At 46.5% G+C, this 72089-nt stretch overlaps 3 protein-coding genes and 1 non-coding gene across 4 annotated transcripts in view; 2 read left to right on the forward strand and 2 right to left on the reverse strand.

The window, feature by feature from the left end:
- Nucleotides 1–3115: 3115 nt before the first annotated feature.
- TRNAY-GUA (transfer RNA tyrosine (anticodon GUA)) lies at nucleotides 3116–3190 on the forward strand. Its single transcript has one exon. It is a non-coding gene; the product is annotated as a tRNA-Tyr (tRNA).
- Nucleotides 3191–6240: 3050 nt separating this feature from the next.
- LOC129380276 (uncharacterized) lies at nucleotides 6241–13694 on the forward strand. Its single transcript, XM_055061077.1, has 3 exons — nucleotides 6241–6927; nucleotides 7485–7521; nucleotides 13255–13694. Exons 1-3 carry the CDS (start codon nucleotides 6700–6702, stop codon nucleotides 13569–13571), a joined length of 582 nt encoding a protein of 193 aa, XP_054917052.1. The 5' UTR covers nucleotides 6241–6699; the 3' UTR covers nucleotides 13572–13694.
- A 6103-nt stretch (nucleotides 13695–19797) lies between these two features.
- Nucleotides 19798–32222, reverse strand: LOC126543559 (endothelin-converting enzyme homolog). The gene is made up of 3 exons (XM_050190670.2): nucleotides 31746–32222; nucleotides 25043–25735; nucleotides 19798–21613 (listed from the first exon to the last, which is right to left on the reverse strand). Exons 1-3 carry the CDS (start codon nucleotides 32142–32144, stop codon nucleotides 20648–20650), a joined length of 2058 nt encoding a protein of 685 aa, XP_050046627.1. The 5' UTR covers nucleotides 32145–32222; the 3' UTR covers nucleotides 19798–20647.
- A 32273-nt stretch (nucleotides 32223–64495) lies between these two features.
- Nucleotides 64496–72089, reverse strand: part of LOC126546021 (neprilysin-1-like) — a 10669-nt gene continuing 3075 nt past the window's right edge. Inside the window, exons 3-5 of the mRNA XM_050194079.3 lie at nucleotides 71835–72089; nucleotides 68061–68753; nucleotides 64496–65586 (exon numbers count right to left, since the gene is read on the reverse strand). The exon at nucleotides 71835–72089 is cut by the window's right edge and continues 89 nt beyond it. Of these exons, the coding sequence (XP_050050036.2) occupies nucleotides 64618–65586; nucleotides 68061–68753; nucleotides 71835–72089 (1917 nt within the window). The 3' untranslated portion in view covers nucleotides 64496–64617. The remainder of the gene's footprint in view (nucleotides 65587–68060; nucleotides 68754–71834) is intronic.

Below are 72089 nucleotides of genomic sequence, written 5' to 3' on the forward strand. Positions count from 1 at the left end.
CGAGACAGTTTAATTGGAAAATATTTGTTCGCATAGCTCTTGCAGAAGCGTGTTTAATCAATATGTCTTCGCTCGGCTAGATAATCATGAGGACGCGCTACAAACTACTCATTTTCTTTAGCCAGTTAGGGTCAATACTTTGAAATGTAATTAACGTACCTTCGTTAATTACGCACACAACGTCATTAATTATCCGTATCTAGAGGTTAGTAATATGAACACTCGAATGATAAAATGATCTCACGAATACATATATTGGTTAATATACTTATTTGGTGCAGTTAAAAACGGCCGGCATACTGATAGTGCAGTAGGCTTCCTATGAAGCAAGTGCGAAAGGATTGACAGGTTTCTTTGGCTCAAAGTTCATGAGCTTAAACGCACGTGCCCGGCCGTGCAATTCTACCTTTAAAATGGATTCTTCTGCATTATACAAGAAGCACCTCAGCGCTACCGTACATCACAGAGTGTGCACTGTGTGCGCTCCCGTTTACATTCCTGAGCGTTGATGGCATCAGGCTCGATTTCCTGTTTTCATTAGGAATAAAAAGTCGGAGGATACTAAGCTTTACCTTTATGAATGGAACGCGATCGCATTCAAAGATCACCGACTGCTCATCACGCTTCCCGGCAACTGCAGCTTATGTAACGGTAATTTCTACCGGGAAACATGCAAAAGCAAGTGTTTGACCTGTTTGACGTATGGGTTTCCTTTGTAGTAATTGCTACGAACGGGTAGGTGTACGATATTCCCTTTATTCATTACTTCTCTCCACCTTACGGCTTTCCGCAGAACTACTACGTCAAGCACTTGCCTTTGCTTCATGTTGTCGACAAATTCGACTTCGCCCTGCCATCTGCTAGCCGCCTGGTTAGCTCAGATGGTAGAGCGGCTGCCCCGGAAAGGCGGTGGTCCCGGGTTCGAGTCCCGGACCAGGACGAATTTTTCTTTAACTTTGAGGCTTTTCTTTCGAGGAACCCGTATGGGTTTCTTTTGTAGCAATTCCTAAGAACAAGTGGATGTCTGATTTTCTCTTTATTCATTACTTCTCTCCACCTTGCGAGTTTCCGCAGAACTACTACGTCAAACACTTGCCTTTGCTTTGTGTTGTCGACAAATTCGACTTCGCCCTGCCATCTGCTAGCCGCCTGGTTAGCTCAGATGGTAGAGCGGCTGCCCCGGAAAGGCGGCATTCCCGGGTTCAAGTCCCGGACCAGGACGAATTCTTCAACTATGAGGCTTTTCCTTCGAGGAACCCGCATGGGTTTCCTTTGTAGCAATTCCTACGAACAAGTGGATGTCTGATTTTCTCTTTATTCATTACTTCTCTCCACCTTGCGAGTTTCCGCAGAACTACTACGTCAAACACTTGCCTTTGCTTCGTGTTGTCGACAAATTCGACTTCGCCCAGCCATCTGCTCTAGCCGCCTGGTTAGCTCAGATGGTAGAGCGGCTGTCCCAGAAAGGCGGTGTTCCCGGGTTCGAGTCCTGGACCAGGACGAATTTTTCTTCAACTATGAGGCTTTTCTTTCGAGGAATCCGTATGGGTTTCCTTTGTAGCAATTCCTACGAACAAGTGGATGTCTGATTTTCTCTTTATTCATTGCTTCTCTCCACCTTGCGAGTTTCCGCAGAACTACTACGTCAAACACTTGCCTTTGCTTCGTGTTGTCGACAAATTCGACTTCGCCCTGCCATCTGCTAGCCGCCTGGTTATCTCAGATGGTAGAGCGGCTGCCCCGGAAAGGCGGTGGTCCCGGGATCGAGTCCCGGACCAGGACGAATTTTTCTTCAACTATGAGGCTTTTCTTTCGAGGAACCCGTATGGGTTTCCTTTGTAGCAATTCCTACGAACAAGTGGATGTCTGATTTTCTCTTTATTCATTACTTGTCTCCACCTTGCGGGTTTCCGCAGAACTACTACGTCAAACACTTGCCTTTGCTTCGTGTTGTCGACAAATTCGACTTCGCCCTGCCATCTGCTAGCCGCCTGGTTATCTCAGATGGTAGAGCGGCTGCCCCGGAAAGGCGGTGGTCCCGGGATCGAGTCCCGGACCAGGACGAATTTTTCTTCAACTATGAGGCTTTTCTTTCGAGGAACCCGTATGGGTTTCCTTTGTAGCAATTCCTACGAACAAGTGGATGTCTGATTTTCTATTTATTCATTACTTCACTCCACCTTGCGGGTTTCCGCAGAACTACTACGTCAAACACTTGCCTTTGCTTCGTGTTGTCGACAAATTCGACTTCGCCCTGCCATCTCCTAGCCGCCTGGTTAGCTCAGATGGTAGAGCGGCTGCCCCGGAAAGGCGGTGTTCCCGGGTTCGACTCCCGGACCAGGGCGAATTTTTCTTCGACTATGAGGCTTTTATTTCGAGGAACCCGTATGGGTTTCCTATGTAGCAATTCCTACGAACAAGTGGATGTCTGATTTTCTCTTTATTCATTACTTCTCTCCACCTTGCGAGTTTCCGCAGAACTACTACGTCAAACACTTGCCTTTGCTTCGTGTTGTCGACAAATTCGACTTCGCCCAGCCATCTGCTCTAGCCGCCTGGTTAGCTCAGATGGTAGAGCGGCTGTCCCAGAAAGGCGGTGTTCCCGGGTTCGAGTCCTGGACCAGGACGAATTTTTCTTCAACTATGAGGCTTTTCTTTCGAGGAATCCGTATGGGTTTCCTTTGTAGCAATTCCTACGAACAAGTGGATGTCTGATTTTCTCTTTATTCATTGCTTCTCTCCACCTTGCGAGTTTCCGCAGAACTACTACGTCAAACACTTGCCTTTGCTTCGTGTTGTCGACAAATTCGACTTCGCCCTGCCATCTGCTAGCCGCCTGGTTATCTCAGATGGTAGAGCGGCTGCCCCGGAAAGGCGGTGTTCCCGGGATCGAGTCCCGGACCAGGACGAATTTTTCTTCAACTATGAGGCTTTTCTTTCGAGGAACCCGTATGGGTTTCCTTTGTAGCAATTCCTACGAACAAGTGGATGTCTGATTTTCTCTTTATTCATTACTTGTCTCCACCTTGCGGGTTTCCGCAGAACTACTACGTCAAACACTTGCCTTTGCTTCGTGTTGTCGACAAATTCTACTTCGCCCTGCCATCTGCTAACCGCCTGGTTAGCTCAGATGGTAGAGCGGCTGCCCCGTAAAGGCGGTGGTCCCGGGTTCGAGTCCCGGACCAGGACAAATTTTTCTTCAACTATGAGGCTTTTCTTTCGAGGAGCCCGTATGGGTTTCCTTTGTAGCAATTGCTACGAACGGGTGGATGTCTGATTTTCTCTTTATTCATTACTTCTCTCCACCTTGCGGGTTTCCGCAGAGCTACTACGTCAAACACTAGTTTCAGATATCTTCTGAAAGTGAATGCGAACCCAGAACATCACTCTTATCTAACCGTAAACGATCTAAGACGTGCAATGCTGTTCCGTAATCAACCTTCCACTAGAGAACCATTTTCTCTGCGTGTAAGGAAATTTTCAGAAGAAATTGGAGCTCCGAATCCTAAGCGAAGCCAGTGCCGCAGTGGCAGCAGCAGCTCATTTTATGGGGCACGTTGGTCATAGACGTTACAAAACACGCACCAGAGTGACGTATTGTAATGCACTCCCTAGAACTCCAGTCCAAGCACTGGTGCGCAGAATTGTACATTGATGCTTCAAAGTTGCATGCCTGCGTTTGTTATGCTGAAGTCGGCCCATCCTTCTCAGAAACCGCCAGCTGTTTGAACCCGGAAACAAGCATTTGTACGGCGGATGCCTACGCACTCTTTTCGCCTGCACGGCACATCAAGGAAACAAAACTAGATAACGATTAATATCTACAAGATTCATTGGGCTTTGTGAAAGCCTTTATCTCCCTACAAAATAAAAATCCTGTCTTTACAGAACTTTATGCAATCTTGTGCGCGTTGTACAAATCATTTTATAGTGGTTACCTGGTCACATAGGCATCGATGGTAAATTTAGTTATAATAACGTTACCAGAAAGTGGGCTAGCATTCTCTGCAACTATGAGTCAGGCAATGTTTTAATCGAAAAGGTAGATCAGGCAAGATATCTTGGTGTTTTCTTCAGATGTTTCGTGGTATAGACATGTGAACTACATCATCTTAAAAGCCGGACGTGTTCTGAATTTCATAAAAAGGAATTTTAAAAAAGCCGCTCAGGATGTCAAACAGCTTCTCTACTTCTCTAATCTTCGGTCAATTCTAGAGTACCCTGCAGTGGTTTGGGACCCGAACACCGAAACACTGTTGAACAAGTTGGAGGCAATACAGAATCTTGCTGTGCGGCTTGTTACTAACAAGTATAGTCATGATGTCAGCATTACAGATCTAAAGCACACTGTCTCGTGGGATACTCTAAAACAACGGCGCACATTTTGTAGGTGTTTATTTTTTAAACAGAATGTGTTTGAATAGGTGGCAATAAATCGACATGTGTACCTTCAGCCCCCCAAGTACATATGCAGACAAAAGGACACCAGCAAAAAAAAAAAAAAAGATTGGCGAACATTCATGCCGTACATCTGCATTCCAACCATCATCCCTCCCCCCCCCCCCCCCCCCCCACAAGCTATTAAAGAGTGGAATGCCCTTCCTGACACTGTTGTCACTGCCTTTACTGATATGTCTTCTGCTGCGGTCGGGCAGCATTTGCGCATGAGTGCAACACGACCAATTGTTTTCAGTTAGTGTGCCGCTGTCACCTGCTGGTTGCACTGTAATCTGCGTTTGTAACTTTTTTTATTTACTCATGTATAACAACCCCCTACAACAATCCCTCAGGGTGAATGTGGGTATGTTATTAAATAAATAAATACGCAAATAAATGCTTCCCGAGTGTATATTCACATCGGTAACTACAAAACCAAGTAATTCTTCCATAGCTGTCTTTGTCATAGACTTAAAGCACTTCCTACACGAGAAACTGAGGGACCATTCGCAACGTACGTGGTACACTAAAACACTCAATAAACTTCCCGACATCAAGCTAAACGTAGTAAACTGGCCACCAATACCAAAAATACGACACACCGAAGTTATTTTTTGCTGTCTTAGGATAAGCCATACGCATGTCACTCAGTCGTGCTTATAACGGCTGGTGATCCTTCTGTAGGCGATAAATCTGTCAAGACGTTAACAGTCTGTCGTGTCTTCATAGAGAGTCGGGAAGTGGAAATTCAAAGAAAACGTTACTTTGCTACTGCAAACCATCAACATATTTCCTTCCATCCGGCAATGTTTTTAGATATTGAAACCCTATTTGACGATAAGTGAGTTTTAGCGTTATTACGCGACGTTGCAACATGGGATACCCCAAGGTATACGTAGCAGGTAAGACCATATGGATGCTGCTGCGATAATGTTTTTCAAAACACGCACCTCCCGGCCCTTCTATTCAAGGGCTCACTGGAGATGTACGAGTGCCACTGCTACCCACATGCTTAGTACATCATTGTTTAGTAACATAGCTTTTATGAGCATAACATACATCTTTACTGATTTTCACAATTTTATTACTTTTACTTTTTACGTACATTACAGCGACTGAGCTTCAGGCCCTTTTACAGCCAAGTAACATCTACCTATCGCAATTCACCTATCCATTTTCACGAACCAATGGCACGAAATCAGCCCTTGCAATGTGCTCTTTGGCGATATCTGACCCTTGCGCCACTGAACTCTACACATCATCATCACCGTCATCATCTTCACACATCGGATTCTAGCTTTGCTCGTGCGTTCAGTAAATACATTGCAAACTACCACCGCCAATAGTCTAACATGAAGGACAGTTACGTAATAAAGCAAATATATCTTCATATACGGCATAAATTCATTCTGCATGCAAGTCATTTATCAATATAGCTTAGACGAACTTGCCATCCAAGGGCAGTGCGCGCATTAACAGTGATGTAAAAGCCCTTGAAAATCGATGACAGGCTCCATTGCAAAGGCAGCCGGCAGATTTGATCAAAATTTCAAAATTGTGGCACCTTAGGCGAAGCGGAAACATTGACCAACGTAATGCAGGTGCAAGGCATTGGCGGCTTGCAAACTAGTGAGCCCAGACGCTGAAAAACATTGCTTCCGTGGGCGTTACAGCGTTGAATTTAATGCATCCTGTTTTCAGTTCCCCGACAATAGGCGTGATCAAGAGTCGCCACCGCTGTGCGACAGCGGCGCCAGTGTGTCTGCGCCGCTTCCGCGACTGGTGTAACTGGCGATCGCTTTTCCTTCCGCCAAGGACTTCTGTAACTTGTACAAACGATACCGCACTCGCTGGCATCCCTTCGTTGTTATCAAATAGGTCAGAGGGAGCCAGTGTTTCAATGTTATTCTGTGAGGAAGCGTTGACGTGCCTTCGATAAAACGGGCTACTACTTCTTCATGAGCAGGTCAATTTGACGCGCCACTCGCGGAAATCACTTGTGTTCTTGTTGCAACGCTAATCGCTTTACCAGTGCTGAGGTGACCACCCAGACGCTGAAGTTCAGTTTTACAGCTTTTCTGTGTTGCCCGTAAACTCACTTTTGCCTCCGACAATAGGCTTCAACCATCGTCTGTGAAGAGATGCGTTCAGTCGCTAGAAAAACAGCTGTTCCCAAGAAGTGCTCATCTGAAGTAACACAACTCATTGATCTTCAGACTAATCTTAGAAACCAATAATACTGATCCGGCGAAAGACGAGTTGATGTGGGAAGACGAGCAGCTCTTCGGTGTTCGCTGCGAACGCCCACACAATTTCGTGAGCTTCATGGAGAGAAGCAGGATTGCACAGGATGTCTCACGACAACTGCGCGAGCGGAAGAAGCAGAATCTCGCATGCGGATTGTCGTTGCGTTGGAAAATTGTGTTATTGGCCTTTTTGATCGCTGCCGGTTCTGCATCAGTGGCCTTGCTTTTTCTGCCGGGAAGTAAGGTGAGCAGGGCTACTTATTTTTCTACTCCATACTCAGTTGTTGCGTCCAAACGGTAACAATTTCCTCCCGTAAGTTTCGCGGGCAATTATGCATGCAGCGCGCCTTCTTTGTTCTTTATAACAAATTGTTATTGCATATTTATTGTTTTTGACAGTTCTTTTTCTTGAACATAAGGCAGACAAATACTTACCTTTTGTGTACGTCTATTACTGTGTTCTGAAACTTGAAGCACATGACTTATTCAAACAACACATTGAAATTCCAAATTTTGTGCTTTAATTTTACACAACTTATAAGAACTGAGTTCATTTCATTCAATACAAAAGTGATTTAAAATGTCACTACCAAGAGTTTCCCCTGATATGTAGTTGAATGAGGGAATATACATTCTCCTATCAGCGTTACCGTCTGAAAGAACCGTTCGTGATGTAGGCGACTATGGTTATAGTTATTGCTTGCAATTATTAGTGGCTGTTCAACATGTGCGACCAATGTTCCCTCGGGTACCGATCCCAGTGACATATCCGAATACGAAACGTCGTTTCTTTCTTTGCAGCCCTCATCGTGTGATGAAATAGCCGCAGCATATTCGGGTAAGCTTGTTTCTGTTTTTCTCGTTTGCAAAGTGAATGCATTCGTTTGAGTGTGCTGGTGCATAATATTACCGTTACATTATATCTGAGCACAGCAACATTTCTAGACTATTCAAACTGTCAATTGAATTCAATGTCGCATGCTCACAACGAGTGCTTAGACTTTCCGTGTATGGAATATCATCTATGCAAGCATTTCGCAAGCCGGAAAACACTGTGTTAATTTCACCACACAATGAGCACGTATATGCATAGAACAGGTTGCCGAAACTACACAGAAAGCCTAAGGGTTATGATGCATTGTGTACAACCGAATTCTTTAGCCGTAAAAGAGAAGGGCTGACTGCCATTACAATTGCTGAATGCATTTTACCGCTTACTATGAAAACTATTAATACATTAGATTATATTAACTAAGAAACGTGGTACTTATGAAAAATTCTGCTTTGATCTGGTTAAATTGTAGTTATTGTCAACTGAGGCTCAATCCGTCACCATTAATGGCGAGAGACCGAATTGCAGCTTCGAGATTTGCCGGATCGATGTGAGATGTGACTGCGATGATACTAACGATAGCGTTCTGAGCCACATTCTCGGCCTTTGCGTAAGCGGCACGATAATTCAACCAAGCTAAACGCGAGCCACATGTGGTCTCTTCGAAGCTTGCGCCAACATGAGCTGCACAAGCACAGCACCCGAGCTTTCATCGTTAGGGACGACACTTGATGCTTTCATCCATTGCCGACGTCATGTGGCTTTTAAGATTACTTGGTTTAATGTTAGCCTTGTATGTGCTGGAAGGCGAGTAACCAAGAACTATCGGTTTAGCTTGTTTCGAGGTTTCCAATTTAGTTCTTTTTTTTTTCTTCAAGGAGAGCGTTTGCAATACTTTCATGCATAAGTATACCGGCCGGCCATAGTGATGCAAAATCTAAACTTATGTGCGCATTTTCTATAATATACTCGCTATAAATCTCTATGACTATGATATTTGAAATGACATGCATTACTCCCACAGCACGTCTCAATTACATGTACCAAATGTGGTTTTGACGTTTGCCTCTTTGTAAATATTAGTGCTGCACGACATTATGAGTGGTTACCTATAATACGACAACAAGGATAAGGATGTCCAAAATATCAACATAATGCAGCCGTCTATCGGAGCATTAAGGGGAGATCCATAAAAATGAAATTATCCGCATAGAGAGCCACAAAAAAAATGTGAACATCGCTGTTTCATGCATCTGAATAAGAAATCGCGAAAGAGCACCGCCAGTCGCTGTCTCTCATAGAAATTAGTTATGGTTTCTGTTCGAACGTATTGCACTAGTCCTTAAGTACCTTAATTGAAAACAACCTGCTCTCATTATTCTTTCTTCTCATTGGCCATGGTCTGCAAGCATGATACTTCTAGGCAGAATACGAAACATTACAGCTTTGATCTTCCATACAAGCTTGAAAAGGGACTTCCTTGAAATGTGTGTTGTTGGCACCGTTATTGTACCTATGAGGAGTTTGCGCCCGCCATCACACTTACAAGGTGTTTGAGGCTGGGAAAATACTGTGCCGGCCACATTTTTTAAACACCTTAAATGGCGTGCAGTGCGGCTCTGTCTAGCTCAGTGTAATACGTTCATGCACGTGGTAAAACTTATAAATACTGGAAACACATGAAGTGCATGCCTCACTATGGTTTAGACAGTCCATATTTTAGGCATTTTATAATTTCGGTCCACACGTAATTGAAACCAAAGACTGCTTAGTTGGCGTTTTGTGCAAGACAACTTTGTAACTGTTACCCGGTGCTAATTTTCGCCAAATATGCCATTGAGCTTGGAGCGTAGCGTATTAGAAATGCTGTGCATACCCATGAAAGAAACACTGTGCTAAACTTATGCGTACCTATAATGACTCTTACAGGGAAGCGTATTGAATATAATATTCAATAAATGGAACAAACATAAACATTGTGGGCGACTGTGCACATTGGCGTTTTTCCTCCAACGCGCTCCTGTCTACAATTTGGCCCACTCACCCCACCCCTTTCAGTATTATCTTTGAGCTATATCTTTGTGTTTTTTATTGCAAAAACCTCATTTATGCTTGCTGCTTTTTGGTCTCACATGCAAAGACTAAGGCAGTCGTTTTCAAACCAAAAAATAAACTTATCCCACAGCATGAAGATATCATTTTTCATTCACGTCCTGTAGAAATAATAGAGCAGTTCAAATGCCCAGGGGTTATATTTTCCTCCCATATGTCATCGGATTTTCACGTTAATTACGTCTCAAACAAGATAGCTCAAATCACTGGTGCTATAGGTCGTTTAAAAAACATCCTTCCTACACAAACTAAAATGCTGATTTACAACTCAATCTTCAACTCGCATTTGATTTATTGCCACTCAGTTAGGGGTACCAAAACCTTCACTAACCTTGAACGTATTCACCTAATAAAAAAAAGGTATTGTCGACATGTGCATAATACGTCATACCGACATCCAAGTGCAGCTTTATTTAGTCATTCTAGAGTGATTAAAGTACATAACCTCTATAAATATCGCCTCAGTGTCATCTTTAAAATGGAAATTAGGAATAATATAGCCAATCTCAGGAAATTAGCAGAATTAAAGAAAAGAACGTTAAGCTATCCAAGAAGACATGGTGAGGAATGGATAATACCGACACCTCGACATAAACTAGGACAAGAACGCCTTCACTATATTCTTCCATCCCTTCTTAATGGTTATAGTCTCATTAACTTCGATTTGTTTTTTTTGTTCTCGCCAAGAGCTTCAGACTATGTGTTTAAATAACATGGCTTGAGTTTACTTGTGTGTACGTATTGCTGTTTCGTGTATACTTGAGCGATTACTTGATATACTTATCTGTTTGCCTGTTTTTTGAACAAGTTCCAGTACTGCCTCCCTGCTGAACATTAGGTTTGTCTGCTTGTCAAGCTACCCTGGTGTAGCTTTTTTCTGCAACCCATCCATCTGTATTGTAAGTGGGGAAAATAAAATTAAAATTGAAATTGAATTGTACACGCGGAGAACTGATCCGAATGCTTCCGCTCGTGGAATCAGTGCACAGTTGGAGCACATATATGGGACTCCTTGGTTCTGCCTATTTATATCGCATTGTGACCTGGGCATCTGTTTTATGGCAGCCTTTTCGATTCAGGTTGAGTTTTCGTGTGCTCTATGGCGCCGGCTGCTCCTAAATTTGCTTGAAGCTTCACGGGGATGGTTGAAAGCATGTCATATCCTGAATTGCGTTTAGTGGCACCAAATAGCTTTGCCCATGAGAGATCTACAACACATACACAAATAGCAAAAAGAAAAGTAGCCATGAGTTAACCAAGATAATTGCATGAGTAGTGCAGAAGAGTTGAATTCGGCTCAAACTAGTGGAAACTTGTCTTATCAGACGCTGTAATTTCCATTTTTTGTTTTATCTCTACATTTCAGCTAAAGGCACGGTTACCTGCTACCGTGTTTCCGCTTTCTACAGCGTGACTTCCATTTCGTATTCTATGGTTCTAAGTACAATGTAAAATTGAGCATCACCTATACTTAACCGTACACTGTAAACGTTTTACACCGCTAAGGATGCAGGATGATGTGACAGCTATTGCTCACTCTCAAGCCTGCAAAAATATTCTAAGAGACAGCAAGTTGAGGCAGCAACAGTGATAAGATGGCGTAACTGGAAGCTGTAGGTTAGTTCTGACGAAGTGATGGGCACCAGCATATGGGACAAGTGCTTGTCACCAATGAGTAATACAACCTAACTCATGAAGCATTCACCTTGCCTGCCGCAGCTATAGCTAGGTGGACTTGGCATACGAAGTCACCGAAAAAAACTGCATTTGTTTTCATCAGAGGCACGATCTTACTCTTGAAGGGAGAGGTTGTCAGTCATGGAACAACATACAGATCATTCATACACCCGTAAGAGTGTTAAGAAATTTAGTGTTTAATACTCGGGTTTGTTGTAATCATAACAAGAAAATTCGCTTTTCCAGTTCTCCTTCTTTTTCAGGGATACAGCGTGAAGGATGGTGGTATCGTTGCATAAATATTTTATGCTTTAATGCAACTGCAAAAATGTAGCCAATACAAATTATTTTAAAGTAATTGGAAGATTGCTCTTTTATTCATGTACACTTCAACAACTCATGTACTGTATATTCTAGTTTTAAACAATCTAATCCTCGAATCGTTAGTGTAAGCCGGCATGAAGAACACGTTGAGGCTGTTCCGTGAGTTTTAGATCAAGAAAGGAACTTGTCATACAATGGTTCATGCATTTAACATACGAATTGGTACTCCATTTTTAACGCACAATACTAAATCCACCTGCTTACTCTTCATTCGATGCAAACCGCCATACATGTCACGACTACACTGGAAAACGCCAAGGATGGCATCATAAAGCCATGATGATGGGCAGGTTCTCCGGGGCTTGTGCGATACATAGCAAATATTTATTGGTTTTGCGAGGACATTACGAAATATACATCTCCACAAATTCGAAGCGGGAAGTACACATAACACTGCATCTAAACCTCAATTATGGCACAGAAAGTGCGGCACGCAAGTAATTCTGACCAGTACAAGTATTTTTGTTTGCGCAATTAGTGAGCATTTCCATAATTCGAAGTTTCACAGCGTGAGAAATTCACGATAAGCACTGCAACTCACATTTTCATCAATAGGTAAACCTAACCGGAGTTTTACAAACTGATGAATGTGAACATGCAGTGCCCATGTTTTTTCAGAACGTGTGCCAGAAAAACAAACGCTCGGTATTTGAAATATATAAATAATAGGTATGTGCGAATATTCAAAATGCTCAAAACGAATTGAATAGCTGGTGCTCTTTGACCCCTGCTTATCATGGGGGAAGAAGCCCTATATTAGTTTTTCAAATTATATATGGCAAAAAAGTCTCCTTAGGGTCTCCAGAGAGAGAGAACTTTGGATGTCACAACAGTTCTAAATGATTCTGCTACAATAGAGCTGCGGTTGTTGAGAAAGATCCCCAGATCTTGAGCGATAGATCGGATCAGTTAATTTGTAAGAGAAGCCCACTTTTGGAATGCGTCTATGTAAGTTTATTCCTGTCTATGTCTTGACTTACTGTGGGCTTGCATTGCTTGAGAACAATGCGCGATGCTTTGTTTTATACTTCAGCTTCAGCACACACAATGTGGCAACTTGCTGCGTTTAGTTGCTACGTTTCTATCAGTGGCATTTTTCCCTTGACAATTGAAAAGAACTGTTTATCATTTACAAGGAGCTAAGATGCCCGAACGTTTTGTGAACGGCATCACATGCACGTTTCAATGTATGCAGGGTGTCTCTTTTCAGCTGCGCCAAATCTTTAAAATTCGCCTAAAGCAGTATGCACAATTCTAACCTTCATCTAACTACACGATAAAGTAGCACTGTGAGCACGCTGAGCAATAGTACTGCGTAAAACAAAGTGTTCATGCCAGGCTTCTGATTTCGGTACTCGAGGCTACAGGAAATTCTCATAGGCTCCAGCAGTGAGACTTTAGTGAACGCACTTTTCTCATTGATGTGTTCCAAGTGCTCCATTGAAGCATCCCAATGTGCCGAAAAACAAACAAATTTTCGTTGCACGCCTTGAGTTTGAGTGATCCTGCTGTATTCTATCATTATTGCAAGCAAGTGTAATTTTTGCTTCTGGCCCTCTTCTTCAGACCAAGTTCGGCCATTCGGTATGACCGTGGTATCCCTGTCCCCGTCTCAAGCGGTGCTCCGTTGGCAACCTCCACCGGAAGTGTTTGGCGTCCTCACTGGATATACCGTAGAGATATGCGACACCTTCGCGCAGTGTGACGCTGATGAGAACGTGGCCGGTTGCTTCGAACACCACACTTCTGAAGCATGGCTCAAATTTGAGACTACTGCCGACACATCATACTGCGCGTTGGTCACCACCAACATTCAGTGCGGTGTCACCACCGTCAGCAGTCGTGCAGCCGCACTGGAAATCAGGACTGCATTGTTTGGTTAGCAAAGCAGACCTTTTTATTCCTGGAATATTTCCCACCAATGCTTTGACTATGCCCGGCGCATTGTAAACTTTGTGGAATAAATAGAAACGAGCAACTGTTAGAGAAAAAAAAGGTATCGTATTCTTGCTACACATTACGTAACTTACCGGAAACTTCACCAACACGTTCCTTGAAACGTCACGAACGCCAGCATGGAATACAAACAGCTATTTGTTTGAAACACACACATACGTACGCAAGCTCTCTAACTGTGCAAATGCTAAAATCTGCTGCTGACATTCGAAGAGTGGGGTAACCCTATAATATGTAAGGAAAAGGACAGTCTGCTTTCTTGTTTGTCTTTCGAGTTTTATTCCTCCCTAGGTTTCAGAATTGTCAAGGGTTACTGCTGCCGCCAACATAATTAATGGCAGCCTGCTCGAGCATACAGATTAGAATATATTATGCTGCAGAGAGAGCAGTTATGCCGAATATATGCAGCTACATAGTACCGAAACACGCGAATATGTAGAAGTGTCGTAAAGGTTATAAAACGCATTGAAAGATGGGGTATTTTATCAGCCTTCTCAATCTACATACTAAATTCACTGTGAACGACCAATATCGCTCTGTTGCATTAGATAACCTTACACTGCCTCTGTAGTGGAGCATGTCTGTGTCAGTGTCGCATGTTCCATTGAAATCATAACTACTACGGAAGCTAGTCACTTCATCGAACGGTTGCAAGTTTGGCATATGCTATGTCTTAAACAGGCACGATGTATTCGAAAACTTGGACTCGAATATGTGCTCTGCAAATATCACGCACAATACACTTTCCGGTTCATCTTCGGAAACATGCTACATACCACAAATTGCCTCAAGTAACATACAAAATTCTCGATAGCGTATAACAACACGTACCAGCACATAAACTGCGTCGTAGCTAAAAATTTTCTTTTGCATTATTGTTTTCCGTTTTTGGTTTATTGATTATAAATTATTTTATAACAAACGCCCTGCGAGCTATGCAGACGCAGGCTTTGAAAAAAACTTGAGTCCCCTTGCGCCTTAAAAGAAGACTTTTCCTTTTTTTTTTCGTGAATATCAATTCGAAGAGTATACGTCCCCAAATACTTGACCTATAAACGTCCACTTTAAATTGAGCCGGTAAATATGTACCTATAGTTTTTTTTTCGTACACATTTATTGAACATATACTCCCGTGGGCACTGCGTTTCGAAATGACAAAAGATTATCCGTAGGAGCCATGTTTCCATATTTTTGGTAGCGTTCCAATAAATGTAACTGAGAGAATAACTATAATGCGCTCTACATGTGTATATGTGTATGTAAGTGCACAGACATGTCTGCATGCACGTAAGCAGAGCTTGGGTACTTGTGAGCACACTTGCTGACAGAGTTTAAGCTACCTCTGAGGAGAAGAAATGCGTAAAACTTATTTTTCGCAATGAACATCGCACTAACGCATTAAGCAAATGTTATCCTAGCCTAATTCTTTGTTATTTTCCATTTATCTCAACCTAATTTAGAACATATGTACTTTTGCAGTCATTTTTGACATGCGCGACCTGCAGTTCGTTTTCGTGGTACAGCATGTTTGGACTGGTAGGTAGGATTGATAGATCTTTTATTGATTTATTTCTGTACATCAACAGAAATTGAAGCAAAAGCGAGAAAGCTATACGGCCTGACGGGCAGCATCAACCGCAGGAACCATTCGATTGCTATTGATATTAGGCAAACCTGCAAGACAATGCTGAGTAGGCCCTGTGGAGGAATGTCGCCATCGTTCACTCGGATAAAACTGGAGTGACATTCGGCTTCTTGCAGGCAGGCAGCAATATCACCTTCAGCACGCACACCTATGCACGCCTAAAAACATGATTACAACGTGCACCGAGCTATACAGGGACACTTAGGAACCCAATGTCGCGACTGTGGATGTAAGCCGAATTTTTATTGGTGTGAAGTGCTAAAACACCGATCACAACTTACGCGGGAGATTCTTGAAGCTGATTTCATAGTAATGGCTTGCAGCATGTGCGTTAGTGCGCCATCTCTGTGCCTATCTCCACAGGAAGTAAGATTTCTTGATGAGTTTACCCTTGCATGACAGAATTGCGCGTCTGTGACTCATGGTGGTGTAGCCGTCTGTCGGTGTGATGCTTTGTGAAGTCTTTTGACGCATTTCCTGATGCTTTCCTGTCGCTATATATTTCGTGCAACCTGTCAATAAACCAGTTGAAGTCAGCGCTCTGTTCCTCTATCTCACCGGCTCGGCTTGTTTCTTCCTTTCTATGTTGCGCTGTACCAGTTTTAGAGTGCTATACCAACTCGCCCAATCCTCAACCCTAGTGAAGCCACTGTCCCGTCGCTTTTTTTTTTATTTCTTTCGTGTCCAAATGTGCTGTCTAATTTATGGTAATTTTATTTCTCTGTGTACTTACTTACTAGGAACCTTCACAGGCAGTCCTTAATCAAAGCATAATTTTTACCGGAACTGATGCCGTGATGGGGTTTATATAAAACGAAGCTTATACCAAAACGAGCATTCATGAGTGACGACAAAAGCAACACTAGCATTAACTTGCAAGGGTTTGTCAACCGAAGCATACAGTTCCATTCTCGCGCTTGAGCAGACTTTGTCGACATTGGAGACTTCTAACTCTCAACGGGTCGTTCTCAGTGATCGTGGATGTTACTAACCGGCAAGCGCAAAGTTTATTCTTGGTACGGGAACGCGAATATCTCCTGTATTGATTTTAAAAGTTACTGCAGCTGACATAAGAAGGTGACGTTCGAGATCGGTGGTTAGTTAGTTCTAATAACGACTTCGTGCTAACACGATCACTATTAGAGCGGTGCGAAAATGAAATACCCTGCCCTTTACTTCAAGCCGATTTGTTTGAAAGGGTTAACAGTCCACTTCATATAACAGTTATCTTCCTTTAAGCGTATCCTTTTCTTTTCAAGTGTCATGATGCGATGAGGACTCGCGCAGTACACACACGACCTAAATTTGTGCGAAACCGCGTGAAGTGCGTGCATGTTACGCAAGAACTTCCGCCGTGCTGCATGCATTTGCTTCTTGTAGTAGCGTGCGGCAACCAAGAAGCCGTACTCCAGGAACAACAGTAGCCGGTGCAGAACAAGGAGTCAGCGTTAATTCTTTTGACGGGCTTTTTATTGGCAGCAGTTGCTTTTCCGCTGCTGATATCAGTGCCCGGGACGACGAAGTGGCACGGCATGCACTTGACGTTAAGTCATGACACTTCTAAGGAGCACGGAGCCGTTATAAACCGGGAATATTGGAAGCAGATGGGCTCATCAAGCGGAGCCAATACCGAAAAGAAAAAAAAAGAGCGGGGTTAGGAATGAAGTAGCTCGGATAAGAACGGAATATATATGCGTACTTTTTGTGCAGGAGCCTAGCAAAATAAATAAACGCACACAAATAAATGCCCAAAAACCAGGGGCCGGAGGAGCAACTGTTATAAATGTCACGCGTAATGATGTAAGTAGCGAAACCAGCACCCCACCACTTTCACGTTTTGCTGCTACATGTTTATTTCGCGTTTCGCAAGGTTTGCGTAAATTTTCTTTCCACGCACGGTGACGATTGTGTGTTACGGCGTGATGAGACTCGTTGAGACCACCTAAGTGTTAGAATGCGATTCGCCATGTTTTGCACTTGGCGGGGAACACTAGACTGAAACCAAATTTTTGAGAGCGTTGTAACGTGATTTTCTAAGAGCCAAGCTTTCCCGCTCTTCCATTACCCAAACAATAATTGTTTTGTAAACGTACATGAACCGACTATAAACTCGCTGTCTTCCTAACACCATATTGCTACGGTCACAAAGAATGCAAAACAAAAAAACAAAAAAATACTAAACAGAAACTTTCATAAGCAAAGTGTACCAGTCGAACAGCTCCAAAGCATACGAAACCGGTATTGTCCATATCGCCTATGGTACAAGCACTACAATAGGCTCCAGTTGTCTGGTGTCCTTGTCATGTATGTGCTATGAAAGATGTTCAGGTTGTGCAGAAGGCAGTGTGCTTTGTACGCCGCATTAAGGCATATCCTTTTACTTACCTATGCTTTTCCATCCATTAAACGCGGCTAAGCACTACCAATAGCTGAATTTATTTTGTATTTTCAACCTTTATATTGCTTGCTGATGTAGGTTTTTATCGCCTACTATCTTTTATTGTCTACTACCTAAATCCCAGCTAATTACTTTATACACGCACAGCAGCAGTTTGCCGCTTTTAAAATAGCTACGGTAGTGATTCCGCATGATAGTTGGCACATCTTTAGTGGTTAGTGTTAGTGCATTTCTTAAAGCGTGCCCTTTTGCGTATTGCGAACGTCATGCACCGAACGCCCGCTTGCAATTTCTTTGCCAAGCAGTACTTAGAATGTTGCCCACATTTTCTCCCAGTAATCGTTGTATCTGACGTGCTCTTCTGCTTGACATAATCCCAAATATTTGGTCTCTCTATGCACCGTGGACGGCTCTGTACGTTTTCAAATGCATGTTTATTTTATTTTCACAGCGCCTCCATATCTTGTATACGGACGCAGGCGATTAGGTGTTTTACCGCGTAAATAAACCGCGGATAACGAGCCACCTCTTTGAAAAATATTCCGGTAAGTTTGGTCCACACTACACCATAATGAAACTGAATATTTCTTTCCCATGAGCATTTTCTAAGCTTGCCTTGTCGCCAAATACTGGCTCATAACCAATACGGGGTACTTGCAAAGAAGCAGGTGGTTTCAAGTATGTCCATTAGAATAAAAATGTGGTTTCCAATCGAGGCTCTCGAGGTGGTTGGAGAGGGAAGCTGTTAACAACTATAACGATTACCCATTCTGACATACGCTTAAATTGCTGACGGGGTGACATTCACATGTACTTTCTCTAATTATAAGTCTAGGACTTTTCAACGGCCTCCGACTTGGCTTGCGCCTCTTACTTTGTGCTCCTACAAAGAGTGGACCAGAGAGAAGAGGAATCCGCCGCGCCTGGCACGCACGCTGCTCTTCAGGAGTGCTCACTGTACGGGGCCTTCCCCCCATAGCACTGTCACAACACAAATCACTTCCCAGGCGGGGTCCTCTTTTACACACGAAACTGTAGTTTCGTTACTCCCAGCATCATAGGTTCGAGTCCAGCCGCCGTTGCTACGGCATCTTGCGAAACAGAAATCTTCACCGGGAAGTGTATGCGGAAGATCTACGTGCTTGGCATCAATTATGCGGTTCGGATGCTTGCTTTGATCTTGTTCTTTATTGAAACTCGTGCTGTTCTCTATGTTGTATGCGTGATTCTAACAAAAATGCGCGTGCTGTTCACTTCACATAGCTGAGTTCTTGTAGCCTCTTCCTTACGGGGGTACGAGCCATTGCATTTGCTGGCATGAGCTATACATTGTGATAGTTTTCTGTCGACGCTTCGCCCGGAAGATGTCCTAGACCCTAGCCATGTGCAGTTTCGCTGTAAAATAACCACCATTACCACTGCACTCCCTAACAGCACAATTCTGTGGTTCCTTGATAATTACTTCATCAGTGGTCGTTCAAAAACAAGCTATCTACCCATCAAAACGTCGGTGCCTTCTGAAGAGGCAACTTGCCTTGCTAAAAACACATTAGCAAGACCACTAGCAAAGCATTAAAAAGAGTTATTATTTAAGGATTACCACTATATAAATTACCACTTCAACAGCTCCGAAAAAACAATAAGCGGCTCTTTTGTAAAATGCATGTTCAGCCGTACGTAGGATATGCATTATCTGTCTAGTTTCCTTAATCTTTGCGTACAATAAAAGAAGTGGAGGCAGTCTGTACGGTTGTGCGCTACATATTCCGCTAATGCTGAAATTTTATTCCCAATCGTCTGGCTTGGAATGTTCCCCTCAATGTATTTATCGCAACAAACCTGAAACTATGCAGCATATCTTTATAGGGTAGAGTAGTTTCGACGTGCACAGAAAACGACTTTTAGAAGTCAACTTCAATTGGTCCTTAACCTTGCTATGATACTCTCCCTTCGGGCTACGGCACTAGGACACAGGAATTGGAAGGTCTGTGATGCAATATTTAATTTTATAAGTAAAAAAAGAGACTACCATGTTAAATTTTTCGTTTTATTTTCCTCAATACGAAAACAAAAATATGTACTTCAAATTTAAAAATGAGAGAGCCTGAAAACTAGTTATTACCTCTTAGCATTAATTTACTATCAAGATTAAATTGCAAAATTGCATTTAAGTTCATCCTTCACTTCTTACCTACTGCCGCCCAATTCAGGTCCGATCCCCTGTAGTGGGTGGAGCCATATCCGTAGGCCCGAAGCCAAGCCAAACCAAGCCGCAAATACGGGAGACACATTGCCGTCCTCTCCTCTGCTATGCTTATAACGTTGCTCCACATGAGCCAGTCGCGATAATTAAAAAGTTTTGTACAATACGATAACCTCGTTGCGTTGGCTTTTATATAAGAATACTTAGCACTTGCTAAACGGTCTTGGACCGCACTTAGCATGTTAAAACAATTATACACTCGGATACGTTTTCTTTTTCTTCTTATGACCTATGCAATTCCTTACCTAGTTATTTTAGTTTCTTTCAGCCGAAACGTTTACCGCACTTGATGAAATTGCAACTTCCTAACATTGTTTTGCGATTCTGTTGAATTTCTGACTTTTTTCGTTTCGAGATGTGTAGAGTCTTTCAAATGCCCACTAAATTTCTTTTTATTTTTCACCGTTTCTTCGATAGCCACACGTGCAACAGCTTTTTCAGGTTTACAGTAGCTATAGAAATGCTTCGAGGCGCAACTCACATAGCATAAGGCGTTTTTTTGCGGTTTCAACGTAGACGTAATTGGTTGTGGTGAAATGTGCCTTTAAAACATTACGTGCAATGTTTACCTTACAGAACGAAACAAAAATAATCGGATTGGACAGAGCATAGAGTGAGAATATTACGATATCCCCTTATACAACAATTTCCGCTGGATTGAGATAGCCTTCGCATGTTTTACTGCTGTTTGTTCCAATCAATGGAATGTGCACCGTTCTTCAGGGTTCATCGCCGATCCTTTAGGGCAGCTGAACGCGGCCGCAAACTCCTTCTCATTTCGGGCTGGTATGTTGCACCGCAGCGCGTCGGCCGGGTACAGTGATTTCGTGCTCCATTCGTAGCCGCCCACCGCGCAAAACTCGAAACATCCGGCGATATAGAACGACTGTTCCTGAGTGTATCCCAGGATGCCCTTTTGCGCCGGCAGAGAGGAGTAGGCTAGCCAGGCCTTCTCGGTTCCCCCTGTGTCGGCGAACGTTTCAGAGAGCACGTTCTTGCTGTGCACCTCGTCGTCAGTGAAACTCTGTAGCTGTTTGCTGACGCACTGGAGGCGACTGCTGAAATTGGCGAAGGACTCGTTCGACCACGGCATGGCGGCAACGCCGTTCCTAGTGAGGTTGCTAAACAAAGGGTCAAAGGCGTGCGTAAGTTCGTGTCCCAGAATTTTGCCGATGGCTCCGTAGTGAACGGCCGATTGCACCGCCTGTGGCGCGAACGGCGGGGCCATGATCGCCGGCATGAGGGCCATGACGTGCATTATAGGCATGTAAAACGCGTTCACCTCATATGCGCTGTAACGAAAGTCATCATGGTAAACGCTCACTGCGGCTTGCTTGAAAAGTCGCTTCTGCTCGTCATGGCGTCGCTGCTTTGTTTTGAGCAGCCACTGAATGAACGGCTGCGAGACATTCGGATACAGGAAACCGTAGTGTGCATCGAGGGCCTCGTTGGTTTGGAGGTGATCCGGAAAAGGAAGGATTGTGAGCAGGCTGTCGACGTGCTCGACCGCGCCTTTGGCTGTTGACTTGTCCATCCACGAGAGATTGGCGAAGTTCTCTCGCGTGGCCTTCTTCACGGCGTTCCATGCATTCTTCGTGTAATTGACATTGGGTTGCAGCTCCAGGCTGTCGACGAAGAACCGACCGATTGCGAATGGCGCCACCTGTGTGTCATAAATTCGCTAAGGTGAGCGAGTTACTTAAACCGTTAAACACGCTAACTTAGGTTCATGCAAAATAGAGGCTTGGCATTGAAAACTAATCATGGTCGAAATTCCTGTATAAGGACGCCTGCGATGCCATCCAGTTACGATATTGGACCTATTACGTAGCTTACCGATGGCTAGTGGCAAAAGGCCTTGTGCTCGAACGAAAAGCAAAGATGCCCTCCTTTAACATACTGTAAGTGACCACATCTGCATAGTTGCAGGTCCCTTAAAAACACAAGCGAATTTAGCATGACTTTCAATTTTAAGCGTGTGCTCCTGTGCTTCTGCTTTACAAATGACAACACAAACAATGCCCAAATATTTGTGTGCAACAACACATAGATTTAGAAGCCATGAAAAAATTGGCAAGGACACCAAATATCTTTAGCTGTCCCGAGTTCGAACGCAGTAGACCAACAATGTGAGTGCCAAACCACAAAACATGCGCGCCATGATAAACTGGTTTGCATTTGACCGACTGATGTTGAAAACTGCTTGCGAATTTCGAGCAGCTTGTACAACGCCATCTTAGGAATATGCGATTCTGAAGAAACACGCAATTGAAAATGATGCCGCTTCATAAGATCACAGATTTTACGATGTCTGCCTAGATGTGAACGAGAGCCGTGGCACGCATGAGATGAAATGCGTGAGGCTAAGTGCTTAGGCTAAGTACGAAATGTGGCAGCCCGGTATGAGTGAGACCACCGCTTCTGGTAAAAATAGAACAATTGAAAGAAAGGTGACTTGGCCATCCGCTTCGGAGTTCCAGGCCAAGGGTGAGACTACTGACTGAGATGTTCACTGCCACGCAATCCATTCGCGGACTGTAGGTTTACACAAAGCCCCAGGGATAACTCGGGATCCCCTTTACGTATCACGCATGCTCTCGTCCCGATTACCCGTGCCGTGAAACATTTGAAAGTTTCATCGAGCCACCACAACGAACCCTGTCCTCAAAACGTCTGATTTCAGCAGATGCATAAGTGCGACACTGAAATTACGTAATGACGCATGTCTGGCGTTGTGCCCGTCCCAGTACCGTTGCGAAACGTTTAGAGAAAGCGGCATAAGATGTTTGAATAACTTTGGCGCTTCTGGCTTCACTTTGTTCGAGCGCGATTATGTCTTGAGATATTCGTTCCCTGATTTGTCTGTGGCGAACCACCTTATCACCATAAAGAAGGGGTAAGGCGTGGAGACATGGAGACAAGAGCAGTGAACAACACGTCCACTTACGTCCGTGTCTGCACGCCTTACCCCTTCTTTGCAATATGTATCCTAACCAACTAGCTCAGCTTTCTCTCGTTCTAAGCACCTTATCACTACCTTGGATTGGCGTGGAATAAGGCAGCATACACGAAGATATATGCTTGCCTCCTTATTGCATTATAAACTCGATCATCACAAATTGTTTTCATAAATACTCTGTGATGACTCTCTAATCCAGGCTAGATGCCAGAGCTCCTCCCTGCACAATTGCACCTTATGCATAAGTGATAGGTCGGACAATGGTGCTGGCCTTGATCAAGAGGAACCGTTATTTGTTCCATAGTTTTAATTTCGTAAATGTCTTCTTTATGCACTGCAATTGCATTTTGCTGCTTGTTCAAAAATATGCTTATCTACGTCAATATACAATTTCTTGCGTTCTGGCCTATGCTCTGAAATGTACAGTACGAGTTGGATAAGCAAAATCTCAATGGAATATATTTTCAAGTATATTTGTTGCTGTTTTCGCGCTTCCGACGGCGCTCAGAAGCTGAAGGAGAAATAAATTGTCCTACCCTACTTTTCTAAATATGGTTTGTGTCGTATTTTCTTTGACAGGGCAAAGAACATGCGAGATAATAAGCTTATCTACATCAATATACAGTTTCTTGCCTTCTGACCTATGCTCTGAAATGTACAGTACGAGTTGTATAAGCAATATCTCAATGGAATATCTCTTCGAGTACATTTGTTGCTGTTTTCGTTGATCCTGCGGCGCTCAGAAGCTGAAGGAGAAATGAAATTGTCCTAACATACCTTTCTAAATATGGTTTGCGTCGTATTTTCTTTGACAGGGCAGACAACACGCGAGACTGGTCGAACTAGTCTGGGTCGCAAAAGACGCCTGCAAAAGCTGGGCGTGAAATTGTGCACAACAGTGAACGTGATGAAAACATAACCTCACTTGCGGGTTGCTTGACGTGTTACAAAATATCAGGCTAATGTGGCACTGCGGCTGTTTCTTCCATTACTCTTTCATTCGAGCACTCATTTTCCCTATTACTTTCATTATTACTTCATTATTACTTTATTGCATGCCAAACCACGGTGGTTCCAACCTTCGTGGCAGACGGAGTTGGCGGTTAAGAAAATGCGTGCTAGCGGTGCAGCTAAGGGAGTCGGACCCCGTAATATTACAAAACGAAAAGACATGAACAACCTAATTGTCTTTCGGAAGTGTGATGATTGCGGGAAATCATATTTTTTTTTGCTAATAGCGGCTATAGTTAACGAATGGTTGAATAATTGAGTATTCAGTTGTAATTAAAAACGCGAATTCGAAACGCCGGCAAATTTTTTGAGCCTCATAATTGTAAGGACGATTGCAGGATCAAGACAGTCTACATCGTAGCCTGGAGTGACACAACGAATTTGTTATTGCTATTGTCCTTATGCAAGCAGAAATGAGTTCTACGGTTTGTAGGCAGTTGCAAAGCAATGGGGCTATTGACCAACGGGTAGGCTGAATAATCTGCCTCGCTACTGTTACAGTTACGATTAGTTCAAATTTAGGAAGTTCGAAGCTAAGTGATTCAGTGCGATAGCAAACCGGCCCTTATTGGTTTTCATACACGTAGAGACAGAAGTACCATGGTACCATGGTACATTTTTACACACTTTTCTTAGCTTTGCTCGAATGAGTACTTAGCTCGAGGTCAAATGTTAGAATGTGTGAAATGCAGCAATCAACAGTACCATTATCGCACTCGATGCTATATTCTCTTTACATTTAAAACGCCTTTGGAACGCGTGGCCGATTCAACGTTGATATGGGTGGCACCGACGTATGTATGGTGGGCTGCGACATTCTAATTATGTGATAAACAGCTCTCTATTGCACCGTGCATGTGACGTCAAAGTGCCATACTACGCAACGAAATAAACATAGAATTAAGGAGCAGTTTAACCATGGCCAATGAAACAGTAACTAACCATATTGGCACACAGCGACTTACAGCTGGTACGGTACTACAATACTACTGTAAAGACTGGAAAATTCAATAATAAGCAGGTGGCGCTACTAGACTTCCGAGACATAAAGCCTTTTCTCAGATCGCATGTTTCCGATCGACTGTACCAACTATTACGGCAACAAACTCTACGTTCACATACCTGATTTATGTAGTCCAAGCATAGAAGCTCTGAGCTCCGCTGGTACCTAAAAGGCGATTTCGACATACAGTACGACAGCGAACGCGACAGTGCTGCACGCAAATCGACGACAATATTCCAGCCTGCGTACAGGACGAGATCAGCGTAGTTGGAACGCTTCGTGCTGTCGAGGATCATTTTGAGAAGCAAGCCGCTGTTTTTTACCGTCAGCACATGTTGGCTCTTCCCGACAGCCTGATCATGGGGTAGGCGTTTGTTGATGGCATTGAGCCAGGCTTCTCCGGTGCTGTGCCCGGTGGTATCGTTCGCGAGCTTCTCGATGGTAGTGTGGACGAGCGCCTCCCTTTCAGGGAGAGACAAGGCGCTTTTGGCAGTCAGAAAGTCCAAGAAAACGGAGTGGATTCGTTCGGCAAATGTCCAGGCCGAATCGTTTGTCGTAGCTGGCGCCACGTCCAAGATGCAGTCGGCTATGACGTCTGTGTCAACCGTGTCGTTTTCGATCTGCGATGGGATTTGAAAAAGCAGGCCATACCGCTTGTCGGGTTTTACGTCCGGCGTGAAACTAAGCAGTACGGGCGTCGCGAGGTTGTACTCGAGCGACATGCCCAGTAGGTACTCCATCAGGTCAAATTCGCTGGGAAGTGTCACCGAAGGCCACTGGAAGTTGAACTTGTCGAATACGTCAAGCAGAACCTGCGGAGATCAAGTGAGAGAGTCAGTTACCAGTGTCCATGTCTCTGTGTCAGTGACTGAGAAAACTCAGCTGTGGCTTACGCAGCAAAACCGGCTAGAATGGAGACAAAGATAGAAATACGTGTGCGCTATGTTCTATCACCTCCTTCCCTCTCCGCTGTGCTGCGTGAGCTTCAATGCTTACAATAAAACGACTGCCCTTGATTAAGCCACTTTTGGCCATCAAAGTTAGCTGGTACCGACGGACCGCTGTGAAAATAATCGTAGAATATTTCAGTTGTATTGCAGGGTATAACTAAATATACGCGGGGTAACATAGTGCCTGGAAAGCCTGTATAAGATCCGCATGACTGTGCGGTGTCGACAAGTGTTACAGAGTTATGTTTTGCGACCACGAAGCCGACACCAAGTTCGCGAACCTCAGCTCTCTGAGCCCATTCGGACTCGAGGCTTTCTTACCCTCGAGACAGAGTAGGCGCCCCGTGTACTATTACTACCAGGCTGACATCTGTGCGTTCTCTCGATATATTATGATCTGTGTGTCTATTCTTCTAAAGACGCTTTATCGGTATGAATAATAGACCCGAACCATTCACCCTGAAGGCTCAGATATTCTGTGTGTGGAATTGATAGGACAGATAGAACAAGGGTTGGTACTTTTTAAGTGCTGTTCACGATTGGGCTGCGAACTAACATTGTGGCAAGGTGCTGCCAGTGAAGAAAGTACAGTGCTGAATGTACGGCGGCTAGATGGGTAGGTACGCCGACCGGCGTTGTTCAATGCTTCTCCGCGTCACGACACCAGGATTGGCTCAGCGGTCCGCGGACTGCAGCGAAGCGCTCGTCACCTGCTACTGAGTTTTTTGCTACTGCGCACCTGTTATACTTAAAGTATATCGTTTTAACAGTAAGTTATAAAGGAAATAGTTAAAAAATGTTGAATGTATTTTTGCTGCAATAAGTAATCTTGAAAAGGGGCCATTTATATGCTCTGTGAACGCACTGATGGCCTGAAGCGCTGCCCTCGCAATCGCGGTAGTTCTCCCGAGTTACTGCAATTTACATAGAAGTTTGGGCGAACGAAACGGATACCGTCCGTGATGCTTCTGAATGGGAAACGTTTCATCCTTCGAGAAAGAATTAATGTTTTACTGCAAGGAAGAAAACTAGAGGGAAGGGCACCACTTACATTGCGTAGAATTTAAAGTTCGGCCACAGATGTGCACGACACCGGCTATAATATCGCGGGTTTTGATACCGCGAAACTCGGCAAATTTCAGAGAAACGCGAGTTTAAAACATTTCCGCGCTGAGGAGATGTTTCAAGCGAATTAGTCCTGTTCGAGCGCCATTTCCAGAGGCATTTCAGTGAGCGCATCGTGCAGATTCTGACGCAGCACTTCTGTCAAATGAGTGACCCTGTTCTTTAGATGCTACCCGACGTTCAAACTGAATAAAACTCCATCAAAAAAACAAGCAAGACTTCGACAGGATGCCGGTCGCCAAAAGAATTCTATCAAGACAATCGTGCAAACTTGCGGACACGCTTCAAGCAAACACGACGCGAGTGAGAATAACACGTGCAAAACAAATGGAATATCAGCATTTGTACACAAGCGAGAAAGTGTAGCTGCTAAAAGACAGTCTACAAATTGTTCTGCGGGAGATCCTTGCAGACTTTCTAGCAAGTCCAACAACAATTATCAACGACCACATAGATGAATAAAGTTCACCTTTTGCAGCGTTCGCCTCACGCAGTCGGTTGCATCCACATGCAAATAACTGCGCCTACGTGGACGGGAATTGGCAAATTTTTCGCACCTTTTCCAGCTCAAGCCTTCTCGACTGGTCGCTTGTGAGCAGCACAAAGTTGAACCTATGAACAGCATCATCGAGCTAATCCTTTGCTCCCCTGAACTTCCTTCTAACGAGCAGGAGCATGGCTCTTGAGCGTACTCCACAAAAGAAAAAAAAAGACCTTACGCTACGCTACATAGATTGTGGGCGCTGTGATACAGTGCGCTGTTTCGTTTAAGCCTATAGTTTGCTGTAAAAGCTTAACGTTGCTGGTTTACACGTGTGGCCTAAGAATTACCCTATTATATTCAAGTATACGTATACCACCATCAAGAGTCCAAACTATTATTGTGCGTGATACAGTTAAGCTGCTGCTTTCATCATATACCATGCTGTTATTACATGATTGAACAAGGCAAAAACAGTTTTTTAAGGAAAAATAAAGTTATTTCTATCTGCAAAAAACAAGGTTGTTGATTTATATTGCATTCCTATGGAACTGAACACAACTTATTAAAGATCTCATATGTACTAGTGCCCATACACCCAAAGAAATAAAGTCAGCGAACTTAGTGATGCTAAACTTAGTTATTGGCTATTCGGAAAGCCATGCGCATGCACTATTTGCAGTATGGTAATAAGGCGTGGTCACTCAAACTGTGCACCATGATACCAGTGCTCGTGCGATCTTAGTTGGGTTTCATTAGGCTGAAGATGCGTTCTTATTGTCGTTTTAATCGTGTGCGGGACCCTTGTGTATATTACAACGTAGGGCTCTGTACTTTTATTGCGATAGCAATTACATGGACACTCCAGGCGCCTTTGTGCCGTCGCCGTCGCCGCCAGCGTCGCCGTCGGATTCCGGTAAGAGTGAAAACGTGTAAGGGTGAGCCGATGAACGTCGTCCAATCTCGCGTGGACGAGCGAGGAACGCAGCCCGGATGCGTGACCTCTCGTGTGTCGCGCGAGGCACAGGCGTGAGGCTAGGGAGAAGAGGCTCTCTTCTGTGGCGGCTGCTACGATGCATGGTTGTCCTCCTTGCCCGTCGTTCTGTACACAGTGGAGACAACCGCGGCCTCTACTCTGGCGTTGGCGACGCGAATCGCGGACGCCATAGGGACGCGTTGCCGGCGCTCATGTCTCTTGAAAGCGGTTCCCAATATGGCTAAAGTGTACCCCGGCGCGGGCCTCATCTTCAAAGCGATCTGCAATGTTTACAGATTGCGCGTAGTGCCGGTAGCTTCGTATGCGCTGTGCTTTCGACGTTTCGTTCGTGCGAAAGCGAGACTTTCATGCCATTCGGGCGCAGCTGCGAATTTTTTTTTTCAGTACTACAGAAGGTGCCCCCGGGCTTTGCGATGGCTCAATGACGTAGCCGCGCAGCATTTCGTCGACTAGTTGCCTTATAGCTTCACGTTCTCGCGCCGAAACTCGGTAAGGGCTATGGTGGAGTGGTCAAGCACACTCTTCGCTAATGCGACGCTTTGCAACTAGTCTTTGTCGAATCTACGATGACCTTGAGAAGCAGTCTTTGTATCGTCGGACAAGACTTCTGAGCTGTTGCAGCTTACTCATGGGGAGACTTCGATTTATGTGCAAATTTGGTGCGGGAACTGTGGTCATGGGTGTGGAAGCGGCCGAATCCCAGAGGATAAATGCATCAATGGCTTCTACAATACTCTCGATGAATTCGATCGTCTTGCCCTTGTTGATGTGCTTGAACTCCTTGTTGAAGTTTATCGGCATCACTCTCGCTTTCCCTCTGTGCAGTCAAACGATCCCTCTTGCGACGCAAATTTCACAGTCGAGCAATACACGTTGCTCACCCTCGATGACGCCTTTTACGTCTGCGGGTATGTCGCTGCCAGCGGAAATGACAATGCTGGAGTGAGGCGGGCCACTGAATTGGTTCTCAAGTAGACTAAAGACATGGTGACTACGAGCTCCTCCGGTGGTATTGCTTGATCTTCGAATAATCTACTTTGACTTCTGCTCAATGATTGTACCGTATGGGTTCAAGTCCACGCCGAGAATGACGTCTAGTGAGCATTGTTGAATATAAAACAGGTGGCAGGGTAGGTTCGATTATGAGCGGTAATTCTTGCCTTGCAGATTCCAGCTGACGTTGTGAGGCATCCTCCAGCTGTTTAAATTTGAGGGCGTTCTCACGAAGTCCTAATTGCGCGGCAATATGGCCAATCATCACGGAATACTCGGCTCCTGCGTCCACTAAAGTGGTGATTGCATGGCAATTGAGAAGCACGGCGAGGTCGGTTGTTCCCTTGCTTTGCAGTGAGGTGTTGGCGTTAGATCACGATTGCGTCGTGTAGACCTGTGGCTGGAACGTTGCGTCGTCAGGTCTACTTTTGTCGGTGTATTCATTGCTTCTAGGCTTCGTCGGTATGGCGGTGTCTCGTTGATATATCGTCGAGGTAGTTTTTTCGGCGTATTCGTCGGTGGCGGAGGATCTTTGTCAGTTCGACGAACAGCAACCGCGCCTCCATCGGCTGCTGCTTGTTGTTTGGATACGGGCTATCGGACCGGCCCCGTATGGTCGGCGCTGCAGCGACAGGTAGCCACACGTAACGGTGAACGCGGCGGTCATCAAGAGCTCCACTGAGTGACCTCGAGGTAGTGGGCAATATCGCGAGGGCATTTCCCCTGCTGCGGGTGAGGAGCGTTGACGGCGAACCTACTTAAATCCATTTCGCGGTATGGGTTCGGTTTGCGCCACACGTCGGTCTCCCTTGGTACGCTACGCTGGGCGAAGGTCATGAGTGCTGGCAGCGGCGCCCGCGGTGAACGACACAATTGCGGTGCTGCGGGGCCTTGGCGCAGGCGCGGAGGAAGACCATGGCCCCGGGCGACGGCGGCGTATGTCATCGCTTCTGGCTGGGGTTCATTCTGGCTCGGTGCAACTTAGGAACTTCAAGTGATCGCTGTAGTTCTTCCTTGACCATTTCAGTGACCTAAGAAACCTGAGATTGCAACGAAGGCAAGATCTTGCGCAGTTCTACGCGCATAACAGCCCCGGCAGCCTCTTGGAGGACGTCGGAGCCCAGTGCTCCGATGGCGCACTGCGGCGTGAGCTATTGCCGGTTATATTGCGTGGTGTGCAGTTCCAGAATTTTCGCAATCACCGATGCCTCTGCCGAAATTTCAGCTATGACCTTCGGCAGGTTGCGAATCAGTACGGCGCTTCAGGAAGCGGACCTTTATTGAGTTTAGCAATCATATGGACTCTCCAGACGCTTTTATGCCGTCAGCGTCGCCGTCGCTGTGAGGTTCGGCATAAAGTCCAAGGACGCTAAAGTCGGCGAAGCGCGCCGTAGGCTGTATGTACGAGTGAAGGCTTGAGAGGGTGAGCCGGCGAACGCGGTTCAATCTCGCGTGCGCGAGCGAGGAACGCGGGCCGGAAGCGCGCCCTCGCCTGTCGCGCGCGAGGCAGTGTGTTCCGGAGAGGGAGGGGAGGGGGGGGTGGCATTCTCCTCCGGCGGTTGCTACGGTGCCTCGATGTGCCCCCCGCTCGGCGCTTGGTACAGAATGGACACAACCGCGGCGTACGTCTTCAACGGAAATGGACGCGCGAATGGTGGACACCGTAGGCACGCATTGCCGACGCTCGCGTGGCTGCGACGTGGCCAAATTGCGCGCCCGGACGGGCCACATCTTCAAAGCGATCTGCGGTGTTTGCACAGCGCACGTAATGCCGGTACCTTCGTACGCGCTGTGCTTTCGACATATCGTTCGCGTTCAAAAAAAAAGATGGTTGAAGGTGAATTCACTTGCTGCTGCCGCGATTCTTCACTCTAGCATTTTGACCGCGAGTTCCCGCGCTCATCGTTATAGACGAACAAGTTCGCGTGCCACTATATGGTGGTAGGGTGTAGACACTAGCGATCAGGAATCACTATGTTCTGTAATACAGCGGTAGCCATAATTTGGACCTGTCATCATTGGTAATTATCAAAATGTCAATAAATGAGCATTTTTTTTTGCTACTGTGCTAACTAACAGAGCAACGTTATTACTATATTGTTACCATGGCCGCTGTAATGAGATACGTTAGTTAAGAAGCAAGCTTCTCAGGATGCGCTCGTTCACAGAGGAAGCCTCGTAAACTAAGAGTATCAGGAGAAACCGCAAATGAATTCGCCCCTTTTGTTTTGTCGTGTCGCGTTCAGTAGCTCAATCATACCAAAGCTGTAGCTCACCTTCGTGTCGTTTCTCCACTCCGTGTAAACTTCGCGGCAGATCTGGAAGGCGGTAACGCTCCTGCGCACTGCCACCACGGGATGCCCATGGGGCGACTGCTCGAGCTGGCCCAGCAAGAACTCCCGCGCGCGAACTTGGAGCAGCTTGGCTTGGTTCCAGGATCCCGGAGTGAAAGCCGGGTGAAGCCTGTCCCACTTGCCGCAGACGTGGTCGTACAGGTTGTCACACGGATCCTCTCTGGGGTCGATGCTGGCGGCCAGCTCCTCCGCATAGTCGAAGCATTTCGTCGGGTGCTCGCAGTCGGGGAACGCGAGAAGGGTCCGCTCCTCAATAAGGTACCTGCCGGCGCCATAAAGGATCCCGAGGGCGAACACTACCTTCAGGTTGAGGACATTCATGGCTCAGGTAAGGAAAGTATGTTCGGCAGATTTCCGAATAACTGCAATGGCAACGAAGAAACGCTCATCGTCGCTTTCTTTTCTTCTTCTTCCTCACGTCTCGCTGCTCGTGCCTTATAATGAGGTTTCATTGCTTGCTTGCCGCTTATGTACTGTGGCGCTTACGCACTGCGATAAGTTGGTCACCACGGCTGTGGCTAAACCGAGAAGGCAAGATGCAAAATCACAAAGAGATTAAGGTAGGATAGTGTGGAAATCGTACAAGTATATGAATAATTTAGGCAGTCCTAAAGAAAAATGTGTTTTTACAAATTATAGCTTATCCGCAGGTACATAAGTAATTTGACACTAAATCGCTATCTTGGGGACTAATGCTGTAATGTTGGAATTGTGTATATTCCCCTAGTTTTTGGTGAGAGAGACACATTCTTTTATTTTTATTCTTATTCTTATTCTTAAAGACATATTTTCTTATGCATATATCTATTTGGCTAAAGGTCAATGCTAAACCCCTAATGGGACACTATTAGGAACGTTTATGTCAAAATATAATTGTGGGAATTATATAAATTTTTTTCTATCTAATAAATACAGGGCGGGGCCGTAAAAATATAAGATTCAGGTGATTTTAAATAGTCTACAAAAGCGACAGCTGATGAGAAGGCCTGTACTATTAAAAACAAAATATTGATATATAGCTTCACTATATTCCGGGGGGGGGGGGGGGGACGGTGAGCATTTCCAGTTTCTAGGCCATTTATTACCGTATGCAAAACCACAAATATAAATTTTTGCATTTAAACAGTATGTTTATTAGGATATCGAAAGAAAACCGTATATATTGCTCATAGTGATACAAGACGTAGTCCGCACAGAACATACACCTGAGTCGTTATAACGTAACGCTAGTCCAAACTTTTCTCTTTAATTTCTGGAATCAGCTTACTAAGACTTGTCAGATTTCTTTCGGGCCAACCATACTTTGCTTTTCTGTCATGCGGCGTCAGAAAAACGGCGAAAGCTCCTCATCTGACATGACGCGTGCACACTTATTATGCACGATTACACCGAACAAAAGAAAAAAAAATACTTCCAATACTCCGACTGTTACACCAGCAACCCTCCCCAATAAGTCAAAATTTTCCTGGCTGCGCCAACTTCACTTGTCTGTTACGCGACATCGCAAAACCACGAAAACTAACCGCTTCATATTAACGTGTACGCATTTAAGGTGCAGGAATATGCATAACCAAAGTGAAATTTTTTTTTCGGGAATGTCGGGACTGCACGCTTTGAACTGAACAGAAGATTGCTGCCCAACGGTCAATCTGGCATTCGCTACTCAGACGTGCCAAGAGAATGAATTTTTTACCATATATTAAAAAAAAAAACTACGTGGCATTATGACATTGTCGAGTACCTGCAGCAGGTGCACGACATCGCTCTGCCAAATTTTCTTCGCTGACGGCATTTTTCACTCTTCCGTTGGAAGCCGTTGCCATTTTCTGCCAGAGACTGTAAGCTAAGCGGAAAAATCGCAGAACTTGGCATCACCTTCTTCGGCAGATTGCCTACTTCCGCTGCGCTAACTTGGCCCTATCGAAACTCTCTGTATTTCTGCATGCTCCTCCCCTATGGTCACCCGATTATACGTGAAAAACCTGTCAAATAAGGAAATGCGATTCGCTTTGAAAGCATAGAAAGAAAGACATCATTTCATTGTCCTGTTCAAACAACGCTGTGCGTCGCTGCCCGATGCTGGCGTCGGTGGTTGCGTAAATCTGACGTCAGGAGATTCGAATAGAAACAGATTGCAATGTTTTAGTTATACGCCCTCTGAGTGTATTCGACGTTCGCCTATAACTATGTACACGAGTGTTTTTTTCATTTCGCGTTCATCGAAATTGCAGCCGCCGCGGTTGGAACGGAACCATAATCCTCGAGCTGTGCATCGCAACACCTTAACCACGAAGCTCCCGCAACGGGTAGCCGCAATGCCTGTCTGGCTATGGGATAGGCGTCACCCATGCGTGAACAAATTTATACACGATGCTCACCCGTTCTTCTTCGACAAATTTGTGTGTCCCCGGTGAGCTTAAACTATCTACTCTAGACACATATTTGCCGAACAACACATTTTCATTTGCAGGCGGGAACGATTTGCCAGATTTCGTGCGCTTTCCTAGCTTTACGAGGCAAACTGCCGAAGCGCTAAAAAAGAAATCCGGAACCCTTCCATATGTGAATACGGAAGACCAGCGAAGCTGTATTTCTCAATAGCTATATTAAGTTCTACATGAAAGTTAGCCATATTGGGCAGACACCTAACTTCATTGTTTGGTACGTCTTTTTTATTTTTTTATTTTGTTTATCCTTCTGTATTTTTTGCATTTTCTCTTCTTCTTGTTGTTTTTTGTTTATTTCTACTTTTTATTTATTAAAGTTTTACTTCATAAAACACGTACTGACGTTTGAACACGCATCGTCATGAACTAGCGATTGGGCAACAGCGTTATCTTTCTTTATTTTTTTGATAACTTTGATGTTTTTTTATAACTCTTTAACATTTTTTTACTTGATAATTATATAAACATGGACGTTTCCACACGCAACGTCATAGACTAAAGAGCCCACAAGGGTATGTGCCGTTGAGCTTGGACCCTGTCTCCACTATCAACAGGATCGGCCCCCGTGATGATTTGTTTTTCTCAACATCTCGGGGCGACAGATCGTTTTTTCTATACCCTAGCCACAGGCAGCTTCGCTGTAAAAAAAACAAAAAACTCCCGGCGGTGCGAACTTGGCTTGATACCTCAGCAAGCGGCAGCTTGCGCACTGCAAGAGTCGCGCTTCCAATTTCTGCTACGAGCGTACCCTTCAGCCACCATGGTGGGGCTTCCAAAGAAACCGGTATTTGAAACGTTTTCGCTCACAAGCATTAAAACGTACTCACTGTCAAGAAACGACGTGCCTGACCTTGCAGAAGCCCGCCCGAAGGCAACAACGCGGCGAGATACTTGTATCTTTCCTGTGAAAGGTATGTTGAGAGTACGTACCACCTGGGCTCACTCTGCCTATGGTCGACGCCGCCAGGTGTCGCCTAGTTACGGAGACGCGGGTCTGCCGCAAATTGTCGATCCTTTTTGCCATTCGACTTATGCAGTGCATGTATTTTCAGAGCGCAGCTCTTAGGCGCCCGTACCCGCCACGAGCATCGGCGTTGTCCCTCGGCGTAACCGAGCGAAGGAGTTGTGCGAAGATTGAAAGAGCGAACGCGGAACGCTGCTGGCGATAAAATACGTTAGAGAATCCGCGGCGCAGACCAAGCGGGGGAACGCAAAAAACAGGAAAAGAAAAGCATTTCTCTCATAGCGTTCGCCGCAAGTGGTTACCGGTAAACACTGCGATCGTATAAGTCACTGTTGCCGGGAAGCGGCAACTGTGTGGCCGGTTTTTCTAGTGTATATCACCGCACGTCGCGCCGCTCTTAAAGTCGGTGCAGTGATCGCTGCGATGCCTCAGCATATCGAGAAATGAAAACACGCTTAAAGCTGCGCTTACATTTTGCATTAGCGAGTATCGTACTCGACGGGGATTTTTTTTTTCTTCCCTACGGTTCACCATGATGTCTAACGTGGAGGTTTCCTGGAAAGGTGAGCGAAGGGAACCGGCGCCACCACACAGCGAGGGTCGCAAGGTAACGGTCATGCTGTGTGAGCTGCCGCACACCAATGAATATTAGGACCTTATTGCGGCAAATTTGTTTTTTACTCGTGACTAATTATATGGAAACTCCAAGGGAATTTTCGCCGCCGTTGCCACTGTCAGCTGTGCAGTGGGGTTGCGTGCTGGTTGCGTGGGGTTCCGTGGGGTTGCGGTGGCCCCAAGCCATTAATTTCCAAGCCTCATCGTGTGTTCGTTGAAGTAGACGGGAGTACAAGGATCAAAACCTAATGCACTAAATTCCACCCGAACGTTTTTTTGCCTTTGCAAGCATGGCGTTTCTTTTCCTCCTTTGAACAAACTGGACAATTATGTTGTCCTCATCGTGGTGGAAAGTAAGCAAGCGCCGACATATGTCCTTATAGAATCTTGCCATTTCCTCATGAATAACTTCAGCTATTTTTCCCCATGGTCAGCGGGTCAACGTGAAGGGGAATGTCCTTGATTTCTAAGTTATTGGAGCGTTGGTACTGCTCAATATTATCAATGTTGCGTGTTAGCTTGTCCTTATGCACTCTGAATTATTTGCGTTACTTATAATTTGCGAGGTTTCAATTTTTCAGCAGTTTTACACCGCTGAAGCTATCTTTGATTGTTCACGGGTGAAGTCGTAATTTTCGGCGCAGATCTTTCATTTCTGTCGCAGTATCACGTACTTATTTCAAGATGACGTAATAAGATAGAAATCCAATTGCAACAAAGAAAAGAAAACACATTCAAAACACAAAGTATGTATTAAGCACCTTCTGCAGCCGTGCAAGCACAGCGAGAAATTCGCAAAATATATTTAACAATGCTGCACTTGTAAAAAAGAGAGCAGGTAGCTGTAGCATGTGCTCTCGGGCTACACTGCTGTCCAACTCCAAAGACCGACGGGTTGCTTGCTGCTTTCGAAGCTGACAGGACAGCTGGGGCGCTCTACTCCATGTGGGCGTTGCAGAACACGTGCTTGGTCAGGCACGTCCAACGTTATCAAGGCGTATGAAAGTTCCAAGGCACCACGCGTATGGGGAAAATAAAAGGGCCTGTCGCCTGTGAGCGAACTGTCAGCGGTAAAAAAATAGCACAGATGTTTAGCGTTCGCTGTCGTGCTAACCTGCTGCCAAATTCACGTATTCCGCATCGCTCAAATCCACAGCACAGCAGCACATATCCAGCGATAATCTGAGCGCTGCATCCGGAACTTCATGGCGCTTCGCAAGAATGCTGACTAAGTTTTTTAAATATAACGGTATGCCGTAGACGACCGAGACCTGCGGCATATTTTATAGCAAAGCTGTACATGACTAGGGCACGTCCGTCGTCTGCGAACAACCCGCGAGGTAGCTCGTTGGCGTCCCTCGGCGCAACCGCGCCAACCCTGATGATGATGATGATGATGAATCCTCAACAAATGGCACAAACCCACTGTGGGGGATAGGCCACAAATCGGGTGGTAATATGATTCAATAAATAAAATAAATTGGATAATGTCGTGCCACTGTTGACGCGTTCGACATCGTCCTCTTCTTCCCCAGCTGGCTCCGTTGCCGCTGATCATTCCAGTGCAGACTGAGAGACAACAAACTTCATTTGATCCTGAGGAGTCACTGTCAGCACCCCCTAACGGGAGGCCATTGTAGCCGCTGACCGCGCCGGCGTAGAGGATAGAACGCCGTGACGCTCCACCCTCTCTTGGGCCCTCTGGACTGACTGGGCTTGTTTTTGGAGTGCCGTGCTTCTGATGGCCTCCTCCCATTCCGCTTCGCTGGAGAGAAGGTCGTTAGGCAACGCGGGAGGTCGTCAGAGCATGTGATCCATACAGCAAAAGGTTTCAATGCAGTCAGGACAACTAGGGTCCGCAACCGAGTATGTCCTACTGAGGAATCACCGCGACTGAAAGGATCGCGTCTGCAACATAATCAGAGTAGCTTACGGACCTATAATGAGCTTCGGGTGAGGAAGAGGACAAGTTATCCTACCAAGTTTGTAATGTTTAGTACTTTCATTAAATTGTGGGAAGTGGATCGTTCTGCTGCGCAGAATTTCACTTTTCTCTCGCCGTAGAGGGGAGGCCGTCTTTACGGGGGTATGAGCCAATGCTTAAGGAGGTAAGAGCAATTCATTGTGGGGAGGAAACTACCATAATCATTATCAACAACTATCATCATCAGCAATGGCTCGAGCATCGTCGTCTTCGTCCACAGCTGCCTCCTTTGCCGCTCATCATTCCAGCGCGTACTTTCATTTATCTTTTATCGTCGTAATGGGGAGGCCGCGTTAGTTATTTTTTTAATTACAGTGGTGTAAACCAATGCTTAAGGTTGTAAGAGTCATTCATTGTCTTACGTGAAAGGACGCATCTAATAACAGAGATGATTCGAGAATGCTTGTGCGTACCTATCGCTACGATGACCACAGATCGGAACAACAAATGTGTGCGTACAAACTTCTGTGTCACCACTGTGTCGGTCGTGTGTTAAAGAGCTTCGCTCGTCATCCAACTTCGCAGACTGGAATGGCTCATGACCTTTCTTTTTATCATATTGAGCTACTAGAATATCTTAGGTCCAGTTTTTTAGCCATGTAAAATGAACGCGAGTACAACGTTAGAAAAAGCCCTATCTTTTTATTTTATGGCAATAGTCGTATTTGAAATGTTTTTCGCTGACACCGAAGGTAGTGCAGTCTAACCAACAAAGCATATATTGAAATTTTGCACCCACAAAGATATGTTTCTTGGATGGCAACCGCTGCTGACTCGTTTTTTCTTTTGTCACATGTCATAGGATTTCTTTGATATTCTGCGAAGGAACCGCGTTGAAGGTGGCGTCATGGAAACGGCAAATATAGATGCTTCTGAACACGATTAATAGATATTCTAAGACGACTTGTGCCACAATATGGGTAGTTAAAATCTTCGATCCTTAAACACACTCATTCAGCTAACTGATTGCGCTTTAAAAAATTAGCTGAGAAACTAAACTTACCGTTGCTCTGATTTGCCTAAAAGTAGCAGTCTCTTCTTGAATTCTAGTCACATGAATTTATATCCAAAAAACAATATGAACAAATAGATAACTACTGCTTGAAGACCTGCAGTGTGAACCCTATTTACTACCCTTTTGTGGAACGCCTCACTGTGTCCTCAGGCAGTTTGACCAAATAGCGACGATTTACGACAGTCATGGGTTGTGCGTGCTGATGTTCCATCTTTGTGAAAAAAGAGCGAGACACGCAAGGACGCACATGAGGAATAGACGGACAGCGCTTCGTTCGTACAGTGCTCTTCATCGTCCTTAGGTGTCGCTTGCTGTTTTCACCGGTTACTTTACGAGAACGATGAGTATAATTTCCATCTGACAGTAGCTGCGTGTATCAATATATAAGGGGTAATAAAATCTAGCAAGAAAGCCTCATAGGAGCAGCCGTATCCTACGGCGTCTGTACACTCCCGCAACGCCCTGGACTCCGTCAAATAAAAAATCTGTAGTAAATGACCAATGGTGCGTTCTTTCCCACTGAATGGCGAGCAAAGAAAGTAAATTCAACAAGATATCCACTATGGCTCGTTGGCTTGGCATATTAAAAATGGTGATGAACAAGCGCTTAGACGACGTACAACGTAGAAAGAACTTGCCCAATGTGTTTGTCATGCAGTTTCTTTTCGTTGTGAGAGTGTGCGGGATGGGTATTCTTGCGACGGCAATGTTAACTTCGTATTTCCTCACAATGCAGAAGGACGCATTATCGTTTTCCTTTTGAGTGAATACTTTTTTATGAATGTAGGTTATAGTACGATGACTAGGAAGGGAGGGGTAGGGCAGTTGGAGCTAGAAAGGTTTGCAAAGCAATTATGAGCTGATTGCACATTCAAAGAAATCATGACGCGTCCACCCCGAACATGTGCAACTGCTTCCGGCTTTCTAAGAAAAATAAGAAATAAATTAATGAAACGTCAAATACAGATTCTATGATATAGTACGTTCCTAGCCTCACGGAGGCGTTCAGACAATTCCGGTACATTCGACTCATGTGCAAGCCGTGTAATGGAGGGTCTCCTATGCATTGTACAAGCATTGCGCAAGGAGAATAATGGTGAACAAATCACTTTTTCGCAGTGCTCCAAAATGACACAGCTCTTTAAATGTACTCCCTTCCACGCGACAGCGATCTTGAATGCTGCATGAGCAATATATCACACTCTCTCACATGACGCTTGCACTTCAAAGAAGCGAGCGGAAGAACACTTTGAACTCATACTGCACTAGGTTCTGTATGATCTCAAGTTGAAAAGCGCACTGTCAGACGAAGCACCTGAAATGCACGTAAAACTGATGATGTGCGTATTTCCTATTCTGCAGCTTCTAGTGCCTTTCGCTAGCACTACCACTAGTTAGTTTCGGAGCCGGACGCAGCACAGAGATAGCCTATTAAGTTGGAGTCACCCGGCATAACATTACTGCACACGAAACGTGTTACCATCGCACTGATCGCCAATGACACCACTACCGCAGCAAGCGGCAGCTAGAAAACAACGCCTTCCGCTCATACCTTACAGAGGACGAGAGCGGAGCGACAGAGAATTGTGTTTACTTCGAAGCCACGTTCCTCCTCAAACGATGGGAAGGTATATAGGCGGGAAAGTCATAGAGACAAAATTCCCTCACATGCATAAATAGTTCTGAAAGGTTCCCGTATTCCCAACATGCTGTCTTTATAATTATGCTAGCTTTCGTTCTAGCTGAGATGACGCCAGATATGTAGAGACACGTGTCTATGATTTGTCCCACCTAACCTTAGCCAAGCTATTGAACGAGATAAGAAAGATTTGAGAGAGACGGTGCAAGACGCGATTATAAAAGCCAAGGAGTTCGGTCGTCAGCGTTCTGACAACCGAACAGCACGGGTCTCAAAATCCGTTTTCCACTGAGCAGCCTGGCTAACGCTAGCTGGGGCACCCTATATTTGAGGCGCTTCGAACTTAGCAGTTCGGATAATTTTAGGTGGAAACAACGAAGAAGCGTTATGTTCTTTTTTTTCCCTCTGTTTACTTTTGTGTGCTTTCAGGAGCCAAAGGCACCAGAACTTTGCCGAGTGAGGGTAATTCTAGCCCCTTCCATCTGCACGATTTTCGTTATGCAAGTACATAAATAATTTTACAAGTACGCTTGCATTGACTGAAAATAAACGTAATGTACAGTCGGCTGATTCATTAACAGTATGGCGCGAGCGACGACTGTCCGGCCCCTAAGCGTCTTCTAACCGCGCGAAGCGACGAGACCAGCAAAAGTAGCGCATGCGCACCAAGTTCACTGGAAGCGCAAGTTTCGTCGGCTAGGCCCTTCCCAGCAGCACGACACAGACCCTGCAACGACTACCACGATGCAAGCTGGCCGGGTTACCGGAGATAAGGGCTTCCAGTGAAGTTAGCGCGCATGGGCTACTCTTGCTGATCTCGTCGCTTCCCGCGTTCAGAAGGCGCTGACGGCCGTCCCAGTCGCCGCTTGCGCGGTACTGTTAAAGAATCGGTCAACTGTGCATCGGTCACTCTCATATATTGATTCATTTATTTTCATTTATGCTCATGTTTATGTGCAAAGAGAATGAAAGTGATGGTGGGGTGGCGGTCTGTGTTAAAAATGATTGGCTTTCTGAAAGTGTCTTTTGGTTTTCAAGAGTCTGAAGTGGTTACGATAGTAACGACCAAAGCAGAACTGCAATATACAGTATGTGCTGTTTATAGGCCGCCAAACTCTAACATAAACATGTTTTAAACGAGTTGGCACGCTTCCTCAAACAGTATGATGAGAGAAGCAGCAATATCCTGGCGGTTGACTTTAATATAGACATTTCCGCAACAAATAAGTCCACTACACCTGATTACTTAACAATTTTGACAAGTTACGGAGTCGAAAACAAAATTCAGAGTTATACGCCCAAGCAAATTCTCGGTGTTCGTTTAAAAGATCGTGTATAGGCCATATCATCACAAAACTGTATAGATATAATTCATATGGCGGTGCTATCAAGGAAAATGTATCGGACAACTCCGTCATCGCTATGGCAGTTTCAGGAGATGCTGGTGCTTTAACTGAAACTAAGTCTGAAGGAAGGAAGGAAGGAAGGAAAACTTTATGTGGTCCTGCAAGTAGTGATAATTAATCACTAAGCGGGCCGCTCCCACGTTGGGACCGGAAGGCCAAGCGTCACGGCCACATCGTGAGCCTGCTGGACAGCCCAGAATTGTTCATCCAGGTCCGGGCTGCGAAGTGCAGCCTCCCACCTGGACGCATCCTTGATCGCCGAGTCTTCAATTCTTTCGCAAGACCAGAGCATGTGTTCGAGCGAGGCTAAAGCACCACAATCTTGGCAACAAGGCTCTGTATACGTCTCTGGATAAAACATGTTCAGTCTCCGTGGGCAAGGATAAGTACCAGTCTGTAGTAAGCGTAATGTAAGTGCCTGAGCCCTGTTTAGTTTAGGATGCGGCAAACTGTAAACCCTGCGATTAAGAAGGTAATACTTCGTGATTTCATTGTATGTGGAAGGGGAGTCTCTATTCTCGGGGAGTACCGCCACGCCGTTGCGCGGGGCAGAGCGGAGGGTAAGATCTCGCGCTGCCTCATGAGCGGACTCATTGAGATTCGGAGGGGCTCCCTCAATCATCCCAAGGTGAGCAGGGAACCAACATAAGTAATGTTGAGAGATCTCACATGTCTGCATAATTTTAAAAGCAACCTTAGCCACCGAGCCCTTCTCAAAGGCCCTAACGGCCGACTTTGAATCGCTATATACAAAAGGCCTGCGCCTGTCAACCAAGGCGAGCGCAATAGCCGCTTGCTCCGCGACCTCTGGCCTATCAGTCCGAACGGTAGCAGCGTTAACGAGACTGCCCTCATTGTCCACGACAACTATAGTAAACACCTTTCTCTCCTCGTTAAAAGAAGCATCGACGAAGCCAACCTTCTGATTCTCAGCACGAATGAGTCTCAGTAGGCAAGCTCCCCTGGCCTTTCTTCTACCAACATTTCGCTCCGGATGCATATTCCTGGGAACAGGCTTGACGTGATACCGATTACGGACCTTCACGGGAATACCGACATGAAGCTGCGAAATCTTCTCCTGAGGAACACCTAACTCTCTCAGAATCTGCCGACCCGTGCTAGTCGTAGAGAGACGCACCATCTGCGTCCTCTCCTGAGCCTCAGCTATCTCATCCAACGTATTATGAATTCCCAGCTGGAGAAGTCGGTCGGTGTTGGTGCACATTGGCACTCCCAACACTTTCTTCGTGATCTTCCTAATCTGCGTGTCAAGCTTCTCCTTCTCCGATGGTTTCCATTTGTGCATTGCCGCCACATAAGTAAAGTGACACAATACAAATGCGTGCATAAGTCTAATGAGACTATCCTCCTTGAACCCCGTCTGCCTGTTGGCCACCCTCTTCACTAGGCGTACCGCATTGTCTGTCTTGGCAATGATCTTCTGGATCGTCAGCGTGTTGGCGCCGTTCGACTCAATAATCATCCCCAGAACCCTGATCTTATCAACCCTAGGTATGAGATCGCCATTTCTTGTACGAAGCTGAATGCTCAGCTGGTCCACGGGGATCCATTCCCTTGGCTTGCGTCCCCTTCTAGTGGGACTGTACAGCAACAGCTCCGACTTGGAGGGGGAGCACCTTAACCCCGTCGGGTCCAAATAATTCTCAATTGCGTCTACTGCCTCCTGCAGAACACTTTCGATATAGCCCTCACTACCACCGGGACACCATATGGTCACGTCATCTGCATACATGGTGTGCCTAATCCACTCAATCTCCAAGAGCTTCTTGGTCAATCCGACCATGGCCAGATTGAACAATGTGGGCGAGATGACGGCCCCTTGAGGAGTGCCCCTGTCTCCAAAATTGAACATCTTTGACTCCAGCTCCGCAACCTTCAAGGTAGCCTTCCTGCCTGACAGGAAGGACCTGACATAGTCATGAAAGCGCGCGCCGAGGCCAAGATCCGAAATGGACTTAAGAATATAAGAGTGCCGAACGTTGTCAAAAGCCTTCTCCAGGTCCAGCCCTAGGATGGCCTTAACGCCCCTTCCATCTCCATCAATGACCTGATGCTTGATGAGCTTCATTGCGTCTTGAGTCGACAGCCCGGCCCTAAAACCAATCATAGTGTGGGGGTAGACCTGGTTCTCCTCAAGGTACCTTGTAAGCCGATTAAGCACCGCATGCTCGGCTACCTTACCCACACACGAAGTGAGCGAAATAGGCCTTAAGTTATCGATGCTCGGGACTTTGCGAGCCTTGGGAATCAGCACCGTGAGAGCTGTCTTCCACTGCTCCGGAACCCCCCCGTCTCTCCACATAGCGTTAACCTCCCCGGTAAGGTACTTGATTGACCTATCGTCCAGATTTTTCAAAAGCTTGTTCGAAATCCCGTCCGCTCCGGGAGCCGACTTGCTCTTAAGGTTATGCAAAACCGTGCGTACCTCTTCCACAGAAAAGTCCTCATCTAGGGAAAAGTTGTCCTCTCCCGTGTAGGCCTGCTCCATCAGAAAAGCATCCGGGTCCGCAACAGGAAGGTATTTGTTGGCCAGCTTTTCAACCAGCTCTTCCTCCGAGGCATACCCCACTGCTTCGTGTACAGCTCTAGCAAGGACATGCCCCTGACTAACCCTCGTATTGGAGTCGTTCAGCAAATGCTTAAGCAAGCCCCACGACCTCCCGTTGCGCACCTGCTCGTCCACCGAGTTGCATACCTCATCCCACTGTTGCCTAGACAAAAGCTTACAGTGCTCCTCAATCAGCTTATTCAGCTCGGAAATCTTTTTACGCAGCCTGCGATTAAGCCTCTGCCCCTTCCACATATCCAGCATAGACCGCTTGGCTTCAATCAGATGGGCCAGCCTGCTATCAACACTATCCACCTCCAAATCCGTAGTGATCTCCTTCGTAGCCTCCTTTACATCCTCCCTCACCTGGGTGACCCAATCCTCCAGGGACGGCCGGTACAGGCCTTCGAATTCCTTCCCCCTTTCTCCTCTCTCCTCCCGGATCATCCGAAACTTATCCCAGTCTATAAACCTTAACGCCCTAGGGCGCCTACCCTCAACCTCAAAAACAACTTGGTTAATATAATGATCACTGCCTAGGTCTTCGGCAAGATTGTACCAACTAGGCTTGGCTGCGTTCTTTACAAAGCAGAGGTCAGGGGTAGTATCCCTACACGTCGACGTCCCTATACGTGTCGGAAAGGCAGGGTCAGTGACCAGCGTAAGGTCAAACTCCGCAGCGTTCTGCCAAAGGTCTCTCCCTTTTACTGTGTCATGCTTGTAACCCCACACATGATACGGAGCATTAAAATCCCCAGCCACGATCAGCGGATGGTCCCCGGCAAGCTTAGAAGCCTTCTGCAGAAGCAGCTTGAATCTCTGCACCCTGTCCCTCGGGGCACTATACACGTTCAGAATAAACACGCTTTTCTGTTCACCCGGTTAGGAATCACCTCAATCATGACATATTCCAGGGAACTTAAAGCTATCTTAAGATCATGGGTCACATGCGTCCGTTTGCTATCCAACAGAATGCAGGTCCCCCGAGCTTTGGATCCGCCGAAGACGGTTCGGTAGCCCGTCAGAGAAACTTCTTCCGTCATTGTCTCCTGCAGTAGAATAGCCTGCGGCCTACCCTTACACGCGCGAATATACTGCTGTAGAGGCGCCCGTTTACGAGCATACCCCCTACAGTTCCATTGCCACACACAAAAAGCCTCATTTTGTCGCGCCATGTTGAAGCATTTGCTGCGAGCCATCTTGTTGAACCTGAGACTTCCCAGTCGAGGAACCAGCCGACTGAGATCCGGACCTAAGAAGGGGAGAGGCACTCAGACTGGATTTGTTTTCGAACACCTCTATTCTACATTGCAGCTCCTTGAACCTCCCATCAATCGAGCCGAGCGACTCTGTGAGACGCGTATTCAGCTGCGCCAGACCATCATTGACCTGCTTAACACTATCTACAACACTCGACAGCATCTCCTTCACCTCAGATCTCAACTTCCTCGACGCGGGCTCCGCCTCATGAGTCATCGCCTTCCTCTTTGAGGGGCGCGACCCACTAGCCTCACCTACATCAGCAAAATCCATGCTCTCTATGGGCTCAGGCATTGCCCTCTCGGCCGGTGCAGGTCCTGCCAAACCCTTAAGGGCCGAGATTTCTGCCCGAAGCAGCCTCACCATTTCTCTCAACTCTGCGTTTTCCTCTTCTAGCCTCTTGAATCTCGCCTCATCCTTGCTTTGCTCTGGCCTTACCAAACTAGGCATCTCCGTTCGAGCACTTGTGTGCTCCGTCCAGGTAGTACCACTTGCCGCTCCACTGGGGCCCTTGCCTTGTAGACCGTGCAGCACACCACTCTTGCGCACACCCTGTCCCGACGTCCCATTGGGGCCACGCGCAGTCTCAGTTCCCAACTGTCCGTCCCGTCCGAAGCGCACCTTAGACGCCGATCTGCTCCCAGACCGGCCACCGGAGCGGCTGCGAGATGCTCTACCTGGTCTCCTTGATCTTGATCTTGAACGTCGACGCCCACGATCTTGTCCTTGCTCGCTCTCCAGCGTCTTCCCCAACGTCGGGAACTGGCTGTCGTCGTACCTGAAGCCTCCCTTCTCTTCATCCTCCGCCTTGATGTCCGCCATAGCCCGCTCAAAACGACGGCGCCGGACCACATATGGGGTACGGAACCGCTGCTGGCACTCCTTGGCAGCCGTGATATGCTCTCCCCCACACAGTTCACACTTGGGCGACAACCGGTGGGCCTCACTGGGATTGGTTGAACCGCAGCCTCTGCAAACCACTTCTTCCGGCGAGGGGCAGACGTCAGCGCGATGCACCAGCTTTCCACAAGCATAACAAACGTCAATCTGCTTGCGGTAAAGCGTGCACCTAACCAGCGCGTTACCATAACGAACGTAGTTGGGCACCTTGTATCCATCGAAGGCGATGATGACCGTACCCGACTCCTTGATGCGTTTTGCCGCCAGGGCCAGGGGATTACGCGGGTTGACAATCTTGCGACTGAGCGCTTCGGGTCCCTCGCTGAGAGGAACATTTCTTATGACTCCCTTGCACGTTTCATGCGGCGCCGCACGATATGTCGCAGCTTCATGCATGTGCCCAGCAACGCATAGATCCTTGATCCTCACGTACTTCGCAGCATTTTCTTCTTCCGGCGTGCTAACCACCACAATATTCTGCTGATAATTGGGGCAGATCGTGTCCGCTTCTCGTTTTACCTCGTCTATGCAAGAAGCAGCCGCGATTGCATCAGCCACCGTGGCCGCACCAATTTTAGCAATATTCAGACCTCCCCTAATCCTGACGATAATCTTGATATCATTTTTCGGCAGCGGAGGCATTTTACCGCGAAGGATGATACCCTTCTTGACGCTAGCAGGCGAGTTTGGACTCACTTTGCCGTTCTTGGGTCCCGGTCCGCCGTTAGGGCTAACAGCGTTGCCGCCGTATGATGGCCTTGGCTTGGTCGTAGAATTCCTCTGGGTGTAAATTTTCCAGCCAGCATCCTCCGAAACGTCTTCCGGAGCAATATCTTTGCCTTCCACAGCGTATTCCATCATGACAAAAGCGTCAAGCGGCCGGGGAGCCGGCGCGGCCCACGAGCACGGCGGGCTCGGCGATAAGGGTTAACACCTCCGGCGGCGTAGTCTAGACGAGAAAGGCCGTAACATCAAGTACAGTCCACTCACTGAAAAAGGTCCTATATCCCGGTATACCGTGTAACTTCGCGGATCCGCTGAGCACAGAATTAGGCACCAAAGAGAGAAAAATCCGGTCAAAACTGCCCATAAAGCGGGAGCCGACGCGGACACGTCTCACTACTTGTAGTGGGGCCAACTAAGTCTGAAGAGAAATATGTTTTGAATTCAAATGAAGTAGGTAAAGCTGTGAGAGATCTTAACTGGAATAATGTAACACACCACAGGTACCTAAAGGCGTACGAACTGTTCGCAGAGGCATTTAGAGATATCTACCTTTACTACCAATAGAAAATAAAGCTTAAAAGATAAATAAAGAGAACCCGTGGATCGATAGCGAAATAATGGAGCTCTGCTGTATTAAAAAACCAACTTCTTAAAATATGTCAAAACAAACCTGTGGACACTCTTGCAATAGAAAATTATAGGCAAATTAGAAACAAAGTGAACGCTTAAATAAGACTAGCCAGCAAGCACTACCACACGAGCAAGTTTTCACTTTGGAGTAGTATTGCCGGTTAAACATGGAATTTAGTTAACTCTATAATAGGAAGACCTACAAAGAACAGTATAGATGGTATTCTTACGGACGCCTTTCCCCAGTCACCCACTAACCAGATAGCAAATTATTTTAACAATCAATTCGTAGAGTCAGTAAACATCACAAATGCTTGCACACTAGCAAATCTGCCAAACATTACGTTCTCTAACATTCATTCTGCTTTTCTGCCTACAGTTGATGATACCGAATCGTTTTTATAAATTAGGTTGAGAGATGTAGCTGCGAATTTCAATGTGCAAAAATCAACTCTGCTATCCACCTTTCATGAAACATTAGGACTCGGCCAGATACACAATAACATGAAAGTTAGCATTGTCAGGCCTCTCTATAAGGAAGGACCTCGAAAGCTTTACGAGAATTGCCCACCAATTTCAATTCTTCAGTCCTTGGCAGGAATATTAGAAAAAGACAGTCCATGCTATTATGCCTTCTTTCAGTGAAAAGTTTAGCCTTATTAATCCAGCGCACTTTGGCTTTCGCTCAGGACAGAGTAACATAGGCCTCCGCAGGGGCGTCTGCATCGGCAGGCATTTGGTGTGTCGCGACACCAAGTACCCGAGCACATGAGTGTTGCACCCACCCTCGTTTAACCGTGCGTGGCTTAGCCGTGTCCGGCTAAAAGGGGATCCTGGGGGTCGAGCCGATGCTGAGTGTCAGGACCTTTAAGGCCCCACGGCGGGGGTAACAAGTCTATTTGGCCTCGTCTTCACGTAGACGGCACCCCCGGACTGACGCACCCGGGGGAAATCGGTAGTTGCCTTTTCCTGTCTCTCTCTCTTTCCCTCTAAACTTCGTATTTCTCTCACTTTCCATCTCACCTGTCTTCTCCTAGCTTCCTTTTACTTGCAACCTTTCCGGGCAGCAATGGTTAACCTTGTGTGAATAGCCAACCCGGCTTATTTCATATTCGGTTATAATAATAACGTACAGCTGGCGTTTGCAGGACCTGTTTTTAAAGTCCCTGTAGCGTCCCCTTGTAGGGTTTCACGGTAGGTGCCTGGTGTTATTGCCGAAAACTAAATTCCTCAATGGCTAGTTCCTCCCCCCTCCTCCCTGAACGCACCCAGAAAAGAGGGCGCACTGAAGATGTATTCCAGTTCTTTGGACATCAAAGACCCAACTTCACATGATTTCACGTCATTCACTCGGAAAGATCACATAAACAAGTACGAACGATCTCCCCACTTGTAGTTTCAAAGCCTTTAGCTGAGGCTCTTGGTCCAGGCTACAAGACATCAATGATGGCAGGTGGTGATCTCCTCTTGGAGCTCCGTGATCTGAAACAACTCGAAAAGTTACCCAGCCTAGCGTCATTTGGGGATGTTCAAGTGACAGTATACTCCGCACCGCACTATGAACAACACCCGTGGCGTTGTCTCAGATGAGGATTTTCTCCAGCTGGCAGAGGCAGAGCTCGTAAGAGGTCTTCAGTAAGCAGAATATTGTCAATCTTAAAAGAATTAGGATGAGGCGGGATGGTAAAGAAATCGAGACCATACGCCTAATGCTCACACTCAGTTCAAGTGTCCCGCTCGAATCCATCGAGGCCGTGAGTGCCAAATCCACTCAGATTTTACAAATGCCAGCGTTCCGGCCACAGTTTGTTCAACTAACGAGGGCCACAAGCGTGTGCGAAATGCAGAGCCCATGAACGCACCTCTGAATCTTGCGAGAACTCTCTCCACTGTGTAAACTGTGATGGGGAGCACGCGGCATACTCGCGGCCGTCCCCATCATGAAAAAAAAAAGGAAGTTGTAACAATTAGAGTTAAGGAAAACATAGGTTTCAAGGAGACACGCAGGCAGGTATCCTACCTGCCCAAGAACACATTTGCCAAAGTGACGCGTCAGAGGGCGGCGACACAATGGTTTCCGGCAGCTGTCCGGCCCACACGCAGTGAGTCAGCAGAGACGCCATCTGCCTCCATGGCGGCTGCAGCGAGCGCTGTTCTGCCACCCCAGAAGACACGACCGTCAACCTCCGGGCCGGTGGCCTCAAAGATCTCGTCCGATGCCGCGAGGCCTTCACGGCAAACGCAGGGCTCGGTAGAGCGCAACAACCAGCCAGACGGCGCATCCAGTGCCTTAGGAGCGGCGAACCCTCTCGATCACTCTAAAGAAAGACAAAACTCGCGTCACGGCGCCTGGAAAGGGCCGGTCATCGTCTCTTCGTCTCTTAAACACACATCACTAAGCACTTTTATCATAATGGATACACAAATGCCACAATGGAATGTTAGAGGTCTTCTTCCTAACCTTGACGATATTAGAGAACTCCTAAGAAACATAATCTAAAGTTGCTGTGTGTTCAAGGGATCCATCTAAAACGCACACAAATAAACTTTCTTCGTCAGCACACCATCTTCCGAAAGGACCGTGACGAGGCTAACACCTCGTGCGGCGGTGTAGAAATCCTTGCAGACAAGTGTGTAGCTTGTCGCCACGTAGCCTTACAGACAACCCTTGAGGCAGTGTCAGTTAGAGGGATTCTTTTCAATAAGTTTGTAACTGTCTGTTACATATATATACCCACAAACTATCACCTCAAAAAAAAAAAACAGATTTCTATACCATAATACATCTGCTCGCGGGACCCTACATATTTGTGGATGATTTTAGCTCCAGACCTTACCCTGCTGAGTGGAACCTTGGACGTGTCGTGGCAGAACACACGCGCGAACCTGGGGTCGGACCACGATATCCTCAATATTACGATCAGGGGGGCCACGTTCAAGGCCCGAATGGGAACAACAAAGACAACTGACTGGGACAAACTTCGAAAAAGGCAAGGAGCCGATGAAGACGAGGACACGAACAGCACCAAACCGTATGGGGAATGGGCTAAGGAACAGCTCGAGCTGGTAGAAAAATACACCCAGAAAATTGCGACCACACTGCAGACACCCTGTGTGGACGCAAAGCTTGCCCACCTTTGGGAAGCACGACACGGTCTCACCTGACGCTGGAAGAAACAACGCCACAACAAGAAACTTCGCAAACGCATCCATGATCTCAACAAGCAAGCAGCTGAATACGCGTCCAAGCTGTGGAGAGAGAACTGGCTGAGCGTGTGTGATGGACTGCAGGGCATCCTTTCTACCAGGAAGACGTGGTGCCTCCTTCGTCACCTGATCGATCCTCTCGGCAGAAAGAGCGCCACAAATCGAAGCCTCACGCGCACCCTCAACAACTATACTGGGGGTGCCTACAAACTCATCAACGACCTGAAGGCCAAGTACCTGAAAACGGAGAAGGGTGATATCGCACCTCCCGACTACGCAGGACCTACCAATGAAGCGTTAGACAAGCCATTCACTGACACCGAGTTGATCTCGGCAATCTCCGAGAGCAACAGGGGCAGCGCGCCGGGACCCGATACCATTACCTACAAGTTACTTAACAACCTCGAGCACAAGGCGCGCAGACAGCTGCTCGAGTATATGAACCGGTTCTGGGAGTCGCAAACTTCCACACGAATGGAAAGAGGCAGAAGTCCGCTTCATACCCAAGCCTGGGAAGACACCTCACATCGACAACATGCGACCGATATCCCTCACGTCCTGCGTTGGGAAGGTCATGGAACGTATGGTACTTAAGAGGTTGCAGCGACATCTTGATGCCACTGATCAGATTCCAGAGACAATGTATGGCTTTAGGCAACACCTGGGCACCCAGGATGTTCTCGTACAACTCAACGAACTGGTAATTAAGCGAGCAACGAAGCAGGCGCCGCGAGCGACACTAGCGCTATTCCTCACAGGTGCCTTTGATAACGTCACACATGAAAGTGTCCTCCGCAACCTGTGCAACACGGGTTGTGGAGTGAAAACTTACAACTACATCCGAGACTTTCTTCGTAACCGAACGGCAAGGATCAGAATAGGAGAGGAGACATCCCAACCGATCTCCCTGGGGGATCGAGGAACGCCGCAAGGTTCGGTCCTTTCCCCCCTCCTATTTAACATGGCTCTCCTGCCGTTGCCCAAGCTTCTCGAATCAATAGATGGTCTGGGCCACGCATTATATGCCGACGACATCACCCTCTGGACTGAGAGGGCAGGGTCGGATGGCTGGATGGAAAATACGCTTCAAAAAGCGGCTGACACGATCAACAGCTATGTGAAGACATGTGGCCACTCTGTTCGCCGCAAAAATCCGAGCTGATCATTGTCAGACCACGTGCATCAAGGACACAAGCAGAAAACATAGAAATCACTTTGGAAGGGAACCGGATCCTCCCGGTACCTCAACTCAGGATCCTGGGCCTCCTGATCCAGGCAGACGGCAAGGCAACAGCCATGATTAGAAAAATCAAGCTAACGTCAGACCAAATCTTGAACATGATCAGACGAGTGGCCAACAGGCGGAGGGGTCTGAAGGAATCGGACACCTTGCGCCTCGTTGAGGCCTTTGTTATCTCACGAATCGTCTACGCAGCGCCGTATCTGCAGCTCCTCAAGAAGGACGTCTTACAACTTGACGCAAAAATCAGGAAAGCCACGAAGCAGGCCCTGGGTATTCCCATAAATTCATCCACGACAAAATTACTTCAAATGGGAGTCTACAACACAGTAGCCGAGCTCGTAGAAGCCTACCTATCCAATCAAAGGGTACGCCTTAGCCAGACCAAGGCGGGCAGAAGCGTCCTCCGCAAGCTAGGATGGCAAGAATCGCACTACTCCCGCCACGACCAATTACCCGAAAAGTTGAGTGAGAAGTTGGAATGCAAACCACTACCACGCAACATGAACCCCACAAGGCATGCCGGACGACGCGACGCCCGGGCAAGAGCCATCTCCAGGACCCTGGAGGAAGACGACACTGTTTTATATACAGACGCCTCTCTATCGAAACGCTCCATGAGGGCAACAGTCGTGGTCACCGGGCTAGAAAAGCTGGTCACCTGCGCATCAATCTACACTCCGTCTTCGGACGAAGCAGAAGAAGCAGCGATAGCTCTCGCACTCCTGCAACCAAACGTCACCAAGATCGTCACGGACTCACAAGCTGCATACAAGAACTACAGATCTGGCTGGGTGTCCCTTGTGGCACTAAAAATCCTTGGTAAAGCTACGCATCCTAAACAAGCAATCGAATTAGTTTGGGTCCCGGCTCACTCCTCAGTTGAGGGCAATGAATATGCTCATCGGATGGCAACCCATCACAAATTACAGAGATATAGTCAAATATTACAGGGACGGCAGGAAGACCTTCCTGCACCCCCACCACTCCTTGACCAGAGCCGAACAAACAATATACAGGCAAATCCAGGCAGGATCCTTTCCCCACCCCTGCCTCCAGAACAAAATATACCCAGAGAGATATAAAAACACATGTCCTCACTGCAATGCATTAGGCACCCTTCGGCACGTCACAGGAGAGTGCAATTTCTCCATAGACCACCCCCCACGTATACCCATAACTAACCCCCCTGCTATCCCCACCCTTTACGAGCGATGGGAGATCATGCTGTCCAGCCCCGCCCTGGAAGACCAGCTCCGACTGATCCACAGGGGCCAGGCGGCCCTGGAAACATAGGGAGCCCGCGAAGCCACCCCATCAGACGCTTAACGCGTTTCATTTCATAATGGACCAGTAAAGTTGTTTCTCTCTCTCTCTCTCTTAGCGCCCGCTACACGATTTCGGGAGACGCACTATGTGGCGCTAGATGCAGACGGATTGAAAATTTCATTCTTACATCTGATGCCTGCCTGTTTAAAAGAAGGAACCCACCTATACCAATATCCAACCCAATTCATGTTCTTTAATAGATCTAGCAATAGGTTCTGCTACTCTTCTATCTCATCTGGAATGGAATGTGATCAAACATCCTTTTCGAAGTGACCACTTCCTTATAATTCTAAGCTTAATAACGCAGCATGACAACCCTGCCCGTGTTCCCATTTGGAAGTTATCATTGGCTGACTGGAAGAATTTAAAGAATCAACTCATCTATCGCCTGATTTTAAATACAATTTTAGTATAGATGATGCTATCGCATATTTTACCGCTTTTATTAGTCATGCTGCTCAAAAAAATATCCCGCAAAGAAATGGTGATTCATTTAAAAGGCGTCTTCCCAGGTGTAATGAAGACTGTAGAGATGCACGAAATAAGCAGAACAAGGCATGGGGCATAATGCGTACATCGCCGAATACAGAAAATTTCATTGAATTTAAACACATATAATCGCCGAGAAGGCGAAACGCCGTCAGGTGAAGGGAGAACATACACACAGGAGGCGAAAGTTTAGAATGGCCTGAGGGGGCTAAAAGGGCTGCAAATATATCCACTGCCTCTGATGAACGATGAAGGGAATACAAGGCAGACTCCCAAGGGGAGCACTTTGAGAATATATCAAGCTCAATCCACTACTCCAAATCCTTCATTAAGTACAGATAAATACAAGAATGTATAGCATTTGAGCGTAAATGCCCACAATACGCCCCATATAACTGTCCTTTCAGTATTGCCGAGCGGAGAGCTGCCTTGATCGCATGCGAGAGCTCTGCATCGTGACCTGATAGAATAATGTACGACATGTATAGGACCGATACACTAATACACAACGGACACTAGCACTTTTCAACACAATTTGGCCTGCTGGATATCTTCCCCCCGCATGGAAAGAAGCGATTTTGGACCCCGTTTTGAAGCAAGGTAAAGATCCTTCGTCGTTGGCAAGCTACCGCCCTATAGCTCTCAAGAGTTGCCTTTGTAAGCTGTTCGAGAAAATGATTAACCGTCGACTGATACATATCCTTGAAATGAACAAACTACTTTGATCCCTATCAGTGTGGCTTCATAGAGGCTCGGTCCACAACTGATCATCTTGAGCGTATTGAGGGAAATATCCGGGATGCTTTTATTAATAAACAGTTTTTTTTATCGGTATTTCTCGATAAGGAGAAGGCGTATGACACAACGTGTCGTTACGGGATCTTGCGAGACTTGTCGGGAATGGGCATACGTGGAAATATTCTGAACATAATAGGAAGATTTTTGTCGAATCGTACCTTTTGCGTGAAAATCGGCAATGTATTGTCGCGTCAATATAGACAAGAAACTTGTGTACCCCAGGGAGGTGTGCCCAGCTGCACACTCTTTATCGTTAAGATGAAAACACTCGGCGCTTAATTACCACCCGCTATATTTTATTCCGTCAACCTAGACGACATACATATAGGTGTCAAATCCTGTAATCTTGCAGTGTGCGAGAGACAAGTACAGCAGGGCTTGAACAATATATCTAAATGGGCTGAAGAAATTGGGTTTAATGTTACCCCCCATTGAAGTTCACGTGTTCCTTTCAGAAAAAATAGAGGCATGGGTACAGATTCAAGCTTAGAGCTGTAGGCAGAAGAGATACCTGTGCACAAAGAACACAAGTTTTTAGGCATAATACTCGATGCGAAACTGACTTTCCTACCACAGATAAAATATATCAAAGTAAAGTGCTTGAAAACAATGAACCTACTGAAAGTTTTATCATACACAACATGGGGCAGTTACCGGAAGTTCTTATTGAACCTCTACAGGAGCCCCATCCGATCACGTCCGGATTACGGTGCCCTAGCATATCACTCTGCCACGCCAAATGCGTTAATGATGCTAGATCCCGTCCACTATCTAGGTATCCGCCTGGCCACTCGCGCCTTCAGAACAAGTTCTATTGAAAGTCTGTATGTAGAATCAAATGACTGGTCACCTAATCTGCAAAGAACATACACTAGCTTCACATACACTCTAATCGTTTACTGCGTCGGCGAAAACTCTTGTTATACTGCATTTAATGATATCTCATACGCGCCACTGTTTCAGAATCGACCCTCTGTGAGACAGCCTTTCTCACTGCGTGAGAGGGCACTGAGCGACGATATGGACATGCCACTTCTCGAGCATCTTTTAAGGCCTCCAGCTAAGTAGCTACCACCTTGGGAGTGGAAAGTGATAGAGTGTAATATATCTTTTGTAAGAGTTACAAAATACGCACCAGACCTCGAAATTTGAATGCATTTGCATGAAATCATGTTGAAGTACTCTTGTTCTGAATTCTACACCGATGCATCAAAGTCGCATGCTGGCATGTCTTACGCGGCTGTTGGTCCCTCTTTCACTGAATCAGGTGTATTGAACCCTCATACAAGCATCTTTACTTCAGAAGCCTGCACAGTACTGTCTGCGGGTAAACAGATCAAGGAATTAAGACTACAGAACGCAATAATATTCACGGACGTGTTAAGTGTTGTTAAAGCACTGATGGCCTGAAGGAAACACACAAATCCTGTTTTCATTGAGCTGTACTCCTACTTTTGCAACATTTATTCATGTCGTCGATATTTGGCAATATGCTGGGTTTGCATAGAGCGTAATGTGATGCCAGACCAAATGACCACATCAATTAAATGCAAACTATTATTCCTACCAATGTTATTCCTACCACCGATCTCCAGCCTATTTTGCGCACGAAACTGCGTAGCCGCTGGCAACACCTGTGGGACAATGAAACAAATAATAAACTCCACTAGATTAAGCCACAGTTAGGTTATCGCAGCAAAATGACGGCGAACAGAAGTCCTATTCTGTCATCTCAGAATAGGACACACATTTGGGACCCATAGTTTTCTAAACTACTGGAAATGAACATCCAAGCTGTGGTGGATGCGGAGAGAGGCTGCCCGCGCTCCACGTCCTACTGAAGTGTCGGGAAGCCGAAGCTAAGAGAAAAAAAAAAACATTTTTCTCTGGCATACCGCTATTGCGTCCCACTTTACCCGACTATTTTTTTTTTTTTTTTGTAAAAAGCTGCTTTTTAACAGCATGCAATGCAGTCCTCAGTTTCTTGAATGAGTTTGTCCTACATGTTATTAGTTCTTTACATTCGTAGCGCATCTTCTTGTTAGAGGATGCCGCTGCATTAGCAGTATTGTACAGCACATGCATCCAGGCCCTTGTGTCTCAAGGGCTCTAACGAGGCAGTAGTCCTCTATTCAATGTTAGCATCGGCCATCTTTTGTATATATTATATATCATTCTTTCGCAATGCATCTTAATACTCATAGTTCACGTCATTTGCCTCGTTTCCTTAATCTTTGTGAAGAACAAAAGAAGTTTAAGCAGTGCAGATAACAGCGCGCTATGTATGCCGTACATATATCGTAGATTACCGTCCTCTGCTCTGATGCACTTCAATGCGCCCATCGCAAAGCTCATTTTTAAGTTCTTTGCACAACACGACTGCCTTTTTGTGATCGCTTTCATATACAGAATTTTTCTCGCTTTCTGAATTTCTTTGATGACAACTATTTTACACTCGATCACATTTATATTGTTCTTTTTATTTTGCTTATGACCTAAAAAATGCTTTATCTAGCTAATTTCGTTCCCTTTAGCCCAAACTTTTACCGCACTTGATGACGATGCAGCTTTACAAAATTCTTTTTTTGCAATTTTAGATACATTTGGCCCAGTTGGTTTCGAGATGCGTAGAATTTTTCAAATGCACGTTATCTTATTTATTTTTTTTTCAATGTAAACCGACAACGTTTATAACGCGAGGGTCGACATTTTAATCCGTGAAATAAAAAAATAAAACCGCTAATGTAATGCGAAATGGAAAGAAAGAGGAATGGTATCTGTATTCAAGGAATCAAATTGGAAACGAGTTCTCTGCGCTTATCATCGTCCTCTGAGAAAGAGACCAAGCTTTCGTAAGACGATATTCTCACGTAATCACTTTGGTAGATAAATCCACTTTTTCGAAATTTTGCATGACTCGGCGCAGAAATTGTGGCCGCCAAGTGTTTCTGGCGCTGTGCCAAACTCCTTATCAGTGCCAAAAGGTGTGTTTCTGTTTACGCCTAAAGCCCGTGCTCGATCGCTGAGCCATCTTGCGTAGCTCCCACGTATCACGTTTTTAGGTACTTTTTCTGCCGAAGCGCCATGGCGAGCGCACTAGATAGGACTAGGGAGATGTTCTACGCTTGGGCACACAGTGAGCTCAGCCAGGTATGGCAAAAGAGAAAATTAATTTTCCAATAAACGCCACCTGCGCTATGTCGAAATAAAAGTTGTGTTCGGTAGCTTAAAATCTACACTGGACTAAATTTTTCAGTCTGGATAAACGGACGTGATAGGAAGTTGGTCGTGGTGTGTGTAGCGCTTCAAACTCCAAAAGCTGGGATAATCGTGGGGCATGATGGGTTTCTCGCACCAGCCATGTCACCGTCGCAATCAAGCGTACTTTCCTTCTTTGCATCACTATCCCGCTTCGAGCCGAAACAGTACCAAAGCGTAGACACCACACACGACACGCAATAAACAAACTATGGGGCGATGTCTAGGAACAAAGTTTAGTGACGTTACACTTTGTCAACGCGGATGACGCTGAAGCGACCCTCGGTCCGCCTATATGCCTACACTGTCCGAATCGCAGATCGCATTAAAGACAGGGCTCCAGCGGAAACGCCATACGCAGAAGACGCAAAAGTAGAGCGCACCGTGCTACGCACTCGCTTACAATATAAAATACCTAGCATGGTGTCGCCGACACACAGGCAAATATGAACACGTTACCCTCAAAAAGCACGGGCACTCGCTGCCAAAAGGCTGGCGTGCGCAATCACGGCAGCAGCAGCGACCTTCGTGCTGTCTATCACTTCGACGCAAACTAAGCCGTGAGAACACAGCGCACGCAAAACCGCACGCTGTCGGCCCACATAGAATGTGAGGCCACAGCAGGTTGCTTTGGGGGTGCATGTACAAAGCCCGAAATACAAAGGTCCCGCCCACCCCTCCCCGGGTATCATGGGCGATGAAATAGGGCCCGCTTCCTCCCCCTTCGCACGAGAGATCGAGCCGTCATCGTCGGCTCACCATCGCACACTTTCATTCGCACACACAGCGTACAGCGCGCGAGGACGATGTTATCGCGAGACAGACCCGGTATGTAGGCATCGCGAAGAAGAGCTGTAGCAACTGCCACATGAGGCCAACCCAGCGTTTCTGCTCCTGCCTTAATCCTACGCTACGGTTCTCCATGTCTCTCCATCCCCTCATCGCTCAACTACACGTTCCTTAAGGCGAAGTTACCTTGCCGCGCACGCAGTGCGCTCCTTCGTAATTTCCCCACCTCCAGGCGCCTTCTTCGTTCGCTTGCTTCGTGGCTTCAGAAAGACACCGCCGATTGCACGAGCTGGCCAGTCACGCTTGCGCGTAAAAGGGAAGGTCCCCGGCGGCCCCGGTTGCGGGGGACACCGGCGACCTTCCCCGTCGCCGTCACCGCGGCTGAGAGGCGGCTTTGAAAATTTCGGACCTCAAAGACCAGCTCTGGGCCGTCTGGCAAGCCGAAGGTGCCGCACGAATCCATAGACTTCGAACCGCCACCTGAACTCGCCCCAACCAAAACTGGTTTTGTTGTTGTTGCCTCAAAACTGCCGGGCAATTCACTTTAATAACGTTTATATTCTTCTTCTATCTGCACAGCCTAAGCTCTGTGAAAGCGGGCCACGGGGAGCTGGGCTGAGCAAACTGCGCGCTCAGGCACGGCATATGTCCCTGTTCCCTAGGAGTGGAAGACCAAATACACAGAAAGATCTAAGGCGTGTGCCGTGGGGCTTCGGCGATAAAGTCCCTAGAAACGTGTTAAGTGCGAGCGGCGCATGGCGGCGTAGCGGTTGTGCTCTGGGCTTCGGCGTGAAAAGAAACACGTAACTGCCCTAAATGCTGTCGGCCGCATATATTGAGAGATTCGGTGTCGAAAGAAACCAAGTGTGGTGAAAGCGAAACTATGTCAGAAAATGGTCGCCTGAGAATCAAGTCATCCGTACCGTCCTCCCCGTTTGAGATTAAGTACTTCCCAAAAGGTCGAACAAACATTTTATTCGGGGAACGTTCTAGGAGACTAGGAGGCCCTTCCCACTGGCCCCTGATCTAAAGAGGGCCAGTCGGAAGGGCCTCGTAGTCTCCTGGAAAAAGGGCCCATTGGCGTCACCATCCGAGATTCGTCAAGTCATTTATGAAGCTGTGACATTGTTAATAGGACGAACAAGACGAACGGCAAACAGGCTGGGAAAGGACAGAGCACTCCATGCTGCCTCCCCCCCCCCCCCCCGTTTTTAAGCGAAAGCTTTACTGGCCGCCGACTTGCGATTTCGCCATGGCTGTACCCCGAGGAGGCTCATGACGTCACAACGCGCGCCTCGCTGCGGATGTTTCGCTCTCGCTCCCTAGTCACTACTGCGCATGCGCCACTAGTAGCGCCGAGCCACAGGTGTTCCGCCTCAGCGCAGGACCGTGCCTTTCCGCCGCTGCTATTTGGTATGACGTAACATCCCGTTCCTCTTCGTTACGCTCGCCTGCGCTCGCTTCACCAGCTACGTCGCATGCCTGGTAACATATTGGAGGATTGAAAAGAAGAGCTCGCGTGAGCCGCAACCACAATTGAGGCGGCAGTATGGACGGCGACAATTCTGATAAGCAGGGGGAGGCCTGGAATCGACATCGGAACGAGATGAATAGGGAACGAATTTCCCAGGAAAGAGATGAAGAGCGTGCCGAACGGCTGGTTAAACGCCGACACATAGCTTGACGACCAGACTAACATGCACTTGCAATCAAGATTAACCAAGGCTAACCATGCTATGCCTTAGCTTTCGCTACGTATATCCTGGCACAGCCGAGCTAAGCCACTGCCAATTTTTCCTTTCGTGTTGTTCGCGCTATTAACTGTCACAGCAATTGTATCAACACCGACTAGCCCAAATTTTTGCGTTAAGTACTTTCACTGACGTTGAGTCGCCGAGCCGTGGCGGAGTTTCTCAGAACCATGGTCATCGAAAGAACTCCTCTTTGAAGTGGCCGTTATACCGAACGCTCTGTGTCACCATAGCGTTGCTGGTGAAAGTAATGGAAGTGCGGAAGGCTGCACGGTAAAAACAACCCCGTAAACGTGACACCAAGCAAAACCACAGCGGTACCCGCGTGGATTCCAACAACAAAGAAATTTTGATTTCGACCGAATTGTCTCTAGATTGAGTCGAGACGATAAGGCACATGCTGCCCACGTAACGCTAAAAAACAGCGGAACTTAGAATACCTGTTTTCAAATTGTATATTTTATCATTATTTGATAGTAATGAAAGGGTTAAAGGAAAGCTGAAGAGTCTGTCGAATTCAATAAGACGCTCATATACGGATGCGGGAACCTTATAAACCATGAAGGTAAAATTTTGGGGGTATTTTTCACTTAGGGACGACGCAATCGTCGGTTAAAATTGCGCTGTAGCTCCGCCCCCCGTCGAGCGCCGCGCGCTGCTGCTGACGCTGACGATGCGAGCGGAGACCGGAAACGGCGGCGTAGTGACGTCAACACTGGTGTTCCACTCCTTCGCAGCCTCCGCGACCGTGCCTGACCGGGCTTACTTCTGCGTGCGTGCCGTCCTAATCTGCTTCGTTCGACCCTACATTCCTTTATTTGTGTGTATATAGGTGTGGTAGTTGACGTGCGCAGCATCAATGGAACTTGTAGGCCGATCATGCCGGCGTTCTGTGCAGCCTACGCTTGCACGAACACCAGCGGCCGCGACAACGTTCCGATGTTCCATTAGTTCCTGCAAGACAAGAAGCTTTCAGCTAAGTGGGAGGCTGCTGTGAAGCGAAACAACTTCAAGCGCTCAAGAACAAGTGTTGTGCTCTAACCACTTCCGTGACGATTACTACCGGAGTTTACCAATAATGCGTGCTTTGTGTTCTCCTAACAACGGAAGGTGCATGTTTATCGCCCACCCTTGACGCAGGTTTCATCGCCAAGCGCCGCGAATTTTATATTCGCACGTGTGTTGTGAAACAGCCTGCATGCAGCTACCATAACGCAGTGCAAGCGTAAAGTTTGCATGTGTTGGAAAGCCTGCTCACGCCAAGACGCTGCACTCCCCCTTCTCTCGCACACATAAGAAACCAACCATCTCACGTACCCGACGGAATTCGCCGGTTACGAGTAGCGTGCCGATGGCGCGCTGATGAAGGTTCTATACTACACGTGCTACAACAGCCGGTAAACTTTTCCCGCGTTTAAACCGTCTGTATAGATTGGCGACAGCTTTGGGGCAGCGCACAAATGCTGAAGATCGCATCACCGCTTACGTTCTACGAGGAGGCATGCAGGAACATAACACTACAGTTGTTTGTCCGGAAGCGTACTCACTGGAACGCTGAATGCAGCTTAGCAAAAAACATACTCGCCAAGGAACATTTCCAACACAAGGAGATGCTAACACTTCGCCTTCGTTCGCGTGGAAAGCAGTGCTTGCACGAGCATTTTTTGCTTCTTGGAGAGGCCGGCTATTCGCAATCGGCTCGTACATGTAGTATGTACAAGTATGTACGTACGTGCAGTATGTACAAGTATAAACCCCTTACAACTGATCTTGCACGCGACAGCGACAGCGCTACAAGCGAGGCGATGGCTGTCGCGTTCACTCGTCGTCTGCAAGCCGAACTCCACGCGAGCGACGGCTTTGAGCGACGACTTCCCGGAATAAGGGCAGCAATATACGCGCCGAAACTAGCGTGACGCATGCTTTATCAATTTAAGTTGATGTATTTTACTGAAGAAGGAGCATAAAATATTTCTGAAGGTCTTGCACTAGGTTCTTATTCTTGCACGTGTTATATTCAATAGTTTGCTCGTTCCGTGCGACAAACAGCAGTATTTGAGTTTTGTACATCCAGTTTCGGCTTCGCACAATTGGCTAGTCGCTCATATCATTTCCGGGCGACGAGCGACGAGTTCTAGATTTCTAGAAACGAGCCATCGAGTGACAACACCGAGCGATTTGTTCAAGCGACGGCCCGTTTTGTCGCTCGAAGCCGTCGCCCGTCACCGTCGCGCGCAAAATCGCTCTCGTAGAGTTTCGACTTAACGCCGAACTCCTCAGCGAAACGCAAGCTCTCGGAAAATTTCCATGACCGTCTCAGCTAAACACCACCAAACTACTTTGCACCGTGCTTCGTGTGTAGCGGCAGCAGTCGGTCCGCACGAACACCATTGTTGACGTCACGAGGCGCCCGACCAATCACAGGCGGAAACGAGGCGCGCGAGCTGGGCGTGTCTGCTGCTGCACTTTTCGTCGAAATAAAATATGTTTGCGCTTTCTTTCACTCAATTTCGATGCGATATTCGAACTCAGAGGGTTGAAAACCATGGCGTACTGCTCTTCACTCATTTGTTCTGGAAAGCTTTTCACCTTCCCTTTAGGTTGAACAAAAAAACATCTAAAAAGCTCGCGTTACAATCGAATAAATACAGCACATTTTTAGAGCGAAGCTGTGTATGCTTAGGTTCAGGCGGATCTCGTCTCCGTGGACACAAACCATTTTAATTCATTTGCGTTAAGGGCCCCGTGTCGCAAAAAAGAAATGCTACGTCGGTGTCGGACGTCACTTGGCAAAAAACCATTCCCAGCCATAGCCCCGCCGGCCCTACACGTGGCGCGGGTGTGTTAGTAAACTAAGTGAATTCCTCAAAGTAAAATATGTCCGAAAAATCGTAAAGTACGACCTAAGCACAACCTACGGGCGTCGGAGCATGATTTGAATATTTAGGAAAGCAATTATGTTAGCGGAAACTAAAACAGAAACGCCTTTTCCTGACGGCGAAGCCCGCTCGGTTCCTTGCATGCGCGAGAAAATCTGCGGTTGCCGGAAAGCGTGAAAATTAAGCAGTGGGTGATCTCTGAAATCTATCGCGTTCCACCCTTAAAGGCGAAGCCTAAGCGTCCTCCAAGGTTTTTCATACGTGGGCGGATCTCGAATATATTGTAATGGCGGGTCGACCCGCGGCGGAGGTGAAGCAGGCGTTAATCACTCCCCATACGCGGGCCGATCTCGAAGATAGTGCAATACTGGGCCGAACCGCGGCGGAGGTATAATTCGCCACTAAGCGGCCCACATTCACAGCTTCGTTGGACATCCTTCTTCATAGAGTGGAAGGGCAATTCATTCCGTTTTTCACCATTTTTTCGTTAGGTACACCCGCAACAGCTTACTCAGGGCTACGGTTTATTCAAGAATTTATTAGATGTTACTGACATGTTATGGCATCATCATAAGGAGCTAAAAAACATTGACAGCAACGCCAACATAGGGGAAATTGCTTGTATTTACGCAGCAAATTAAAGAAATTTTAAATTAATGGAGAAGTGGAATAAAAAGAACTTGCCCCAGGTGCGGAACGATCCCATGACTTCGAATTACGCGTGCGATGCTGTACCAATTGAGCTACGCAGTGCCATAAAATACATTGCAAGCAATGTGGACGTTACTTGATAAAATAGGTATACTTAAAAAGGAAAAATCATAACTTGAGAATACTACCATGTCCCCTCTCTGTTGGCACGCGATATCCATTGTATGGTTTATTCTTCTTTGTTCCAATCAATGGAATGTGCACCGTTCCGCCGGGTTCATCGGCGAACGCTCAGAACAGCTGAACGCGGCCGCATACCGCTCCTGATTCAGGGCAGGTAGATTGCACCGCAGCACTTCGGCCGGGTACCGGGACGTTTTGTTCCATTCGTAACCGCCCACCGCGCAAAACTCGAAACAGCCGGCGACATAGAACAACTGTTCCTGGGTGTATCCCAGGATGCCCTCTTGCGGCGGCAGAGTGGAGAAGGCTAGCCGGGCCTTCTCGGTTCCCCCTGTGTCGGCGAACGCTTCAGAGAGTGCGTTCTTGCTGTGCACCTCGTCGTCAGTGAAGCCCTGTAGCTGTTTCCTGACGCACTCTAGGCGGCTGGTGAAATCGTCGAAGGACTCGTTCGACCACCACGTGCCGGCGACGCCGGTCCTTGTGACGTTGCTATACAACGGGTCGAAGGCGTGCGTCAGTTCGTGTCCCAGTATTTTTCCTATGCCGCCGTAGTGAACGGCCGCTGGCACGGCGTGTGGCACAAACGGGGCGTTCATGATCGCCGGCAGGATGGCCATGATGTGCACTACAGACATGTAAAACGCGTTCACCACGTATGCCTGGTAGGAAATAGCTTCATCACGATAAACGGTCACTGTGGATTTGTTTAGAAGGCGCTTCTGCTGTTCAAGGCGTCGGTGCTTTGTTTTGAACAGCCACTGAATGAACGGCTGCGAGACATTCGGATCCAGGTAACCGTAGTACGCATCGAGTGCCTCGTTGGTTTGGAGATGTTCTGGAAGGGGAATCACTGTGACAAGGCTGTCGATGTGCTCGATGGCGCCTTCGGCTGTTGATTGGTCCATCCACGAGAGATTAGCGAAGTTTTCTCGCGTGGCCTTCTTCAAGGCGTTCCATGTGTTATTCGTGTAATTGATGCTACGGTGTAGCTCCAGGCTGTCGACGATGAACCGACCGATGGCAAACGGCGCAACCTGCGTGTCGTAAATTTCTAAGGTCAGTGAGTTACTGCAACGGCTAAACACGCTAACTCAAGTTCATGGAAGATAAAGCCTTTCTATTCATAAGTAATTATGGTCGAAATTGCTGTGTAAAGACGCTTGCAAACCCAACCAGTTGCGACATTGGACCTATTGCGGAGCAACTCGGTGGCGAGCGGCAAGCATACCTTGCCCTCGAAGGAAAAGTTTAGATGCCCTCCTTGAAGTACAGTAAGTGACTTCATCAGCATAGGTTGCAGATCCTTTAAGAACGCAAGCGAATTTAGCATGTTAATATCCAGAGAGTGCTGCTGTGCTTTAGCTTTTAAGGTGACAGCACGCACGATGCCTACTGGATTCTGTGCAATACATAGAATAAAATACATCAACGCATTGGCAAAGACAGCAAGTGCTTCTAGCAGCAGACTAAGATTGTGGGCGTTATACTACAAGACATGCACGATCTGGTAAATTTGTCTGCATTCCAGCTCATTATATTGAAAGCTGCTTGCCGATGCGGAGCATTATGTGCAATAGCATCATATGAAGAAATGAATGCGATGCTAAAAACTCGTGAAGAAATGCCCATCGGAAAGGCTGCTGGTTCATAAGATCACCAGTTTTATATCTGTCTATACATAAAGGAAAGCCGTGTTAAGCAAGGCGTGGTGTGTTCGCGGCTACGTATTTAGGCTAAGCACGAAATATGGCAGCCAAAACGACTACTACAACATTATTAGCTCGGGCACCTCAAATTACTTGGTAAATATTGCATGACTATGCCAGAGCTCCTCATCACTGAATTTCACTGTATCGTAAAGCCATAAGTTGGATAATGGTGCACGCCTTAAACAAGAGGAAGAGTTGGCAGTTCCTTCATACTTATCTCCTTAGGTTCTTGTTTATGTCGTGCAGCAGCACTCTTAAAACTTGTTAGAAGGTTATCTAATCTACCTAAACACATAATTCCTTGTGTTCTGCCCTATTCCGTTAAAATATTCCCGTACGTGGTATATCTTCGTACATATATCTTGGTCTTTTCACTGTTGCTCCGGTTAGTAGACGCAGGATAAATGAAGCAGTGCTGACCTATTTTTCTAAATATTATTCGCAACGTATTTCATCTGACGGCGCCGAGAACACGCCAGAGTGGTCGAACTAGTGTGGGAGTTAAGAGACCCCTGCAAAAACAAGGAGTTAGAGTTCCCAATAGGGAAGGCAGCCTGCACGCGTCCTCACTTGCGCGTTGCTTGTTGTATTCTGATAATATCAGCCGAAGGTGACACTGCGCTGGTTTTCCGTACTCTTTGTTTTAGCTTTAATTTCCTTAATGATTTTTAAATAGGGTAAGCTAATTGCCAAACCATGGTGGATGCATTCCTGTTAGCGCATGAAGTTGGTGGTTAAGAAAATGTCTACTAGGGAGTAGGAGTTCAATTAAGTGATACCGACCCGGAAATATAGAAAGCCAAAGGAAACAAGCAACCCAATTTTTTTCCGAAGCTCAGTGAGTGCGAGGGATCTTTCCAATCGACTAAGAGCCATACAGTCATCAAGTGGCTCAATAATTCCGCCTTCACTTGGGATAAAAACGTGAATTTGAACTCCTGACAAATGTTTCGCGCCTCACGCTTTTGGGCACACTTGGAGATTCATGATAGGCTACAAGAAAGGGTGGAGTCGCCCAACAGAATCGTTAAGGATATTATCATTTTGCAAGGAAAAATTTATTTTTTGGTTCGTTCACAGTGCCCAAGCACGCGGGGGGGAGGGGGTGTTGTCCAAACAGTACAACTCAATAGTCTGTCTCAGTACTTTTACAATTACGATTAGTTAAAGCTCAGCAACATGTAATCAGAGCGAATCACTGCGAGACCAAGCTGACCCACATTGATAGCGTTACGCAGAGGCACACCGGTGCCCTTGTACTGCGATAAAGTTTGAGGTACTTTTATAGGTTTTACTCGAATGAGTAAACAACTGCTCTCAGAATTCGATGTGAAATGTTAGAATGCGTCAAACATGGCCACTAACAGAATCACTGTCGCACTTCTGAACGCTATATCCGTTTTGTATATAAAACGACTTAGGAACTTGCCACCCATGTAAGTTTAATGCGGGTGGTAGCCACGTACGTATGGTGGGCTCTAACGTTCTACTGATGCGATAAAGAGCTCTTCATTTCAGCCTGCATTTGATGTCGAAATTTCCTGAAAGCGACATGTCATAAATATATAATTAAGGAGTGGTGTCAGCCACCGTCAGTACAACTGTAACTAACAACGTTCGCGCACACTGACATAGTGCTGGTACATCACTACATTACAGCTGTTCAGTCCGGAAACTCGATTAACATGTGGCGCTATCAGACATTGGAGGTATTAAGCTTCTTGTCAGCAGGCACGTGCCACTTACTTTTAAGGTCGACTGTTACAGCTACTAAGACAACAAACTCTACGGTCCCAAACCTGGTTCGTGTACTTCAAGCATAGAGCCATGGAGGCCAGCTGGGCCATCGAATCCCCTCCAGACATGCAGTACAACAGCGAAGATGACAAGGCAGCACGCAGACTGACGACAATATTCCAGCCTGCGAAGAGCACGAGATCAGCGTAGCCGGACCGCTTCGCGTTGTCGAGGATCGTTTTGAGAAGCAGGCCGCTGTTGTTTAATGTCAGCACATGCTCGCTCTTGCCGATAGCCTGATCACGGGGTAGGCGTTTGTTGATCACCTTGAGCCAGGTTTCTCCCGTGCTGTGCCCGGCGGTATTGTTCGCTAGCTTTTCGATGGTAGTGTAGACGAGCGTAATCTTTTGAGGGGGAAACAAGGCGTTCACGGCAGTCAACAAGTCTGAGAAAACGGAGCGGATTCGCTTGGCAAATTTCGAAGCTTTATCGCTTGTCGCAGATGGCGCAACCGATGAGATGCAACTGGCTATGACTTTTGCGTTGAAAGTATGGTTGTCGATCTTGTTTTGGATATCGAAAAGCAGGCCATACCGCTTGTCGGTCTTTAGGTCTGGTGTGAGGCTAAGCAATGCGGGCGTCGCGAGGTTGTACTCGAGCGACATGCCCAGTAGGTAATCCATCAGGTCGAAGTCGCTGGGGAGTGCCAAGGAAGGCCACTGGAAGTTGAACTTCTTGAAAACGTCGAACAGAACCTGCGGGGATCAGAAGAGTGGGTGAGTTGCAGGGGTCCATGTCTCTTTGCGTGACACTGAAAAACACGACTTACGGAGCACAGTAGGCAAGAATGGAGCCAAATGTCGAAATACATGTGCGCTATGTTCCATCATCTCCTTCCCTCTCTACTGTGTTGCATAAGCTTCCCCGCCTACAATGAATTCCCACAATAAAAAAAAACTCTCTGTAATCAGGCCACATTTGGTCATAAATTTACGTGATGCGAATTGATTTTGTGAAGAGAATCGTAGATTATTTCAGTTGTATTGCCGGATATAGCTGAATATACCTGCGGGGACATAGCGCCTGGAAAGCCGGCTATATTTATTCATAATTGTGCGAAAGAATGCCGGAGATAGTGCAACGCCGGGCCGACGCGCAGCGGAGGTGCAGTTCTCCATTTAGGGGCCAATGGCAATTAATTATGCAGACTTGTTATTATCACTATAGTGATGACCTCACTTTACAGTTAACTTAATTTCATACAGCATACAATCATAGTAATAAAAATTTACTCCAACAGCTATTCAACTTTAATAGTTAGGGGGTTCTATGTATGAGTCACTGCCGATCACGAATGATTGCACACTATGAGTTAGCAATTGTGGCAGAAAAAATACTGACTCAGAGACATAATTAAACCTATCAATACGGACGTGCACCAAAAGGCTACGATTGTCGTACAGAACAATGTGATGCGTTATTACTACTGACTGTGCTATAGCATATCTTTGTTACCATAATTGAATTGCTCGTTAAAAGTGTTTTCATTTGACATTCATGATGCTATAATGAATAAAAGTACAAGAACACCGGACTGATCGCAGCACTAGAGATCACTAATGACTAGGCGTTATCATTTAACAATGATAACAAAAATGCACACTTTATGACAATTTCATTGATACCAATGATGACCTGCACGAATGAAACTACTTCCGTCATGCTGAAGATCGTGATTCTTGATGGCTAGGGGCTCCAACGTAGCGTGTTTGAACTGAACGTATGAATGTAGGAAACAAGCATGAAAGTAGGAGAGAACCGAACTGAGTGCATCACTAGTGATCGCTTATGACTATGATTAGGTACTGTGATTACTATGATGCCATGATTAGGCACTGATACCAAAAATCTTCATCTTATGACAGGTCTATTGATACAATTTTCCGAAATGCGCGAATTACAGTTACCACCACACACACAGAAAATAAGTGATTCATAATCACTAGCGTCTTAGCCACACGATTTCCTAACAGGCGTGGTTGAATCACCGTTTTTTTTTTTTTGACGTCTTATTTGATATCCATAACGTTATTGTGCTCAAGAGTGCGAGAATACTGAACTGACCATAGTGATTTTTGACCACTAGTTAACCTTCTCAGGTGTATCATGCAGTTCACTGCTAATTTTATTAGCACTTGAAAAACGTTGATAACGACGTGTTCGTTTGCAGGCTGCCCATAGCGACAGCAGAAAAAGTGAATTGTACTAATAACCAAGGCCTGTCTGTGCATAGTGATCATCACCGAGTCACTATTGGTGCTTCAGGTGATATCCAAGAAAATATCACACCTGCGTCACTTACTCTTCTAACGATCTAATGCTGACCATTTTGTCGGACTTGTCTACGTGAATTTGCTGTGCGAGCCGGTCTGCTAACACAAATAAGAAAAGCGACCAATAGTTTTCGTTATTTGCGTGAGAGGAAAGTTATTTGTCTCTCACATTGCCCTTTTATATGAATAAAAGTATACGCGCATACTACTTCTAAAAAGCTTCAAATTGGAATGTTCTTGAAGTGGGTACTGCTTTGAGGAAATTCGCTGGCGCTTTCAGTAATTGGGCTGGTATTTTGATTAATTAAACCGCATTTCAAGCGAAGCTTGTATTGGCTCACAAGTGGCGTTGTCGTGGCGACGCAAGCAAACTGCTTGCTCCTAGAACCGAGCAGCTGTGGGAATGGGCGTTTGGATGAATTCATAGCTGCGCCAGAGCGTGCGTCATCACCAAGGATTCCAACTTTATAAGGGCACGCCAACGCCGCGCGCACAACCAATCAGAGCCGTTTCACTACCGCAGGGGAGGGAGCGGGCAGCGGAAAAGGGTTTCATGCGTTCTGCACCGGTTTCGTTTTCGTTTAGTTTGGTCTCGGAAAAAGAATGGGACGGCCACACGTTGTGGGTTCCCCCGAGGGACAGGCAGCGCTCCACGAGGGGCGGCCAGAACTCGACCGTGAAAGGGCTCAACGTCGGCACGCCGACAGAGCCACCACAGCGCAGGTAATCTACAACAACCAGTGGTAGGCCGAAGCAATCAGGCACCGTTACCTGTAGGTTTCTTGACCGTGGCGAAGCTCAGGTGCGCGCAGGACAAGCTTCGCTTTCCCCCCATTTTCCCGTAGTCGAAGAGTTAGCCATTCGTACGTGTAAATTGATTAGTGCTTAGATTAAGATTACTGGCAGAGGGATTAAGTTGACTGTCACTTCAATTCATTAGCGCGGGAAAGCCCGTTGCTCGTGTTCCATGCACGATAGAAAAGGAATGTTCTTTTTGCCATTTTCAAAGCGTTGCTATAATTATTGTCTTTTTTTACATTTGCGACTTTGTTAAAAATGTGACCTTGTTGTTAGATGCGAAAGTTGAGGCCTTAACGTTGCATTTATTGCGTCGCGCGATTGTAAAATGTTACTGTTACAACGTTGCTGGCAAAACGCTTTTGTTATCTATAGGCGAGAGCTTTTCGTAGAAAAGAAGTGTTAGAGAGCGATTGACTCGGGGGAACTAGAAATCGCCTATTATTCAATATAATGAGTTTGCGTTACTGTGAGGATATCCGCATTTAACAAGCTGTCAGTACGGTATGTAAACATCTACGATGGACCATCAACGTCCAATTTTGCTCTATTTTGTCACGCTCGCTGTAGTGACGTACGTTAGCTAAGAAGCGAGAGGAAGCCTCGTGAACTAAGAGTACGAGGAGCAACCTCAAATGACTCCGCCCGCCGTCGCGTTCTGTCGTGTAGCGTTCCGTAGCTCAATCGCACCAAGCTATAGCTCACCTTTGTGTCCTCTCTGCTCTCCGAGTAAACTGTCTGGCAGCTCTGGAGTGCGGTCAGGCTCCTTCGCACTGACAGCACGGGGTGCTCAGGTGGCGAACGCTCCAGCTCACCCAGCACGAACGACAGCACGCGAGATTGGAGCAGAGAGAATTGACTCCCCATACTCGGAAGAATAAATGGGTGTTGCCTGTCCCATTTGCCGCAGACGTGGTCGTACAGGCTATCGCACGGGTCCACTCTGGGGTCCACGCTGGC

Source organism: Dermacentor andersoni, chromosome 10 (genome assembly GCF_023375885.2).
Source record: "Dermacentor andersoni chromosome 10, qqDerAnde1_hic_scaffold, whole genome shotgun sequence".
In the NCBI taxonomy this organism is placed as follows: Eukaryota; Metazoa; Arthropoda; class Arachnida; order Ixodida; family Ixodidae; genus Dermacentor; species Dermacentor andersoni.

Coding starts and splice junctions, on each gene's coding strand:
- LOC129380276 (XM_055061077.1), top strand. CDS start 6,700: ATGTGGGAAGACGAGCAGCTCTTCGGTGTTCGCTGCGAACGCCCACAC. Junction 6,928..7,484: donor TTTTTCTGCCGGGAAGTAAG/GTGAGCAGGGCT, acceptor CTTTCTTTGCAG/CCCTCATCGTGTGATGAAAT. Junction 7,522..13,254: donor AATAGCCGCAGCATATTCGG/GTAAGCTTGTTT, acceptor CCTCTTCTTCAG/ACCAAGTTCGGCCATTCGGT.
- LOC126543559 (XM_050190670.2), bottom strand. CDS start 32,144: ATGAATGTCCTCAACCTGAAGGTAGTGTTCGCCCTCGGGATCCTTTAT. Junction 25,736..31,745: donor AGTGGAGAAACGACACGAAG/GTGAGCTACAGC, acceptor TGATCTCCGCAG/GTTCTGCTTGACGTATTCGA. Junction 21,614..25,042: donor GCTTGGACTACATAAATCAG/GTATGTGAACGT, acceptor TATGACACACAG/GTGGCGCCATTCGCAATCGG.